The sequence below is a fragment of the Artemia sp. Qi Xiang Cuo genome, chromosome 21, assembly GCF_049724085.1.
Source record: "Artemia sp. Qi Xiang Cuo chromosome 21, ASM4972408v1, whole genome shotgun sequence".
Taxonomy (NCBI): domain Eukaryota; kingdom Metazoa; phylum Arthropoda; class Branchiopoda; order Anostraca; family Artemiidae; genus Artemia; species Artemia sp. Qi Xiang Cuo.
This window is the reverse complement of record NC_142814.1, coordinates 43,190,958-43,263,046: the sequence shown is the minus strand read 5'-3', so window position 1 is coordinate 43,263,046 and position 72,089 is coordinate 43,190,958. Positions and strand designations below refer to the sequence as shown.

Here is a 72,089-nt window from a genome sequence, read left to right as displayed (position 1 = left end):
TAAGAGCTTAAAACGAACAGGAATTATTACATATATGAGGGGGTTCACCCCCAAGTCAATACCTTGCTCTTTACGCTACAGTTTTTTTTAGTGCTTTCAAAAGGGCTATCTATTCTAATTGAACGGCCTTTGTGATTCAGAGGTTTGTGATTTAAGCAAAATTTTAACTTTAGCGTAAAGAGCGTGGTATTGACTAAGGGGAGAACCCCCTCATATACGTAATAACTTATACGTAATAAAAAATACAATAAAAAAAGCGATACGGCTCAATAGTAATCGAAACTTTTAAAAACGGAGTTTTGATGTCAATAAATGTATCAAAAGAATGGGCTTCTAATGCTGATTCTAAATATATAAATTTTATTAAGTTTAGTATTACTCATACAAGGCTACGAGCCTGAGAAAATTTGCCTAATTTTTGAAATAGGGGAAAAACATCCCCCACAAGTGAAAGAATTTTAATGAAAATCACACCGTCAGATTCAGCGTATCAGAAAGCCCTATTACATATGTTTCAAGCTCATATCTGCAAAAATATGCAACTTTGTATTTTTTGCCAGAAGAAAGATCACGGAGGTGTGTTTATTTTTTTTTTTTCAGGGGTAATCGTACCGACCCATTGGCCCTAGAACATCAAGAGAGAGCTCATTCGAACGGAAATTAAAAGTTATAGTGCCCTTTTCAGTGACCAAAAATGCTAGAGGGCAACTTGGCCCCCTCCCACGCCCCTTTTTTCCCAATTTCGTCTGATCAAAATTTTGAGATAGCCATTTTGTTCAGCATAGTTGAAAAACCCAAAAAATCTATCAAACAGTTCGTGGTAACTAACTGTAAGTAAAGAGCGACCCGGCTCAATGGTAACCGAAACTCTAAAAAATGGATTTTTGATACCAATAGATACATCAAAAGAATCAGTATTTTAATTTTGATTTCAAATATATAAGTTTCATCAAGTTTAGTCTTACCCATCAAAAGCTACGCGCCTGAGAAAATTTGGCTGATTTTTGAAAAAAGGGAGAAAGACCCCTAAAAGCTAGAGAAGCTTAATGAAAATCAAACCATCATATTCAGCGTATCTGAAACCCTACTGTAGAGGTTTCAAGCACCTATCTACAAAAATTTGGAATTTTGCATTTTTTGCCAGAAGAAAGATCACGGATGCGTGTTTATTTATTTTTTTTTCCCCGGGGGTGATCCAATCGACCCATTGGTCCTAGAATATCGTGGGAGGGCTCATTGGAACGAAAATTAAAAGTTCTAGAAAACCTCTTAAGTGACCAAAAAAATGGAGGGCAACTAGGCCCCCTCCCACGCTCATTTTTTTCCCAAAGTCATCTGATCGAAATTTTGAAACCCATTTTGTTCAGCATGGTTGAAAATATGATAACTATGTCTTTTAGGATGACTTAATCCCCCGGAGTTCCTGGGGAGAGGGCTGAAAAGTATGAAATTCACCAAATGTTAACATATAGTATTGGTTATTGGGAAGTATACAGACGTTTTCAGGGGGGATTTTTTCTGGTAGGTGGGGGGGTCGGGGGTTATATGGGAGTATCTTTCCATTAAGGAAGTTTTCATTGGGGAAGAGACATTGCTATGAAGGGGGCGCCGCATTTCCAAGCATTATTAAAGAAAAGGATCAGAAATTATATTTAAAAAAAAAATCAAGTTTTTCAACTGAAAGTAAGGAGCACCATCAATGCTTCAAACGGACAGAAAATATTACGTATATGATTGGGTTCAACCCCTAGTCAATACCTTCCTCTTCAAAGCAAAGAATTTTAGTACTTTCATAAGAGCTATTTATTCTAATTAACGGCATTTGAGATTAAGGAGTCATTTTTAAGGAATTGGAACAAAATTTGAACTTTAACTTAAAGAGCAAAGTATTGACTAGGGGGCGAACCCCCTAATATACGTATTAAAAATCAATGAATATAGAATGTCGCTATGTAAGTTAATTCGTAAATTACATATATTTATTACTGATCAAAACGTTCGTAAATAAAATTACACAAGTTTTAAAAAAGCCTTTTAATAGAAAAAGTTAAATTAGTATGCAAATCTTGTTTTAATTATTCATGTACAGTGAGCCAAAATCAACACCTGCATTAATTCAAAAACGTTCAAAAATTAAATAAATAAAACAAGTTTTTTTAACTGAAAGTAAGGAACGATGTTAAAACTTAAAACGAACAGAAATTATTCCGTATATGAAAGGGGCTGTGCCCTCCTCAACGCCTCGCTCTTTACGCTAAAGTTTGACTTTCTCACAACTCTATTTCTTTTAAACAATAACAAACAAAGCTGGAGCCAAGTTATCCAAATTAAGTGAAAATGACAGTGAATATTTTTTTTTTGGGGGGGGGTGCAACAGAAACGAAAAAATAAACAAAAATGCCAAATTGATATGTACTCCCTTATGATTTCTGGGAATACTTCTGGTCTATGCTGTTGCTATGAAAGTAAAGGGTAACATTAAACCTTAAAATGAGCAGAATTTATTCCTTATAGGAAAGGATTATCCCTTCCTCATCCCCACCTTTGCCTCATGGTCGCAAAAGCTTAAGATGGTGCTCACTATATCGGAAATTGAAAGTTCTAGTACCTTTTCTTATAAGTCGAAAAGGATTGTAGACCAATGAGTTGCGGGGGGGGGGGGTATTTTCTGTGGGAAAGAACCATATACGGTTGATTTTACCGTAAGAGGAGATAATTTTATCATGCAGGGAGAGCCACATTTACCATCATTATTTGAAAAACGATCAGCAATTAAATTTAAAAATAATTTTTTTCAACTGAAAGCAAGGAGCGACGTTATAACTCAGTACGAACATAGATTAGTTTTATATAGAGGGGGTTTTCCCAGGGGCTTTGTTTGATGGGGTCATGTGGAGGCAGTTTCCCCCTCTCCCAGTAATGTGGAGAAGAAAATTATTATATATCCGATTTCCGTTGACTGCCCCCCCCCATAAAATGCTGGGGATTTACCCCTGAGTTTCCCTCCTTCTTGATACGTTTCTTTTTACGCTAAGGCTTGACGGTTTTTAATTTTGTCTCAATTTTTTTGAGAATGACTCTTGAAACGCACGGGCCGTTTAATTAGAAGAAAAAGCTTTTTCATAAGCACTAAACAATTTTATTGTGAAAAGCAAGGTATTGAGGATGGGAGCAATCCCCTCATATATGGAATAATTTATGCTCATATTAAGGTTTGACTTCGCTTCTTACTTTCAACTCAAAAATAATTTTTTCAATTTGATGAATAATAAAACATTGGATCCTTATGGCTCTTTACTATAAGCAATTCTTTTGTTAAAGAAAAAAAATATAGCAAAAGTTTCCCTTTCTGAAAGTATTTTATAAGACTTCATGTATCTTCTAAATCACCTTAAATCTTAATGAGTTGTTCTCAAAATGTGGTACGCGTACCTTTGGGGGTACGCCCAGTAAAGTTTTTTAGGGGGTACGAGACCGGCCAATAAAAAATAAAACAACCTTTAACTCTAGGACTGGCAATTTCATTTATATTTTAGCTATAGTTTACTTAGTACCGTTAACTGAGAAAGGGTACCTAAAACGTTTTGTGGGTAAAAAGGGGTACAGTGTCTAAATAAGGCAGAGAACCACTGATCTTGATAATAACAAAATTCTTTGAATTTGCTTGCGATTACAACTTTTCCTGTCAAATCAGACGTTAAAGGGTTATATGTCTGTTTGTTTGGGAAAAATTGTCAGAACTAAAGAATCTATGATGATGAAATTAGAGATTGAAGAGATTTTAACAAATAACTGTAAATAAATAGGAATAAATATCAGCAAACGTATATTAAACTGACAATACACATTCACTTGTATTTTTTTTCAGTAAGGTGCAAATTATGTTTTGTCCTTTGGAATACATAAGGGGTTTTGACAGTGGCGTAATTTCGTCAAAATCCTGTGAGGGATGGAATTGGAGCAAATTTTCCCAAATTAAGCGAAAATGACAATGAAAAGTGAAAAATTACCCATATATTACCATAAAGGCAAAGATATTCAAAAAAACTGACCTGTTTCTGAGGATACTTGAATTATGCAGGCTTATCTTAGTTTTGACTATATTTTTTGCAAAATCTAGATTTCTGCTGGGGTGAGGGGCAGACTGAGGTCTAGGGAGGGCTTTGGTCCTGAAGAGGTAGCTGCCCTCCATACCCCACATCAAATTACGGCCCTGGGTTTTGAGCCCTACTCATGTTAATTACTGCTCGTTTTGACTCTGACTAGGTTATTTATTGTAATTTCTGTTCGTTCTGGGTTTCACTTATTTAATGAGGATGATTGGTAGTAGTTTTATGCTTGGCAGATCATTTGATTCTATTTCGCTCATATTTAGTTTAACGGAGTTCATTTCTAGTTTTTTTTTTATTTTGAATTGAAGTTATCAAGTATTTTGGAATAGGTTGCATAGGTTGCATCATGACCCTGGATAATTGTAAACAGAGAAAAGACAAGACAGATGGTCCAAGTAATTGAGAAGACTTCCTTTGAAAGATTATTTTGTGGAAAAAGTTTTTTTATTTAATGTCAATAAAGAACGAACACAAATTAATTTTAAAGACTTTTTCCACAAAACGAATTTTTCAAAGAAAAGTTAAGAGCTCCATTGAGCCAAACATGGGTAGAAATAAATTCAAATAATTTTCAAGTTTTGCTTTTAATCTAACTCTACTTTTACCTTGCTTGCTTAAACTTGGTTCACCCGGTTCTAGGAGTTTACCCCCCCTCCCAGCATTTACCACCCTAAGAAATACCCCCTCCAAAAAATAGTTCTCCCCCCTCCATGGAAAATACCCTCGTGGAAAATATTTCACCAGAAAATATCCCTAAGAAAATACCCCCCCCCCAGAAAATACCCCCAGTGGGAAATAAGACTTTCCAAATTTGATATTTTTATTTTGGTTTTGGTTTTTAATTTTACCTAGCGGAAAGCAATTTTGTTTCTTGTGTATTATAGGCCACTCACTCAAATTAACGCTTTGTAAAACTCGAAAACAAATTGGTTTCTTAGTTCGTTTCTTTCAACTTAGCGTGAGACAAGACAAAGACAAGTGACAGAATAGATGGGAACTATATACAATTTTGGCTATATGTTTGCAAAAAAGGGGGGTCGGTAAAGTATTTGTACAGTTTGAAGTCAGAAAACAATCCTTGCTTCATAATATGCAGAATAATTATACCTAACGCATTTTTCAGGCAGACCCGCTATACTTTATCCCTCCCCCGCTTAATGTGCAAATATATAGCCCAAATTTGTTTCTAAAGTAGCGAAGAAACTCAGTAAGAAATCGGTTTGTTCTCGAGTTTCACACATCGTTTACGTCGTGTACTATAATTTAGTATTTTTAACCAAAGAATTAAAGTGACCTTGAAGAATTAAGGAGCGACCCGGCTCAATAGCAACCGAAACTCTAAAAAACAGAATTTTGATACCAATATCAAAAGAATTGGCTTTTTATACTGATTTCAACTTTATAAATTTTATTACGTTCAGTGCTGCCTATCAAAGGTTTCGAGCCTGAAAAATTTTCCTTATTTTAGAAAAAAAGAAGAAACACCCGTTAAAAAATAATTTATCTTAATGAAAATCACACAATTATATTCAGCGTATTAGAGAAACCAATTGGTTTCAAGCTCCTATCTACAAAGTGTGGAATTCTGTATTTTTTGCGAGAAGAAAGATCACTGATGCTTGTTTATTTGTTTGTTTTTTTGTTTTTTGTTTTCCCCAGGAGCGATCGTATTGACCCAGTGGTTCTAGACTATCTGGAGAGGGCTTAGAGTGCCATTTTTAAGTGACCAGAATTGGAGGGCAACTAGGCCCCCTCCTCGGCCCTTATTTTTCCCGAAATCGTTTGATAAAAAATTTGAGATAGCCATTTTGTTCATCATAGTTGAAAGGCCCAATAACTATGCCATTGGGTATAACATTACACCCCCCCCCCCAAACCCCAAGTTTAAAGGTCTTTAAGTTATAAAAGTTGCCCATTGTTTACGTATAGTATTTATTATAATACATAGGAAATAGGAAATAGGAAATTTAATCATGTGGCCCCATTGACGGCTCAGGTACTATACCTTCAAATTTTGGACTCCACACCACTTCACGTTATAATTTGGCATCAGCAACCGGTCGATTTGGTTGAATAAACAAATAAAAAGACAACTTTTTTCAAATGAAAGTAAAGAGCAAGGATTAAACTTAAAATCAACATAAGTTATTCCGTTACAGCCTCATCCTCAATCCTCGCTCTTTACTCTAAAAAGCAAGTTATTTGAAAATACTTCAAATTCAACAGCCCTTGTGTTCTATGACTCATTCCTAAAGGAACGAGTCATAGAACGATAACGAAAACTAACTAGCTTAAAGAGCAAGGGTTGAGAAAGGAGCCATCCGGAGTCATATTTAAAATGGCTCTTGTTTCTCTTAAGCTTAAAACTTGGTTTTATAAATGGAATTTCTGATTGTTTTTCAAATTTTGACAAGAAATCCTTTCCCGCTTTCTGTGTAAAATTTGCCACAGAAATTTCCCTGAATCTTACCATGAAAAATTATTCCCCCGGAAGGGTTTCATACCGCTCAAGGACCCCCTTCCCACCAAAAAATACCGCTTCCCATTACATTTTTTTTCATATTCTGCAATAAGAAATACTATGTGAACGGTGGGCAAACTGCGTAACTTGTAGTTCCTTCTTCTGGGACTATAAGGGATCATTTCCTCCCCAAAGATAAATTATTGGACCTTTCTACTGTTTAAATCAAATTAATAAGGCCAAATTTTGATCTGTCATTATATGGGTAAAAAGAGGCGTGGAACAATTGCTAGCTACCCTCCAATCTTTGGTTATTCTCAAAGGTTACTAATATTTGTGATTCACGATCAAACAAGCCCTCTTCTAATCTTCTAGGTTTGGTTTGCTATAATTGGGCAGGGGGAACGAAACCTATAAACTCGTATGTCATCTAGTAAAAAGTACAAAATTCAAGATTTTAGATAGAAAATAGGAGTGAAAAACTTCTAGACTAAGGCTCTCTAATATGCTGAATATTAACGTGCTTTACATTTCAATGCTGTTCCCTCCTTTGTCAAAAATCAAGTGAATTTCATCAGTCCCGTAGAGTTTGAGGAATAAATTTTATTTTTTATTTTGATTGTTGTTGGACCGAGTCGCTGTTTACTTACATATAACTAACAAGAAAAAAGTTTTATTTAAATAAGGTATAATAACACACTGGCTAAAATTTTAAAATTTAACAAACAGTGGAAAGAAAAAAAAAAAATTAAAAATAAAATCAAAACAGGTGAGAAAACAAGGATTTTGTCAACCAGTGGCAAACCATTATGACGGAGAAACAAGCGAATATTTCTGCAAGGACAGTCCTCAAGTTGTCCTCAGTGCTAAACAAAAAAGAAATAAAACAAAGAACAACGAAAATTTAACCTTTTGAAGTTTACCCGACAATGACGAAACAGAGACTCAAAGTGTCTATGAATTTGACAGTGGAAGAAGACACAACCATGTATTTTATAAAATAATCTCTTATTTAAAATAAAGTATTTATCAATTTAACGTTTCTTGTAATTTTTTTTCTATATCAATGAATACTAGATAGGAATGACACAAAAGGCTAAGTAGAAACAGAGTTGAAGGTATAGAGTGAGAGGATAGAAGGATAAAACAATAGCTCCAGAGGGAGCTATTTTGAGGGTTAGAATCACCACTTTCCAGTGAATATGTCCATTTAAATCCGTTTTAACAAGAGTCCCACTTGATATGAAACCAGTGATAAACAAAATTTCTTATTTGAACGAAAACTATCAAAAAATTTTAACTAAATGTTTTATAGAATCTCCTTCCAAAAATATAATTTATACATAAAGGAAACAAATTAATTTGCAAATAAAATGTCTACTTTTATTTTTGTACATTCTATACCTTAGAAGTAGGTATTTATAAATCCTAAGTTGAAAAGACATCCATTTTTTAAAAAGGGGTTTATCTCTCACTGCCATCTTTATTTCAGAGTACTTACTCTACCACTGAATTCCAGCAGACCCTTAATTATTCAATGCAAATGAACTTTTGCCATTGGTTTCATATTAGCTTATAGAACAAAAACTAGTTTTTTGACATGATGCCTATACGTGCCACATTTTGATAGAGTCGTTTTTGGTTTAGAATTGGCATGTCATTACCTTCGTATTAGCTTAAGAAACAAAACAAGTCTTGTGACGTCAGCTCTTAAACATGCCCCTTTTCGACAAGAATTCATTTTTGTTTCTAAGCGGCCATGCCACATCAAACCTGTTTCAAACATGCCACAAAGCGGCTGATCCTGTTTTCGACCGACCCGAGCAGATACACTTTTCAGGTCCACACAAAGAGCCTGACGTTAATACTGCCTTCTCGATTGCTGGTGTTGGGTTAAAGCTAGGCGTATCTTCAGTTAGTCTCTATCAGAAAGTTGCAATTCAGGCTCTACTAGATGCTAATGATTGTCTCATACTGATGCCTACATCATCAGGGAAAAGTTTGTGCTACCAAATTCCAGTGTGCATGTTAGGTAATGGCTGTGGAACAGTAATAGTACCAACAGTGGCCGTTAGGGATAATCAGTCTGAATTCTTAACGTCCAAGGGTATTCATGTATTTGCCTTAGGTGGTGAGGGTTCTATTATTTGTTTTTATCCGAAGTTCATTTTGAAGTTCATTTAATTTGTGAATGGGGTGGTTCTGTCCGGTCTGCCTTTGATCGTTTAGCGGAGCTTCGTCAACTGTTTCCATTAGCTCCTGCCCTGTTCTTATCTGCCACCCTTACTCCAAGTAGCGAAAGTCAACTACATCAAAAGCTTTCAACGAGTGAATTAGTTTCTATCAAAGGGCAAATTAGTCGACCAAATATAGGGATTCACATTGAAACTTATAGTATTCAAAAAAGTCTAAAAAAGTAGAAAAAAACGAAGATCTTTGTATTGAGGGCCCTCCGAAACAATACGTTGATCTTGCTCAGAAGATTATTGATCAAACGCTTTCTCAACCAACAATTATCTACCTTCCATTCCCTGAAAGATGTGAAAAATTACGTTCTGCATTTCTGTACTTAGGCAAAGTCAAAGTTGAAGTTTACACTGGAAAGGCCACCCAATCAATAGATAAAAAGCGTATTCTTCATCAAGTGTTAGCAGGTGAAATCGTTGTACTTAACGCAACAGTTGCTTTTGGTATGGGAGTCAATGTTCCGTCAATTAGGTTTGTAATTCACATCAGGCTTCCAGCAAACCTGGGTACCTGGATCCAAGCTTTAGATATGGTAGGTATGGATGGTGGTCCGGCAACAGCAATACTTTATGTTTCTGAGAAAGAGGACTTATGGCAGATATAGGTATGGACATCAGAAAAAAAAGACGCTGAAGTTGATGCCATACATTCAAATTTCAAATATGTTTTAGTATATTTCTACTTACTTCATGAAGGTCTTTGACACGAAAACTATGTGAATGACTACTTCGATATACGGGGAGGGACCGTGAATTCTGATGCATGTGACTGTCCTGGTTGCATCTATAGAAAGAGCCTAACTCTAAAAGAGAGTTTTCTTTATTTAGGAAGAGTCTTGGTGCTGCGGACATGCTTGCTATTGTTTGTGACAATGTAACAGAAGTAAACATCCGGCTTTTTTTAAAAGGTGACCTTAGAAGCTGCTTTTGGCTTCAGAAGAAGCTTGATACCTTGCCAATACCCTTGACATCGACCACTTATTCAAGCATGAACCACTCACAGAATCTACAGCCATTTCTAAACGTTGCTTTTCGGCACTGCATATTCTTAGGTCTTCTTCAAATTGACTTTTTCACCCAAAAAATACTAGGTTCTTCTCCAGACATAGTTAAATCTCTTGCATTAACTGAAAAAGGGAGGCATTTCCTCAATTCCCAAGAAACTTTCAAAGCTCCCGAACAAGTCCAGACTTTTAAAAAAATTCATCCAACCCGAAGGGTTAATAAATCAGGCAAGTATGAATCAAATATTAATTTTACTGATAGTATTGAGGCACCTCCCGAACCAACTAAAAGAAATATGCTACAAAGGATTGTATGGATGATAGATCAAGAGTTTGTTGAGCCTGTCTCATCAGAAGACCAGGTAAAATTTCTTGGATACTCCCACGACTACAAAAAACTTTTATATATAGAAAACACCTGTGATTTTTCAGAGTATGAGGCTGTACGTTCAGACCAAAATTTCATTTGGAGTTTTCTTCAGTTAAAAAAATGTAAGGGTATGATTCCAGCTCAAAGGGTTGTCAGAATAAAAGGGGAGACGATGGATATTATTGTTCATAGGAACAAGTGTGCAGGGGTGAGAGCATGTGCTCAAAGTGGCTGGTCTACTTCCTACCCATAGCTTATGCAAGTCAAAAATGTCCACAACACCAGGAATCAACTATTATCAAAATGAAATGTGATGCCTTCATGATTTACGCATCCGCTGGACCTAAAAGATAAAAGAAGATGGATGGGCGTTTTGCGCAATGGGATACCCTCAGTTGAAAACGGTCACGACCATCCTAGACCGGTTGAAACTGCATTTCTGCTAGATGCAGAGCATCATGCAATTGAAACAATCCGGCGGAATCCAGGGATCACTCCGTCGGAAATCATGCTGAGTGTGGGAACAGATTATAGCTTGCCGTTACGGAGTATCGCTTTTTTCGATACTCATAAGATTGATAGGCTTAAGGAGAGAATAATAAAAGGAGAAGATGGCTATGGTGTGCTATCAAATAGACACTACATTGAATCTTTTGAGTCTAGAAGGAGGCCTGAAATTATTGAAGGTTTCACAAAACTTAGGAAATTTGAAATTGCTACTGAAGGAGGACCAACACAAACATTTCATTCTTTGCTCCACGATAAATCAAAAAAATATATAAGATTTTGCGAGTTTGGTGCTGATCCAAACAAACTGTCATATGTCGTAATTTTTTCTGACCATGGGGTTGAAATTTTTGCCGAGGCTAATTCACTGCTTGTTGACGTTATATTTCCGGCAACAAAAGGTTTTAGATATCTGATGAACGTCACGTAATTTAATATAGTTACTATGCGATACGAAGTTATTGCACGGGTTCTTTTGAATTAGCAAACTGCGATAGCTTACGGAATAGTTCTATCAAAATTATTAAGTCTGGTGACAGAGCTATTTCCTGCGTTTGACAATGGATCTTCAATATTTTTTATTGTTGACTTCCTACAGGCACAAAGAAAAGGTTTGGATGAGGCCTTTGGGGCAGAGACAGCAGCAAAGTTCTTAAGGGGCTTCAAAGTCCACTGGTGGCGAAATGTGCAAAAAATAGCAGATAGGCTCTTAAAAAGAGTGGTAACTCCTGAATCTCTTTTGTTTCAAAAAATTGTCAAACTAGTTACCACCGTGAAAGAAGAAAAAGAGGTAATACTTCTGTTTGAGATTCTTGGGTAACTCAAAAACCTACAGCCTAGCTCTCTTTTCGAGCTTTGGACTATTTCCGTTTATAAGAACTTTACAGAAGAAGAATTAAACTTAAACGTAGACTGGTCAGAAGCTAGGCATTTTGCACTCTGGTGGACAAGAATTGAGCACAGAAGAATGTTTACTCGAGCATGCTCGCTTATGAAAAACGAAGATTGGGAAATTATGGAAGATTCGACCAACGCTTGTGAAAGTATAAACAAACTAAGTCATGCTTTTGTGAAATATAAAACAGTGCCTAGACTACTTGAAGGGTTATTTAAATTTGATTTTGCTGCAGTTGCCATGCACTGCGGGAAATAAATGAAGTATCCATTACAAACCGCAAGGAAAAAGAAGGCAAGGGCAAAGTTTTACTTTTCTTTTGACCAATCAGACCTTGAAGATGACTCCGGAAGTTCATTTGATGAGGAAGAGGAGCACGTAGTTGAACCAGACTCTGCAGAAACTGCTAAGACCATAATAGGTAGACATGTGATGATTGACACCAAAGATGAAAATGGGAAATATGGCTGGAGGGTGGCAAAAATAGCCTCATGGAATAAATCCAAATACAAAGCTTTATATATAGATTGGAAGGGCTACTTTTGTGATTTTAGCAGTGTGAAGCAAAGAGATGTTCAGCTTCTAAATGAGGATTACAAGCCAGTTTCGACAGTTACAGCAAAAAAAAAGGGGGGGGGGGGGTTAGAAGAGAACAAGTAAACAACGAATTTTTATTAATGTATTATTTTATTGATTCCTTTTTAATAGTTTTAAATATTTAGCTGCTAAAAACTTTTCATAGCATTCCTATTTAGGTTCTTCGTCAGTGAACTTCCTAAGTCTTTTTCTTTGTTGCATTTACACAGAAACCAATTTTCCCAGCCCAGTCAGTTTGAGTATGCTTTCACACGCAATTATCGAATCCTCTACGGGTATTATTATTTGTTTAACATTTGTTCGACTACAGACTTAATGCAACTAAAAACAACTGCCTTTTTTAATCCAAATTAAATATTTCTTTTAATTTTTCTATGGTGTAAAAGCTACTAAACTCTTCCCGTGCGTACGCATTGTTCTCCACATTTGTCGTTGACACACTTCGCCAATTGAACGCTGCGATTTACAAAAGTTATTTTGAATCGGCAACAATATTTCACTCTGCTACTTTTATTGGGGATGCTTTTGTCGGACAAAAATTTTTCTTCACTTTCTGGGGCGTAATAGTCACTAGATTTTTCTATGACTCTTGTCTACGGCCAACCTCTGTAACAGTGACACTCATATTTCCAAATCAACGACTTGAAATTCCAAACAATTATGCAAGCTTAAGTGAATAAGGCTCTGTCTTATCATGAAATGATGGGTGTAAACTTTCTATGCAATTTTTTTTCTTAGTCTAAAAACCACCACTAGTCATTTGCACAAAGCATTCTATCTCTGGGATGGAATTAGATGTAGTTTAAGGAACCTAATCATGTAGTATTCAGCTGATATTCTATTGCCACTTAAACTTTTATCAGTAATGGCTGACATCAATGTATAACCCACTAATAGTCAATGAATTCATTGAAAGCAGCAATGTCACGCATAAGTATAGCAAGAAAAAGGGAACAGTATATCCCTTTTTTGGCTCAAATATGTAACAATCATTAAAAAATCCCCAAGCACATTTCACCACTTTTTCTCTAACTATAGGGTTTGCAAATAGGGTGAATGCTGCCTAAAATAGGCTACCTTGTTTATTGAAATATTTAACTTGCACTGGCTGTGTAATATTTGGCTCTGCGGCTAAACTGGTTATGAAAAAGCCATTTTTAAAATTTATCTTTGTTGTGCTTAATTATGATTTCGCTATTTCATTGTTTAACCACTTTTTCCATTTATCAACACTTTTACTATTATTCCATAGCTTCATTTCTAAATTTACAACGAAGGATTTGTAGGCTTACTTTTGAAAAAAAATTAATGCTGCAGAGACTTGTTTTAGCAGGTTATATTTGACTTCTTATTTCAAAATAAGATTCTTAAATTATTTCAAATAATGAAAATGTAGTAACATTTTTCATGTTGCGCTGAATGCCAAGGATGCCTTATCATCAAAAGTGTGCTAAAATCATTGTACTTGCACTGCCATACTTTCCTTGCACTTACCTGCCATACTTTTCCTTGGCTATTTAGATATGTGTGTCAGAAATATTTTTATATTGCGCTTCCTCACTCATAATTATTATGTTTAACAACACGAGTACCTTAGATTTGTGACTTCGAGCAGCCTCAACTACCATACCCTAAGTACTGAATTTTAAGTTATAAATAGCAATGATATTATAAGTTCAAAAGTGTGATATATTTATTATTCCTGCAATGGCATACTTTTTCTTTGTTGTTTAGGCATGTATAATGGGTGCATTTTTCATATTCAATTTTTATTCTAGTGTAAAACCTACTTCTAGTCTTATGAACAAAGTATAATGCTTTTAATTATTATGCTTAAAGCTCCGAGTATCTTAGAATTGTAACTATGAGCAGCCTTAAGTACCATACCAAAGGATTCGTAGTTTTTTTTTTTAAGTGAAAAATTAACATAAAATACTCTGAAGACCTGGTTTAGAAGGTTTTATTATTATTTTTTTTACCAGTTCAATTATTTGAAATATTTAAAATTTGTGGCCCCTAAGCGTCTTAAAACTTTTCATGTTGTGTTTTATGTATGTATTTTCTACTCATGTTCTTAATATAATCAATAATCAAGCTGCAACCTTCGTCAACATAAATAGGAAATTAGAGCAGAGGTATTTGTCATTTAAGGTGCCAAAATACAATACATAAACCTTAAAATTTCAGAGACATGTCATGGTTTTCTGCTTCAGTTGTGAGCTTGGGAAAAAGTCTAGTAATGTTAATAAAGCTCCGTTTTTCCAAAGCATTTCATATTTGACTCATAATTACATTGGATCTATATGCATAATCCTGAAGGATTATCAGAATGCTAATATCAAGAATTAGAATTCACAGAAGTAGTGCATTTTCCAATTTCGCTGTGTAAACAGTAAAATTGCAAAAAATAAATTAAAAAGCTGGCTGGTTGGACCTCACACTTGTGCCTCTATAAAGAGGCGACCCACCACAATGTTAAGCGATTTCAGGTCCTAGAGGTCGCACAGAGACGGCGGTAGTCGCATTTTGTAGCCCAAGCTCAAACTAAGAAACTTGCAAAATTTCATCCTCTTCCGACTTTATCTTCATGGGGTAAACTGGGCCGGAAGTTTCGACCCTCCCACCACAGCCCCCCTTTAACGTTGTCCGATTGGGCTGAAATTTAGAAGTTAAGCTTTCCTAGGGCCCGGGAGCTTATCCTCGAAATTTCAGCTCAATCCGATCACTCCTTCCCTGTTTTCAAAAAAACAAATATAGCCACTTAAAATTCATCATGTCTTTTTTTTTATCCACGCCTACAGGCCACAGTTGGCAACTGATCCGGGTGAATGAGGACTCATTCGAAGCAGAATTCGACCTGTTAGGGCCTTTTGATATTTTCAGACCGAAAAAATTATCCCCCGAATTTACATTTACGAAAAACCTCGTTTTTCTACAATAGCCCATGTTAATTTTTCCCACCACAACCCCCCTTTAACGTTGTCTGATAGGGCTGAAATTTAGAGAATAAGCTTTTCTGGGGCTTGGGAGCTTATCCTGGAAATTTCAGCTCAATCTGATCACTCCTTCCCTGTTTTCCAAAAACCAAATATCAAGTTTCGTGGGAATTCGCTTGCGTCGAAAATAGCTTCCATTTATTAAAAAACAATTACAATTGTGTCTGTTTAGTCTAGCGGTTGATACTCCAGACTGTCAGGTGAAAAACCCAGGTTCGATTCACCGTCAGAGCAAATTTTTTATATACTGAACTTAAACTTTAAAAAAGAAACTCAGTTTCTTTTTTAAATTATTTGAAAAAAATTACGTTTTCTAAAGAGTTAAAGAGGCTGAGTTACAAGGTCGAACTTTAAAACGTACAGGGATTAGGAGGCACCCTGTACGACGTGATTTGAGTATTCAGGAATTAAAAGCCTTAACACAAGAATGTTCAAGAGCGGGGGGTTTGGGGGGCGGCAGCCCCCAACTTTAACTCCTGACACGATCAGCTAACAGTTAGTCAAGCAATAATAAGTAATAAACTGTACAAAAACGTGCAGAAATTATTTGAAAAAAACTACGTTTTCTAAAGAGTTAAAGAGGCTGAGTTACAAGGTCGAACCTTAAAACGTACAGGGATTAGGAAGCACAGTTGGGGGGCTGTTAAAGAGGCTGAGTCACAAGTTCGAACCTTAAAACGTACAGGGATTAGGAGGCACCCTGTACGACGTGATTTGAGTATTCAGGAATTAAAAGCCTTAACACAAGAATGTTCAAGAGCGGGGGGTTTGGGGGGCGGCAGCCCCCCAACTTTAACTCCTGACACGATCAGCTAACAGATAGTCAAGCAATAATAAGTAATAAACTGTACAAAAACGTGCAGAAATTATTTGAAAAAAACTACGTTTTCTAAAGAGTTAAAGAGGCTGAGTTACAAGGTCGAACCTTAAAACGTACAGGGATTAGGAGGAACAGTTGGGGGGCTGCCGCCCCCAAACCCCCGCTTTCGCAGCCTTTAAATATAAAAAAAAAAATTCTTTAAACTGAAAGTAAGGAGCGACATTAAAACTTAAAACTAACATAAATTATTCCGTATATGAACGGGGGTGTACCCTCCTCAACGCCACTCTATTTACGATAATTTTTTTTTTTTTTAAAAAAAAAATTTTTTATAAATTAAAAAATTATAGTAAATATCGAGGCGGTGATGAGGGAACAGCCCCATTAAAATAAGGTATCAATTATGTTAGTTTTAAGTTTTAATGTCGCTCCTTACTTTCAGCTTAAAAAAATTTTTTTATATTTAAAGTCTGCGAAAGCGAGGGTATTGGGGGGCGGCAGCCCCCCCAACTGTGCCTCCGAATCCCTGTACGGTTTAAGGTTCGAACTTGTAACTCAGCCTCTTTAACTCTTTAGAAAAATTAGTTTTTTTCAAATAATAATAGAATAAAGTGAATTTAAGCAAAATAGGTATATTTTTCTCTCAATTTAGAAAGTTTGTGTGCACGTATAAGCGGCACCAACCCATTCTCAGTTTCTATTGTTCTCAGTTTTATCATGCAGCGCAAGGAAACCGAGCTTTGCTTGTGAAAAGAATTATACACATAAAAACGATATTCAGTGTAACCCCCCTCCAAAAATGCAAAGCCCCCCTACCTTGATTTATACAAGAAAAACTTTTGCATTACTTTTATAAAATTCATTTTTTTTAAACAGAGATGCAAAGCGAAGGGTAATTTCCAAACTCTAGAAGTCAATTTCCCTTCCCATTGGCATCCCTGGCAATTTTTAATTAATATAAGGTTTCTGCCACAATGGTACCATGAACTTTTCAGTTTTTCCGGATATTCTTTGTCAAACAATGCGCAACGGATAAGTTATAAAATCATAACTTTAAATCTTGTCAATGCCTTCAAATTTGAATATGGTCACTATTCAAATGAGAGGTTTATGTCACTATATAATGTTACACTTTATGTGATAATACTTCTTCTTCTTCTAATTCACAGCAGGCGGGCTATTCAGTTGCTACTATTTAGCCCTCTTCTTTTTACTTCACTCTGTGGGCTACAGAGCTACTGTCTTGGTTGTCTCTTATTTATTAGATATTCTCAGATATCTTTCAGTAGATCTTTTGACTCAAGGAGATCAAATATAAGATGACAGATGTCGATTTCTGTGCTCTGTGTGCAGGTATAGTTGGCTAGGCTCTTGGCTGATAGTGAGATTTTTTGGTGTTTGAAGCATTTTAACAGTTTACAAAGCAAGGTATGTTGTGCAGACATCAGCATATTACATTCAAATAGGTAATGGTCAATTGTTTCATTATTCATATTACAATGCCTGCAAAGAGGGGACAGGGGAGTTGAACCACTTGAATTAGAAAACTTATATGAGAATGCAAGAAAATTTAGTCCATTTTTTCCAGAACGAATTCTATGATAAATTTTAGAAAGATACTTATTGGGAAAGGAGGAAAGGATAGGGTTAATCTTATTAAAATTAATATCTGATAGCCTCCATCGGTAGATATCTCTAATTGGGATTGGTCTCCCACTCGGCTGGTCAATATTTATAGCAATTTTTGCTATTTCATTAACCTGATGATTACCACTTATGCCAGAGTGGCTAGGACTGTACTGAAAGTAAGTTTTTATGCAACTTGAAGCAAGATTATCAATATTACTGAGACAATGATAAGTATCAATGTCCAACTTATATTGAGGAGCTGAGGCCAGCAACTCAAGGCTTGATAGAGAGTCGGAATATATGATAATATTATTTGAATTTGCAATCAAAGGTTGGTGGTTGGTTTTTCTTAAGGTGTTCTAATGCCATGATTATGGCATTTAACTCAGCAAACATTATAGATAAATTATTATATAATCTCTCGCCCATTGCAATTTTCAGGTGAGGAAGGAAAACACCGATTGCAACCTTCTCATTATTTTTTGACCCATCAACAAATATTTGGAAGTGATTTTTATAGGTAATTGTATTAGTTTCTGCAAATTTTTTCTGGAAAAAAGCAATGGGGGTTAAATCTTTATTCATCTTTGAGAATTCATTATTTATTATTGGACTTGACCAATTCCATGGGGGGATCAGGGGAAAGTGGGTGCAATAGACTTTGCTGGTATGGGGAACTTCTTCTGAATATTGGCATACTCATCTGCGATGCCTCTATACATGGCTGGATTTCTTAACCAATTATGTAATGTGTTTGAGCTATTTGATTAAATTATTGTAAGATGTTTTGTCAAGAGAAACCTACGTCTCTCCCTTATTGTTGTTAATCCACTCTCCATAAGCAGAAACTTGGTGCTTGTGGGTTTCCTAAGACCAAATATGAGACGTATTATATCATTTTGTGTTGTTTCAATTTTTTGCATCTGGGTCTTTGCACATGCACCATAGACGATGAGCCCATAGTCAATATGGGGTCTTATATGTGATTTATAAAACTGGAGTAAGGTTTTCTCCTTGCAACCCCATGATGTGGAAAGAAGTTTTTTTAGTATATTTTTTTTTCTATAGCTTTTTTTTATTGTGTTTGAAATGTGGAGGTGGAAATTAAGTTTTTGGTCAAGTATGAGACCTAGGTAATTAATATGATTATCTTCTGGAATGGTTGTTTTATTTAGAGTTAGTTTTGCATTAACATGGTTTCGCTTCCGGTGAAATTGGATTATTTTTGACTTGGTGGGTGCAATGGGTAAATCTGAATGTTGAAAGAATTTTTCAAACTGGAAAAGTGACTTTTGCAGATTTGAATGTGCTATCTGAAAGGTGTTGCCAGATGACCATAGCACCAGATCATCAGCATATTGTCGATTCGTGTGGGGTAGGTTCATGTCCCAGAGATATAGGGAAAATAGGAGGCAACTGAGGACTGCTCCCTGAGGTAGGCCTTTGGTTATTGTCTTTTGGGGTGAAGAGGCTGAACCAACACAAACGATGAAACTTCGCACTTCTATGAAGGATTTAAAAAAAGATACTAGCTTAGGGGGTACTCCAAGATTAGCAAGTTTGTTTAAAATGATTTGGTGGTTCACTTTGTCATATGCGCCTTCAAAATCTAGAACAGCTGCAACTAAGATATTAGTTTTTGAGAAAGGTTCATTGGTTCCATTTTCTAGCAAAATGAAAGAATATGCTGAGGCATGGTTTCCTGAAACCAGTTTGAGTGTGAGGGGTCAGATTATTTTTTTCAACAAACCAGAGGAGGCTGTGATAGATCATTTTCTCCATTATTTTCCCCATCATAGGAGTAATCATTATGGGCCTATAAGACTCAGGGTTATCTTTTGGTTTATTTTTCCTTAGGATTGGTAGGAGGGACGAACATTTCCATATATTGGGGAACCTAGAAGATGCCCAAGCGTGATTATAACAATTTAGCAGTTCTTGTTTGTATGAAGGTGTGAGATTCTTTATCCATGTAGGGTGTATATTGTCATAGCTGCTGCTAGTTTTGGTCCTAATATGATGTATTGCATTATTCAATTCCTGGATTGAAAATAGGTGGGTTATGTACTCGTATCCTGGGCGTGGTTGGTAACTTGGCTTCATAGGAATTGGGGATAGTTTGCTTTGATTTCTGATGTTAGCTTATTAACAAAAAGAGCTGCAAGTAGGTTAGCCTTTCCATTATCATTGTCATAATGGGTTTTTTTATGTATAAGATCATACAGGAGTGCGTTGGGGGAAGTCTTTTTCCCACATATATGACTTATGACTTTACGTATAAATGGCTCGTGTATTTCTCTGGTGAGACTATTAGCGAAATTATTCCTGTATTCATATTTAACATCTATTATAGTCTTTTTTAGATTAGATTCTGCTTGTAATTTTTTTTATATATTTAGTAGGTAATGGTTTTTTATGAACTCTGTTCAAGCTGCCTTTTTTATCCTCCATTTATTTAGGCATTCATATGTCCACCATGGTTTATGAATTTGTTTAGGGAATGTTTTCTTAAGTGTTGTCCTGGGAATAGCATGATTAGCTGTATTTATTAGTAAAGATGTCAAGGCTTCAGTATGTGTGTCAACTGTTGTGTTAGAAATGCATGAACTTTGGGTGAAACTTGTAATTTCATCATTTAGCTTATTTTGGAACATAGACCAATTTGCTTTAGTGTTGATATATTTGGAGGTATGAGATAAAGTTTCAGCAGGTTCATTTAGGAAGCAAACTATAGCAAAGTGGTCAGTACATAGACTATCAATTTTGTTTATGTAAATTTTATGTCAATTTTATTTATGTAAATAATACTTTGACTTATTATGCATCTTATACAGCACTTTTACGCGGTCGGTGATTATTTTCGGCTTTATATGGCCCGCTGATGTCAATACTATTTGTTAATATAAATCGGTGAACCAACAAACATAAAAATTTAATAAAAATTCATAGACAATCTGTCAATAAAGCAAATGTGTTTAAAGTTTGGTGCAACAAATTAAATCTTACAGAGACAAAATCCATATAAAATTACGATCAAGTGAATAGCGTAATACCCGGGGCTATTGGAATAGAGCTTGGTTCAGGAATGAAATTGAGCATCCTGTGGTGGGTATGTGGTGGGTATGGGGGGGGGGGATATGCACTGTAGCAATAGTGGTGAATCTGGCTGAAAAGCTGAATGTGTACGATATTCAACTTCGCCCTCCCAAAAACTTGCTTACGCTGTACTACTGTCGTCTGCAGAAGCTCATTGCTGACATTTTTAGTAAAAACCAAGCACCAGAACTTATTTTCATCATTGTTTAATTTGAGTTTAATATTTATAATATATTGTGTAATGTTTACAAATTCTCCGAGTAGCGTGTTTGTTAAATAGTTACTGGCTATTAGAATAGAGCTTGGTTCAAGAATCAGATTGAGCATCCTGTGATGGGCATGGAGGTTAAGAAAAGTGGTGGGGGGATATGCACTGCAGCATTAGTGGTGAATCTGGCTGAAAAGCTGAATGTGTACGATATTTAGCTTCGCCCACCCGAAAACTTGCTTACGCTGTACTACTGTCGTCTGCAGAAGCTCATTGCTGACAATTTTAGTAACAACCAAGCACCAGCACTTATTTTTATCATTGTTTAATGTGAGTTTGATATTTATAATATATTGTGTAATGTTTATAAATTCTCCGAGTAGCGTGTTTGTTAAATAGTTACTTTTTTTCTATACCACTTGAATAGCCTCTACTTTAATAGCACCCCCTCTTGCACCCCAATAAAAATACTGTAGCTATGCCACTGGTTATAAATTAGTGCATCTAACTGAGCCAGGAATCAGCTCTTTGAATGTAATTCTTAAGCTGTCCTGCCATTTTGACATGGATGTCAAAATTCTAGGCTTGTCACGCTCTTTAGGTTACAAAAGTATGGCTTGTCGCACTTCTCAGGTCGAAAAGAACTGTTTCGACTAATCACATCTGTTTCTTATAACTGGTAACGCTGTCTTTTTGGAAGAACTGATAAGTTATCTGTTTGACTTCTTCATGGTTTATTTATAAAGGAGTATAATGTCTTTCCTATAACATTTTCATCTGTTAGACTTTATTTATGTTTGTTGTATAGTAGTAGGTGTATGAGGTATAAAAAGTCATCTGTTTGACTTTATTCATAATGCTTTATAGTACAGTGATATATTAAAAAGGCATCTGAATGACTTTATTTATGCTGCTCTAAGTAAAAAATATATAAACCCAAAAAGTCATATGTAAGACTTTATCCATGTTTGCTCAATAATATTATGAGGTATAAAAGTCATCTGTAAGACTTTATTTATGTTTGGTCTATAGTAGTATAGCCTAGGCCTAAGGTATAAAAAGTCATCTGTATGACTTTATTCATAATGCTTTATAGTAGAATAATATATTAAATTGTCATCTGTATAACTTTTTGATGTTTTCTCTACTAGGCTATGTTTATGTCAGGTAATATAATTTTTTCTGTATGACATTTTAGTGGGGATCATATATTAATAAGACAACTAAAATGTCTTCTGTTTAACTTTATTCATACTCCTCTATAATAAGTTAATATTTTAAAACTCATACAGATGACTTAACACCAATCTCCATGTTTAAAGGAACCACAATAATGTCTTTTGCTTGACTTTATAGTACTTTCTATATAAGAGTAAATGACAATATTTGTTGCTTAGAGCATAAAGAACCAATGACTTTAATAGTAAAACGTTGCTCACCCGTTCTGCCATATAGAACAATGATGAGAGAACTTTGATGATCTAGGCTACTCATCATTGTTCCCAGACCCCTTGTCAGAGCAGAATGATGAAAGACGTTTGCCCAAAAACAACCAAAGATGTAAGATCTTTGTTCAAAGATTTCACTTTTAAGCATTTTCTGACAAAATATGTAAGATCTTAGCACATTGATGAGGTGAAAAACACTCTTAGAATAGGCTAATAGGCTAATCATTTTTGTTGGAAATGAATTTGACCCCCCACCCCTATATATAGTAATTCAGGGTATATATTTGCACATTAGGGGGGTGGGGGTAAATTTTAAACTTAACTCCCATTTACATCAGAATTTTTTTTTTCATATATGGAATAATTTCTGATGGAGGGTCAAATTCCCTCCAGACAGTTCCATTTTTGCTGAGAATCCCCCTTCTCTGTAAAATTGTTTGCAGACAATTAGGGTAAAAAACCAGTATCCAATTGAGCAAAATTATGTAAAACTAAAACCCTCACATCTTGTTACCAAAGAGGAATTGAGAAGAATTGGGTATATTAATGAATAGCTAAAAGTCTAGGCTATGCATCAATATGGTTATTATTCAGGTTATTTAAGATCAACCACTTGAAACTATTGGTTTATTGACTTACCTGCAGGAACCTCTTTTTGAAAATACCAATTATCCTATTTTGATGTATATATCCTTTTAGTGTTTCAGTTTTATTCATATATTAACAGAAAGCTGATTTTCTTCTGATTCTAGAAATGTAACTTTTATTGCTTGATATTCATTCTATAAATCACAAATATTTAAATATAATTTTTCTTTTCAATTGCTTTTCAAAACAGAGACCATATTTTCAATTTATGCTCACAAATCATTGGTGAAAATTTGACCAAGAAGGTAGGGTTCTTGTTGCTGCCCTCACATTGTTTAATGTTGCAGTAAAAAGGGGTGGTCCAAATACCCATTGATATTTTTCCGGAATGCCAAAGAAAAGTGTCTTTCCCAAAAAGAGGTCTTTTACCCTAAGCCTAAAAATTCTCCTTTGTATTCTTTTATTTGAATAAGACTAATCTCTAATCAGTATCTTTAACACTTCAGAAAACCCCCCTTCCATGAAAATTATTTCCCAGAAAATGAAACACATGGAAAAAAGCCTCTGGATAGTTCTTTCTGTGAACTTGGGGAAGTCTAGGGCCTAGGCTAGGCAATTTAAATCTTCTGGGATGGATTTTGGCCTTCAAGCTTTATTTATATCTGGAGCTTTTTGAGGCTCCTAAAATCTCAAGTTGAGATTACTTATAAGGCAAAAATAAAACAAAGAAAATGGTAAAAGCTTACATTTTTGTTGCCCATTCAGTACTGTTTTAAGATATAATAATCATTACTCTCACTATTGTATCCCAGCTCCCCTCCATACTAGGGTCAGATATAAGGAAAACTTTGGTGGCTAACCACTTCTAAATCAGTTATCAGTTAAGGTCTAGAAATTGACCTCTTTAGAGAGAGACTGGTAAATTTTTAACTAATCATATTATTGACTTATGAATAAAGTGAATATATCACTTGATACCTTTTTTTATGCTCTTTGTCGTTGTTTTTTTAGTTGACGTTTGAGCAAATCAACCACTTGTATACATGCAATCCTCTATTAAATCTTGGGCCCTAAATGGAGCCATGTCACTTTGAATCACACAAATATATGTTTGGCACAGGCCACATCAACACTTAACTATTATGGGGTTGTACAGAGTGTTCTTATTTAAAACACTGACACCTTTTTACAAATCACATTCTGCTATGGTCAAGTAACATATCTAAATAAAAAAAAAAACAATTAAAATACAAATATTATAGAATGTTATGCAGATTACAATTTTTTATATACTTAGTCAATAAGGATATAGCCTTTCTATGGGCCCACTTAGAGGACTTAGCATGACCAAGGATTGCTCTTATTGTAAATGCACTGAAATACTTTAAAATTAAACTTCTAAATACATTTCTTTGTACATTATATTTCCTACACTTCATTAGGATATGTCTAACATCATCATACTCATTACAAATATCACAGTACGGAGATTCAGCTCTGCCCCACTTATGCAAAACTGAATGGGTTTTGGCATGACCTGTCCTCAATCTGAAAATGGTAGCAGCAACAAATCTAATATCATGTACTAGTCCATCAGGTGGTGGCCTATAATCATAAAGCTCTAAAATTGAGTTTATACAAATTCTAATGTACTCATTTCTCTCCCTATTGCATAATACATTATAAATGCATGTTATATATTCACTTTGTGTGGGTTTTACAAATACACTCTGGCCATTTAAAATACCCCACTTAGCTATATTATCAGCAGATTCATTTCCAGCAATTCCAACATGTGCTGGGACCCATACCAAACCATATCATTCCCCATACATTCTAATGACCTAACAATTTGATGAATACTATAAACTATCTCATGACTAGGGTCATGTTCATTCATCAGGTACTTAAGGGCTAATGCAGATTCAGAACAAATCATCCAACTCTGCGCGTGTCCATCTGACTTTATAAAATCTAATGTTTTATACAATGCTATCATCTCAATTGAAAAAATAGATAGGCTACTTGGTAACTTGAAACTATATGAAATTGACATACTGGGAATCACTACTGCGCAACCAGCACCCTTTTCTGACTTGGATCCATCAGTAAAAATTTGTATATGGTCTCTTAAATGGTCAGTCTGTCTAAGCCAGTCCTGTTTTAAAGTCATATTACCCTCATTACCACGGTCAGTCATAGGGAAGTACACATTATCCTTTATTTCACATGGTCTATTTAAAACACTATCCTCAAAGGCAATCTTATTAATTGGTGTTATATTTGGGCACTCACTAGAAAGTAAATTAGTTTATCTATAGAAAACAGGAATATTCCTGGTCTTAAATCTAATATCTCTATTGTAATTTCTTATAGAAATACTTCACAAGTAACTTAGCATGTCATAATGTAAGGGTATTCACCCCCAACTCAATCATCATTGCAGGAACAGGGGTACTATTTAGGCAGCCTAAGGATTGCCTAAGAGCACTATGATAAGCTATGTCTAACTTTTTTAAATTCTTCTTGCTAGTATCACCATATATAAAGCTACCATAATCAAACTTACTAATAATAACAGCCTTTATAATTTTACTAAGGCACTTATAAGAAGCGCCCCTTTTTCCTAGGCACATTACATTTATAAGGTTTAACCTACTCCTTATATTGCCAAGCAAATACTCTATATGTCTCAACCAAGTCATTTTACTATCCAAAATTAGGCCTACGTAACAAAAAGAATCATCCACCCTAATAACCTGATTTTGAAGATTCACCTGTGGCATTGGAGTATTATTACTTTTTCAGAAAAGCATATCAACTGTTTTCTCAGGTGATAATATCATATTATTCTCTACACCACTGTTGTATGTTATTCAATGCTTTTTGCATCACTGACTGTAAATGATGGGGTGTTTTTCCAGTTCTAACTAGTGCAATATCATCTGCATATATATATGCTTTACAGCCAAGGACAGTTGAGAGGTCCAAGTCACAGCAATAAATAATAAATAATATGGGGCTTAAAACACCTCCCTGAGGTAGTCTCATGTCAGTTTTAATCTGAAAATCTGTACTATATCCTCCAGCAGATACTCTAACCTCACAATTCCTCAAAAAGCTAGAGATCCAATTGACATACTCTATAGGAACACCAATATCCTCTACTTTTTTCAACAGCTTGTCCACATCTACTTGGTCAAATGCAGACTTCATGTCTAAGAATACAGCAAATGTATTCTTCCTGCATCTGAAGCCCTGTTTTATTTGGTTCTCAATTACTGGAAAATGATCAGAATCTACTGTGCCAGCTAGTTGGACATGATTATTTACAGCTAATGAAAAAGAAACAAGTGTTAAATCTAGAGTAGAATACTTACAATTAGTTACATTTAGCCTAGTGCCCAGATCAAATGGTGTAATAAGACATATGTTACTTTCAGGTTCCAAGATATAGTCAGCAAAGGCAAGTGATTGTTGGTCCTGTTGTGATGTACTATCCCACATTTTATTATGAAGGTTGAAAACACCTCCTATAAATTTGTCACTTTCACATAGGTCATTGATCTTTTTAAATTGACTCACATCAAAATTCACTGATGCTCTATTATAATAGTTAACAACAGATAACCATCTACTGTCATCCAGTTTGACATTCACAAATCCAACTTCATTTTTACCTGTAAGGGGCACTTGTATTTTCCTGAAGGGTGTATTCTCTCTTACCAGTGTCAGCAGACCTCCCCCTTTTTTCCCTTCTCTATCCAACTGTACAGGATGATAACCAGGAAATTTTGGTGTTTTCTTTTCATTAGTTAGTAGAGTCTCTTGGAGGAGCACCAGATCAGGTTTACCTCTCATTATTAAAGTATTTATAAGAGCAGTTTTAGTTTTTCCCATTCCTCATGTGTTTAGTTGCAGGACCTTCATGTTTTATTGATGTGCTTCCACTTCTTTAGATTTTTTCCTTTGCCTGGTGAGTTCTCTTTGTCAGGTGATGTGCGGGCTCTTTTTATCATTTTAGTCTCACACTGTTCTATATCTGTATGGTCATTGCTTGCAGAATTTTTAGTTGCCCCAGGGACAAGGTCAAGAACTTCATCTAGGACCCTAGTAAAATTTCTTACTATTCCTGTTTTTTCTGAAGTTTTGGGTAGCATATCAATCAGTGACTCACATATAGTAGTGAGAAGAGAGGCAACTGAGGTGAGTCATTTTTCTAATTTATCCACTCTAGTGCTTTGTTCCATCAAGCTAGTGTTCTGTTTTAGTTCATTAGTTTTTTCTTTAGGGACATTAAAATGGCTTGTTGAGGGAACTGTTATCTTATTAACTTGACACAGTGCTTCCTTATAAGTCATATTTTTGTGTAAGCTATTTTAAGAGCTTCTGTTCTCTCATGATAATGGAGACATTGTTTGCTGTTTGCAGTGTGTGGACCCTTGCAGTTTGCACACACTAGTGTTTGCTCTTCAGGTTTCTTATTTTTCTCAGGGAGTTCATTTAGATTATGCTTTCTAGAGCAAAGAAGGCATCTTTCACCAGCCTAGCAGTTTAAAGCTGTATGTCCAAATTTTTGGCACTTATAGCATCTCAGAGCAGGGGGTATATATTGTTTTACACTAATAAGTGCTCCCCATATTGATATTCTTTTTGGGAATTTTACTTCTTCTTGGTATTCTACTATAAGTCTATAAACACTTTCTTTATTTTCTTGCAAAGTATCTCTCTTTTCCATGAAACTGATTTCACTTACCTCTGGGTTGTTTTCTATTTCACTCTTTATTTCCTCTTTGTCAGCAAAACCCTTGGGGATAAATACTATACCTCTTTTATTTTTCACTTGTTTTGCATTTCTGATGTCTTTCTTCCAAACCAAAGAACTACATCCTCTACTTTTAGGTCATTTAGGGCTAGTAAATTTACTGCTATTTCTTCACTATTGGCTAATATTTCAATACTACCACCAGGACCTGGGCGCTGACTAATCACTTCATAACGACCCTTACACTCATGGTTTCTAAATTCCTTTGTCAAGTATCTACCTAAAAATATTCTAGCTGTCCTAGGGATGGTTGACTCTCTATTATCAATAAAACCCTTAGCTAGTATATACACAGAAGTCATTGTCATTTTAGTCTGAGTGCCTGAGCACAAGTCATGAGTCTGAGTGCCATAGCAAAAAACCCTTCCTGAACAATTTTTCAGAGTCATGTGTGGCACAGGAGGCTCCTCCTCCATCCACACCTATCAAAATTACCAGGTAGCCCAATCTATATATCCTAGAAAGATCAAAAACAACTACACTTACTACCTACTTAATATACAATAAACTTAAAAGACACTTTTTTCAACCTGACAGCAGATAATTAAATTCAAAAAATTGGTCTAAACAGTAAAAACATTCAAAAATATAAAATGCCTTTTCACCCTGATCAATCGTCTTTTCTTCCCCCAATGTTCTCTTTTATGCTCTTTACAAATATAATAAGCATTTTTGTCAGAAATGAATTTTACCCCCACCCCTATATACCAATTCAGGGTATATATTTGCACATTAGAGGGGTGGGGGTAAAGTTTAAACTTACCTCCCATTTACTTCAGAAATAAAATTTGCCTGGAAAAAATTTGCATTCTGGAAAAAACAGAGACAGGTTTTTGGACCATCCCTATTTTACTACTGCATGATGCAATGCAAGTGTAGTAAAAACATCCTCACCTTTTATCTGCCTTCTTGGCAAAAGACGTCATGAAGGAAAATTTGGGTAAATATTTACCAAATCATATTGAGTTACAACTAAAGTGAATATACCACTTTATGCCTTTTTTATGCTCTTTACAAATATAATAATCATTTTTGTTGGAATTGAATTTTACCCCCACACTCTAAATTGGTATGTATAGGGGTGGGGGCTAAAATTCATTTCTGACAAAAGTGATTATTATATTTGTAAAGAGCATAAAAAAGTCATCAAGTGGTTTATTCACTTTATTTATAACTCAGTAATATGATTTGGTAAATATTTACCAAAATTTGTAGTAAAATAAATTATTCAAGCTAATAGGAAATAAAAACAAAATACGGGTAAGTGGCAATGCAAATAAATATTGAATGTAGGTTACAACCTTTCATTACAGAAACATGGTTAAGCATGTATCTTTTTTTTGTGATTTATAAATTCAACAGTGTTTTCAAAGAAACCAACAATTGTACACAAAAAGGAATTTTCTTCTAATGAGCTAAATACAGAATTATGGTACTTTTGCACCAAAAAGCCAATATAATAGCATGCACAAGAATAACATGGACAAATTTTACTACTCTCCTCCCAACCGGAATGATTAAGTTTTTTTTAACTGAAAGTAAGGAGCAACATTATAACTTAAAACAAACAGAAAATTATTCTGTATATGAAAGGGGCTGTCCCCTCCTCAATGCCTCTCTTTATGCTAAATTTTGACTCTTTGTAGCAGCTCTACTTTTTTAAACAATAATCATTTAAGCATAAGGAGCATGCATTGAGGAGGGGACAGTCTCTTTCATACCCGGAATAATTTCTGTTCATTTTAGATTTTAATGTTGGTCCTTACTTTCAGTTAAAAACACTTGTTTTTTTTTTTATTTAATTTCTGAATGTTTTTCAACTAATGCAGGCTCAAATTTGGTCCACCATACATGAGGGGTTGCCTTGTCTTGAATACCTTGCTCTTTATGTTAAAGCTGTTAGCACTTTTAAAAAATCTTCCTATTTTAATTAAACAGCCCTGTGTTTCAGTTATATTAAACAGTCAAACTTTAGCATAAAGGGCAAGGTATTGAGGAGGTATTGAGCAAGGTATCTTTCAAATATGGAATAATTTCTATTTCTTTTTCAAATAATGCTGGTGAATCTGGCTGACTATGAAATAGACCCCTCCCCCTCACAGAAAACTCATCTGTGGAAATTTTATCCAATGTAAAGTGCACCCTCCCCCTGTCAAATTCCCTCCAGACAGCTCCATTTTTGCTGAGAATACCTCTTCTCTGTTAAATTGCTTGCAGACTACTAAGCGTAAAAAATTATCCTTTGTATTCTTTCATTTGAATAAGACTTTAATCTCTAATCAGTTTCTTGAACACTTCAGAAAAACCCCTTCCTTGAAAATTATTTCCCTGAAAATGAAACACATGGGAAAATTCCTCTGGATAGTTCCTTTGGAACATCTCTACATTATAAATTTGACAAAAAGAATGTAAGACAATTAAAAACAATTTTGTATAGTAATTCTTTTAAAACCCCTGGTGTAACATTTCCCCTAGAATATTCACACTCCAGAAATTTCCCTCCCCATAGAACATTCCACTCATAGAAAGCTATCCCAAGAACCCTCCCCCCCCCCAAAAGTAGAGTTTAGAGTTTCAGTTAGTATTGAGCTGGCTAGCTCCTTACTTACAGTTTGTCACCACAAACTGTTTGATAAGACTGGTTGTATAGGCCATAGGCCATATCTGAATTGTATACATTTGTCACCAATAAAATGTTATGTTGGATCTCCAAGTTTTTCTTGAATGTTATTGATCATTTTAGGATTATGATGGCAAGACCATATCCAGGAAGCACGATTAGGGGATTGAACCCCCACCCCTCCCCCCAAAAAGGTTTTCTCTGGTACAGAAAGGCGTATTAAAGATGCATAAATACAGTTTTGATACGTTTTTATGGTGGTCTTATTGCAACCCCCCCCCAACAGAATCCTGGATACAGCCTTGAATGGTAGTAAAACTAAATAAACAAACGCGAGTTTTTTTTATATACACATGGACAAATGTTTATACACTATAAGCCAATTAGCCAAGGCACTTACACGGAAAATTAAAATGACATGTTGATTCTAAGCTTTTCAATTGTAACTTGACATCAATGACAGTTTATGGTGTTAAGCTGACAAATTTAACAAACCAGAAGATAGAACTCATGTGATTACTGTAGCACTGAAGTGTGTATCCAAGGATTAAAATTAATTATGCAGTTTAATGAATTTTCTTCTTTTTGTTCATGAACTAATCATATATGTTGTGATTTGAAAGCAGAAGCTTGATTCTGTGTGAATCATATATATATATATATATATATATATATATATATATATATATATATATATATATATATATATATATATATATATATATATATATATATATATATATATATATATATATATATATATATATATATATATATATATATATATATATATATATATATGTATAATGGGGGGGGGGGCTGGAGAAGCAGTTTAGGTTTGGAATGGAAAATTTACCTGTTGTGGATGAGTTTATTTGGTACTTATGCATTATAACTAAACCAACACTATAGGCTGCACAATGAAACCAGACATGGAAACCTGTCAAATGGGTATACTTCCCTCGCTTCAGAACAGAGGGATCCTTCCCTCGCTTCAGAACAGAGGTAACAATACCACACAGGAAAGAATTAGGCACTAGTGAGCTACTAACACACATCTGAAAAGGTAGTTGCAGATGACTAATTAACTCGGGAGAATCGATTCTTAAATGTTCAACACAAATTCCGTCCAAATCAACAGACTTAGATTTTAGTTTGTTAATGCTTTTCACAACAGACTCAGCACTAATAGGGATAATATCTTTCTGGCGTAGTCTACGCGGAATAACTGAATCAAGCAATCTACAAAACCTGGAATAGACTGCATAATTTACTGTACTGAAAATTGTCGAGTAATGACTAACCCATGAATCACCAGGAATTAAACTGGACGAAACAGTCGGGTTTAGCTTACTAGAATTCAACAGTTCACTCCATTGCCGAGGACTTTTTGGAAATTCCTTACCCTTATATCGGACGCTTCGCAAGTAAGATTTGAATTCAGATTTAGTTTTTTTTTTTTTTTTAATATTAAATACATTACCCGAAGTGGGGCGGCCACACGCATTCCATATCCGAAGCCACGTTTTTGCCCGATTTTTAACTGAGGGTCCTCTTTCCATAAAGAACTTCTAGTTTTCGAACGAATACGTGAAACAGGGACAGCTATGGCCTCGGCTTGTTTAAGGCAGGCAACAATCTGAGAATAGTAAGAATTAAGTTGTGATCGAGCATTAGGCGAGAGGACACTGGTACAAAGTAAATGGTAAGGAACTGTCACAGATGAGAGCAGAGCTGCCAAAGCACAGATATATGATGTCCAGTTAGCTTTATTCCATTCACGCTTATTATACCATTTCATGCCCCATTCAGAAGATTCACACTGATTCGAGCCAGAAGAATGCAAAATAGAGACTGTGAAAAAGAAGGGAAGGTGATCATAATCTCTTTCTTCACTATGAAGATCGACACTCCATCATATCATACCAGCCGAGCATAAACAGCGGTCTATATTAAACACACATCCACTATTATGAATATACGAAAACTCTGCACTCTTAGCTTCTATCTGATATCCATCTGGCAAAAACTGAAGCACAAGATCAGACCGAGTTGACTCTCTATTTATGTTACAACTCAGGTCTCCCACTATGATCCACTTAAAGCTATGTCTTTCACTATTCCGAAAGAAATTCTTCAGAGAAGACACAATTTTTGTGAATTTATTAAGTGACAAAACTGTCTTTTTTATCATGAGGTAGGTAAGTATTGATAATCACTAGATCTGCAATTCGAAGGGCAATAAAATTATCACAAGAGTGTAGCCTATGCAATGGGGAGAAAAGCACGAAAGTATACTACTCATAATACATGCAAGCCCTCCGAAAAGTCTGCCCCCTGTACATCTGGCACTGATTGTATAAACTCCATGTGCATCGCTTCTTTTTAGTGAGCTGTCGCTTACAGCCGGCAAAAAGATGTTCCTGCAGTAACACGATGTCAAAATTGTTCATTTTCTGATTTATTGAATAATCTTTGTCTTTGGTGACATTTAGGTTGAAGGAACACACAGAAAACGTTACTGTTCCAGTCATTTCTTGTTCGAGGCACGCTTAGCTATGGCATTGCGGATTACGCGGCATTTTAGACTGAATGCAACATGGCCTTCACCACATAGCCCACACTTCAGTTCAGCCAAGCATGGTGTATCATCTGTCGATAAATACATACCGCTGCAGCGGGAAGAGCGGGGAGGGCTGGTGCAATTGGCCTTCACATGATCAGGTGATTGACAATTATAACAGCAACGGGAAGGACGGAGGCACTCAAATAGTCGGAAAATTTCATATTCTACCTTAAGTCCGAGACGAAGTGCATTTGAAAGTCCAACAGCATCGTAGAAGAATATCTAAACAGTCAAGGACTGCCCAATGCGCTTAGTGTCTACAACTCTTTCACGCCCCACGAGCAAACTGACATCATAATCTAGCGGTACGCCTTTAACTATTCCAGCGAGTTTTTGCTCTTGAAGTTTTGCATCGCACTTCAGAACATTTGGTACCGCATCACAAAAGCCCTTTGCAGCAACTGGGTCAATCTGCACTAAAAGTTTATTGCCCGACGGATTGATAGAATGAATGGCTTGGTGTCACTTGATTTGGTCAATGGCATCGCGACGTTTCACAGGATTGTCAAGCTCGGGAGAAATTCCAGAGATTACTACAGTAGTAGTGGATGTGTTTACATTTGTCTTAAACGAGGCACTGGGCAAGGAGGGAAAATTCAGATCATAAGATGTCACTTTTTCGTTTATCTGTTTAAGGGCTCGGTCGAGGGAGCAAATCTTGCTGACTAACCTGGAGTAAGCTACAGTAGGGATAACCGGGACTTCAGTAGGTGAGAGAAAATGACAAAATTGGCAGCAGGTTATTATCAGAGTCACATTGACGCAACAAGTTCAAAATATCTTTCAAATTTCTCCGCGAAACTAGGTCACCCTTCCGCTGTGGAACAGATTTATTCGGATCTGCTATTCCCCAAAACTCCGCTTTGGCGTCTTTAATGACTTTATCATCAAAAAATTACAGTGCATGAGTAATTATCGTCACATCATCGATTCCTTCACGAAAATTTGATTGGAGAAAATTCAGAACAGGCAAATATGCATATTCCACTAACATCTTGCTCACGTTACAGCAATAATAACTGCAATGCCAATTCAAGGTCAAAAAGAGTCCATAGATATAGGCCTCGACTTGTCAATATCCAAACAATTAATCCTTATGCGCAATGCGAAAGTATAATCTTTCCTGGAAAACAACTTCACCGTCCAAGTGCAGAATGATATTTTTCAGGTGGTTTCAATGTGAGAGAAGTAAGTGAAGTGTTGGAAGCTGTCTACCTTGTCCCCGCAATTTAAGGGGAAAGTCCAGCGGGTACGACGGCTCTCACTAACAACCCTCCCCCCTCTTCTGCTTAATTTTCTTTCCCCACATCAATCTCAGCGTAATTGCCTACGAATATTGCTTGCCTAGTTTGATCTTAATTGTGAACTTTTATAATTTTGAAGGTCACTGAATTAATTAAGTTCTTGTTAGTGAAGTAATAAGTCTAAAAACAGATGCTTACACTCCAAAGACTGACAATGAAAATGTACTGTCCCAAGGGAATTTGATATAGACAGCAAAACGATAATCTGATTGTGTAAATAAATCCAAACTGAAAGTCCACAGGGGAAAATCACAGCTTTAGCAGGGTTATATCCGAAAAAAATTTGGTGTTAACACAACGAAGTCTGAATCAATACACTATTTAATTAGTTCAAAACTAATTTATAGCTATTTACTCAAAATACATGTTATTGTGGTTTTTAGTGACGACATTTTCACAAATTAATGACCCTGCTTAAATATGGGGCCCATGGTGGTACAAAGACCTGTGCAGACACACAGGTCACATGTGCCTAGCACATCTGCTTACTGTGGACATACCCCACAAGACCGTCACTAGCTTTCGTGGTACCCAGGGAAGAATGAAATTCAGTGCCCTCCTCCCATCTAAAATATAGGTAAAAAAAACAAAATTAAAAATTTGGTCAAGGTGAAAATAAACCTGAATTACTGTCCCTGCTCAGATAAGGGACCCATGGTATTGTAAGGCCATGTACAGACCACCAGGTCACTTGTGCCCAGCATTTGTTGTAAATGTTGATTGACGTTGTATCCTCCCCTTCATTTGGTTGATAACTTTGGCCATCTACCCTGGAAAATGTACTTTTATACATGCTTGTTAGCACATCATCCGGCCTGCTCCCTCAGCTCCTCTAAGTTGTCAACTCAAGTCTTTTGTCATTGCAAATTTGCTCTTGCTTCCATTGAGCATTCCTCTGCCCCTAGTCTGCTTACTATATTGACCTTAAATTGCCTTTGTTCACGACCTTTGTAAAAATACGCTTGTTATCAGCATGTCGGTTAAATCTATCTATTTCCTTTTCTGTTGTTGTTGTTTTTTTTTTGTTTTTTTTTTTTTTTATTAAAGAGTGACATTAAAACTTTAAAGAACTAGTACTGTTCCGTGTAAGACATGCAATTCTCTCAGTAAGTTTATTTGTATATTAATAAACTAATAATATCAAGTGTTTAATCTTGAATAATTGCTGACTGGATTATTCAATTCCTCAGGCTAAGTTCATAGCTGCGTAAGTTTATAAGTTACGTGCTAAGTTTATACGCTAAGTAAATACATAACTGGAAACAAGAAATCTTATTATAAGATATGTTAATCATTTTAAATCTATTGGCTTCCTCAGAATTTTCAATCAGTATCACCTTTTCCCTATTTGGGACAAAAGTGTAGTTTGGTGCCACAAAAAGTTAGAAAACGCTATTGAGGTGCAATCTTTTTGCCTAACTTAGGCATACTTAGAAGGACACTAGAACTTTGGTTTTCTATTCAGATGAGCCTTCTCAGTGGCGGATCCAGGGGAGGGGCGAGGGGGCGCATGCCCCCCTAATGTAGTCTAAATTAGAGAAATTTAATTAGTTAACGCAAGTTTGTGTTAAACAAAATTGCTCCTAACACAAATTTATCAGATAAACCTATTTTATGCCCCCCCCCCTCCCTTAAAAAATCCTGGATCTGCCTCTGAGCCTTCTCTTGATTTTCTAGGACCAGTGATTTATTGCAATAGGCTCTGGGATAAAATAAAGACAAATACATACTCTTCTAAATTTTTCAAGTCTTTTATCATTGCAAATTTGCTCTTGCTTCCATTGAGCATTCCTCTGCCCCTGGTCTGCTTACTATATTGACCTTAAATTGCCTTTGCTCACAACCTTTGCAAAAATACGCTTGTTATCAGGATGTCTGATAAATCTATCTATTTCCTTTTTTGTTGTTGTTGCTGTTTGTTTTGTTTTTTTTTTATTAAAGAGTGACATTAAAACTTTAAAGAACTAGTACTGTTCCGTATAAGACATGCAATTTCTCTCAGTAAGTTTATTAGTATGTTAATAAACTAATAATATCAAGTGTTTAATCTTGAATAATTGCTGACTGGACAATTCAATTCCTCAGGCTAAGTTCATAGCTACGCAAGTTTATAAGTTACGTGCTAAGTTTATACGCTAAGTAAATACGTAACCAGAATAAGAAATATTATTATATGATATGTTAATCATTTTAAATCCATTGGCTTCCTCAGAATTTTCAATCGGTATCACCTTTTCCCTATTTGGGACAAAAGTGTAGTTTGGTGCCACAAAAAGTTAGAAAACGCTATTGAGGTGCAATCTTTTTGCCTAACTTGGGCATAGTTAGGAGGACACTAGAATTTTGGTTTTCTATCCAGATGAGCCTTCTCAGTGGCGGATCCAGGGGAGGGGCGAGGGGGCGCACACCCCCCTAACGTAGTCTAAATTAGTGAAATGTAATTAAATAACGCAAGTTTGCGTTAAATAAACTTGCTCCTAACACAAATTTATCAGATAAACCTATTTTATGCCCTCCCCGCCCTAAAAAATCCTGGATCTGCCCCTGAGCCTTCTCTTGATTTTCTAGGACCAGTGGTTTATTGCGATAGGCTCTGGGATAAAAATAAAGACAAATACATACTCTTATAAATTTTCTTCTCAAAAAGTCAAGAAAAATAATGCAAAATTTGGTAATATGGTAGATGAGAACTTAAAATTCTCCAATCAAGGTTCTCTGATGTGCTGAATAAAATGTTTTTTTTTTTGTTTTGTTTTTCATTAATCTTATGTACTTAGTGACGTTTTCCCTTTTCCAGTAAATCAAGCAAATTTTATGAGGATTATTATTTTTGACATGTAACCTTAAACTTAATGACTTTTATATATTAGCGTTGACATAAAAGTAGATCTTTTGTGTATATATTTCAATCAAAACTTATTTTTATTAGAGCTTTGGTTACTATCAAGTGGCGTTAACATGCGTATCTAGCTAAAATGCCATGTCTAGACCCGTGTCTGACCAAAAATCAATGTTTAGGTCACTTCCATTCAGAGTAACAATTAGCCTCGGTAGCATTGTTTCTGGTCAACAACATTGTTTATTAAACTAACAGTTTGTAAACAGAAAACAAACCATTTTTTCAAACTGAGATTTTGGTGGTCCATGATGTGAAAAAAATCATTCAAATATAATAAGCAGTTTTCTTGTTCCCATTGCAGGCTTTTTAAAAACCCTGTATTATAAACTAAAGGGTAAACATTGTAGTGCAAATTTATTTGTAGAGCTGGAGAAGGGTTTCCTGAAAACACTAAGCCAAGTAATTAATGGGTCGAGAAATTTTCAAAACCCTGCCCAAACTAAAAAAAGATCTTAGTCCCCCCTTCCCTCCCTAAACAAGAATTGTTGGCTTGGTTGAGTATGTTACGGACACTACTTCTTTCCGAAACTTTGAATTTCTTAGTGTTATGCTACTGTAAAAGGGTATACAATTTAGTGTAAAACGCCTTTACTGCACATAATTTATCTAATTAACTTAAAGACACTGTCTTTTTTTGTTTCAATTTGGTCTTTATAGCAGAAACTTATTCTTTTCTTTTTTTCAGTATGAATACTTTGCAAAAGGAGCAAGCTGTGGCAGAGAAAGCAAGCTGTGGCAGAGCTTTGGCGCCAAGGCCAAACTGTTAAAGCAACATCCATCAAATATGGGATCCCCAAGTCAATATTATACAATGCTTTTCGCCTGGCACACCGGGAGGCTCTGAACACAGGGCCTCATCCAGCGCTGGGAGCAGAAATCAAAGCAGCTCTAATAAATTTCATTCATTCAAGCCAGGTAAGGGGGTTTCCAATAACTACATTGAACTTACAGAAGACTGCCACTTGGCTTTCTAATACGGGTGGTACTGATGTATCAGTCAGATTTTCGAATAGCGGTTTCCCAAGCGGAATGTGGGCTTGGCGGTTAAAAAAAAGGCACAGTCAGACTATTTCTGAAAGAGCCGTCGAAATAATCCATGCTGGTGCTACCGCCGTGAGTGAGACCAATCTAAGGAATTGGCATGCAAATGCCAAATTGCAATTGGAAGGGGTACTTCCCCAAGAACTGTTTGATAACCCGAGTTGGTGGTTTAACTTAGACAAAACCATGTTATATTTTAGCCCTAATGCCGCCAAAAAAAAACAGAGTACTTGCTAAAAAAGGTAGCCAAGTTGTCTACCTTAAGGCAAATAACGAAAAAAGGGGGGTCACACTCCTCCATTGTGTTAATGCAAAAGGGGAGTATCCACGACCCCTCATTCTATTTAAATGCAAAACAAAAAACTCTGCTTTAGCAAACTCTGTACCGCAACAGTTGGCAGTAGACTTCACCGACTCAGATTGGATGCAGGCTTCATCCTTACTACGGTATATCCGGGATATATTTGTGCCATGGTTACAAGAAAAGGGCTTAAACAACGACTAAGTCATCGTAACTTTTGAATGGACATAGGTCCCATGTAAATTATGAATTGTCCCGATTCTGTTTAGAGAATAAAATTGAACTGTTGTGCTTCTTTCCAAATGCAACCCATATACTACAACCAGCTGACGTTGGTATTTTTGGTCCCTTGAAAGGGTTATGGAAACACCATATTAGTGAATATAAGGCTGGTATTTACGACGAGAATGGGATTGCACTATTGGAAAGAGTCGGTGACCGTCCAAGAGAAATAAAAAAAACTAATTTCGCGGCTCATCTACCAAGAATAATTTGAAAAATAATGAAAGAAAGTACTTGCAAAAATGCGTTTCGTGCTACTGGGCTCTTCCGATTTGTTGCAGATAATATTAATTTTATAAAATGCGTTGAAAGGGATTCCTCTGTTTCTCCAGAAAATCAAAATTCATCCTCGACTTCACCCCCCCTTAATTTTGACCCCAGATCATATTCCTGTCCCATCAACTTCCAGATCGATATCTGTCCCAATCACCTTCCTCGGGGTCATTTTTAAGTAATGTTGAACCCCTCGAATCATCTACTCCCATACCGACTACATCCAAAGCATCCTTTTCACCTCCCATACCTTCTCCAGCAACACACAGTCATCTTCCAGTAGAAAATTCTCCTTCATTGATGAAAAATAGTTTTTCAACTTATGTTGCTGATCATATTGACCCCGATGACCTCAATGAGTTTATGTGACAGAGGAATTCTATAGGGTGGGAGGGGGATAGAGAGCATACGCTATATTTTTATATGTGACGAGATGCATATAATTCTCTTCAAAACACCAGTTCTATGGTCACTGCTTTACCAAACTTTGAACCCAACACCTCAGAGAATGACGGCAGTCATGCAGTATGTGTGCCAGCTGAAATAAGCACAGCAAGGAGGGAAGTAACTTCTATTCCGAGGACCCTGGTGCTGCCACATTGTAGCTCTGCAGCTATGCCCAGCTCCCCTTCTCTTTCTGTCACTGGTTCAATGAAAAAGTTTTTATCAGGTATAAGTGTAGAGACCAGTGACAATGGAAGGCTTTCCCGGAAAGAAGTTGTCCACTGACTCCTGTTTAATGCAATCTCCTTGTATGAGGTGGTTGCAAGAACACCATGAAAAAAACAAGCGGGAAAAGGCTAACGGTGAAGATGACTAGTGGCTATGCATTTATTGTAAAGAAATATGTGATCAAGGTACAAAGTGCAGTTTTTGGGTATCATGCAGCAATGTTGAATATGATAAACATATGCATTATTCTTGCATACCCAAGACGCTTTCCGATAAATATCAAAAGCCATTTCTTAAATTTGTAAGGACATCAGATACAGATTTTTACTGTGCCCCTTGTTTCACTATTCATAATCCTCCAAATTCAATCCACATCCCAACCGATTGCTAAAACTTTATTCTTCCCTTATTTTTTTTTTTTTTATTCCTCCATATTTTTGTATTTTAAGATCACTGTTTATTGGATTTGTCTGGTGGTTTTCTTTTTCTCTCTTTTTTATACTGAATATTGCACACTATAAGACCCAGGGGAAAGGGGGGACCTTTCCCTGTGCCTTTTTGATGTTTTTCACTCTTTTTAAAAATAAAATTGTCCATTTGGTCAGTTATTACCAGCCTTGTCACATTGTCCTAGCATGGAGTTGTTTAATTTAATTTTAAAGGACTTTTTGCCCAAGTTTTTTTTATCTAAAAAAGAAAAAAAAGACTGGTATTAAAGTTTTCTTTGCTGGTTTTGCCTATGAGACACCTTATTTTGGCTGCAATCTCACAGCTTCCTGCGCCCCATTGTTTTTTTTTTTGTTTTTTTTTTATATATTTAGCAGAGTATTTACATGTGACGATTAATACAACATTTTTAAAATATATTTGATTAAAAACTTGGGCAAAGAAAGAATCTGGACATTTCCCAACAATTCTTAGATCGATTGTAAATTTATTTTCTTCTTTTCAGTATAATTTTCCGTTTTATTTTCGTCATGAATTTTTCCATTTTCCTATCAGGAAACTTTGAATTTATTTTTACACAAATAGATTTACAATTTACATCAGCTTACCAGGATTAGTTGTTGTTTAATCCCTTTTCTTGCAGCACCCACTGCAACATGTATGTGTATTTGGATTATATGTAATTCTTTTTATTACAAATGGTTTATTTTTATATGTGATCCCGAGATTTAAGTTCACAAATTACTCCCAGACAATTCAATCATTGCTGAAAATCTCCCAGGAAATGTTTTTGTGAACGATTCCGTCTGAAAAATTAAACATGTATGTGTATTTTGATTAAATGTAAATTTGTTTTATTATAAATAGTTTATTTTTATGTATGATCATGTTTATAATGAGCTTTGACTGCGTAAAGATTATTTTTATATATGATTATTTTCATTTCTTGACTATATTTTTGTATCGTATTTAAAAATATATATTCTAAATATTTTATGGTTAATGTATTCTCCAAGAGCTTTGTTGTGTATAGTGGTTTTCATAGATTACGGGCTTAGACTAAGCTTAGTCCCTCATATAGATGTTTTATCTTGGGTGAAGAAATTGAACCTCTAACCAAAACTATGTTTAGTATTTACACAGCATACAATAGAAAACTGTCTATACGTAAAGCGAAGCTAGTACTAAGCCAATGCTAAGTTAGGATTAGCCTCACATATCACAGATAAATTAGGCTAATCCTAGTTACAGATATTAGATATCGATGTCGATATATTGGACCAAATATCGATATCGAAACCTAAATATCAAACAGTTCGTAGTAACAAATTGTAATAGCTGCAATCAAGTTCCAAGGCAACCTACAATAACTGCAATATAAATTATCACATATTTTAGGGGGGTTACCCCCTCCTCATTACCTTGCTCTTGACGCTAACATACTTCAGAACTTACAAAATATACTTCTTATTCGAATTGAATGACTGGAGTTTCAGGAGCTGTTCTTGAGGAATTGAGACAAAAAGCTTAACTTTAGCACAAAGAGCAAAGTATTGAGAATGAATCAACCCCACTCATATACAGAATAATTTCTGTCCGTTTTAAGTTTTTATTTTGCACTTTACTTTCAGCTGAAAAGAAAACTTGTTTTGTTTATTTTTTACTAATTTAATATCGTTTTTCAATTGATGACGGGAAATCCAGCTCCCCTCCATAAAAAATTTCCCTCACTCACAAAAAAATTTCTAAGATTCAAGTTCCGAAATTCCTCCCAGACAATTCCATCATTGCTGAAAACCTCCCAGGAAATATTTTTGTGGACGATTCAATCTGAAAAATTCCTGATAATCCCTCCACCCCCCCCCCAGTGGAAAGTTACTCCGGTAGAAAAATTCCCCTAAGGAGAATTTATCCAGAGGAAAATTGCCCCCCCCCCCGTGGAAAAAGCATCAAGACAATTCTAACCCTATTGGAAACTTTCCCTGGAACAATTGCACAAATTAAATTTAATTGGCAAAGTTGGCACTCGTCGGTTATATAATATACACTCGATAATTTCGATCGCGAATGTCGCAAACATGAGACAAGAAACTGGTGAAGCAACTTCTTTATGCCAGACAATTTGTTTTGGCTTGGTTGGAAAATAAATTGTAGCTATATTTTATTTAAGTATTTATTTGGTATTTTGGGTAGGTATTTAACATATGATATGCGACCCCCCCCCCTCTGCAAATATATAGCCCAAATCTGTTTCTAAATTATTATATTTTCATCGATTATTTTTATTTCCTTAGTATCGCCAAACTTCACTTCTCGGGTATGTATTATATGACCGACAAGTACCGCAAAGACAAATAAAAAGAATTTTGTACAGGGATTCTGGCAAATTCCCCCAGCCTAACATTTCGTGTAGAAAACACGGGTTTAATTTGCTATGCGGCAGCGCGGGAGGCAACTTTTACTAGTGTTTGGCGATATTAGATATCGATGTCAATATATTGGACCAAATACCGATATCGAAACATAAATATCAAACAGTTTGTGGTAACAAACTGTAAGTAAGGAGCGACCCGGATCATTAGTAACCAAAACTCTAAAAAACCAAATTTTGATACCAATAGATATTTCAAAAGGATGGGCTTTTTAGGCTGATTTCAAGTAGGCTATATAAGTTTCCCTAAGTTTAATGTTACCCATCAAAGGTTTCAAGCCTGAGAAAATCTTCGTTATTTTCGAAAAAAGGAGAAAATAGCCCCTAAAAGTCAAGTGATCTCAATGAAAATCACACAATCAGATTCAGCGTATCAGAGAACCCTACTGTATAGGTTTCAAGCTCCCATCTGTGAAAATGTGGAATTTTGTATTTTTTGCCAGAAGAAAGATCAAGGATGCGTGTTTATTTGTTGTTGTTTTTTTTTTTCTACTTTCCAGGGGTGATCGTATCAACCCAGCGGTCCTAGAATATCGTGAGAGGGCTCATTGAACGGAAATTAAAAGTTCTTGTGCCCTTTATAAGTGACCAAAAAAATTGGAGGGCAACTACTAGGCCCCCTCCCCCAACCCTTTTTAGCAAAATCGTCGAAATTCTACACTGGGGGAATTTGCCAGAATTCTTATACAAAATTCTTTTTATGTCTTGCTTTCTCTTTTCCGTCTCAATTTTACACGCGGAGTGGTTAAGAGTAATTGTCCAAGGTAAATTTCCACCGGGATTGAATTGCATAGAGGATAGTTGCAAGGGGGGGGGGGGGGTTCTCCGTGGAGGTAGGGTCAGGTTTCCTGGCATTATTTAAAAAAACGATCAGAAAATAAATTAAAAACAAACAGAAATAATTATGTATATAAAGGGGGCTGCCCCCTCCTCGGCGCATCGCTCTTTACGCTAAAGTATTAATTTTGTCCCAATTATTTAATAATGACTCCTGAAACACAAGGGCCGTTTAATTAGAACAATAAGACGTTTTTTTTTAAAGTACTAAAAAACTCCCACGCTTCTTTTTCCCAAGCTCAACTGATCAAAATTTTGAGATAGCCATTTTCATCAGCATAGGTGAAAGGTTAAATAATCATGCCCCTGGGGATGACGCGAGCCTGCAAGTCCCTAGGGAAAGTGTTGTAAGTTTTGAAAATTTTCCTGTGGTTACATATAGTATTTATTATTGGAAAGTAGACATTTTTTGGGGAGGATGATTTTTCTGTAAGGAAAATTTTCTGCAGGGGGGGGGTGTTTCCAACAGGATAATTTACCCTTGGGATGGAAGTTTACAGGGAAGTTAACTTTCAAAGGGAAACTATATTTGGGGGAATTTACCGGAATTCTTATACGAAATTTATTTTATTTTACCTACTTTCTTCTGCCAATTCAACATTTGAAGATATTCCGGGGAAATAGCCAAGGTAAATTTTTCAAAGGAGTAGAAGTTGTAGGATGGTAGATAAGTGATTAATCATCATTAATTACGATTAATTTACGCTAATCTTTAAATACGATTAATTGCATGCCTAAACCTCTAAAGCCCTTGTACATTCCTTGTCTAGAACGTAATTAATGATGATTAATCACCGAAAAACCGTCACTAAGGCCCGCCTCTTAATATCATTAATTAGAATCACTCGACGTGGAATACACCCTTGCTGAAATCGTGTCCCGAAATCAGCTACGTGTGCCTAGCCCTTAAGTGCTAAGATTTCACTTTTAAGCGTTCTTTGTCAAAAGATGTAGGATCTGAGCACATAGATGAGCAAAAGAACGGCCCTACAGTTACAGAACAGATAGACAATTCTAATTTGTCTTTAGGGCGGTCTCACCCAGCTACCCGCTCAGGGGGTGGACACAGAAACCACCTTCTTGGTTCATCCGATTGGGAGCAATTTGTCATAAATTTGAATTGTGGTCTCTGCTTTGACAAGCTATTGAAAAGGAAAAATTATATTTAATATTTGTGATTTATAGAACCATTATATATATATATATATATATATATATATATATATATATATATATATATATATATATATATATATACAACAAAAACTACGAAAAAGAGTTTTTTTAAAGAAAAGTAAAGGCCATATTAAACTTAAGATCAGTAGAAATAGAAGCCTACAATAATTCAAACTCAAAACGACCAGAAATTATTAAAGAATAAAAAAGAAAGAGAATAATTGATATGGCTGTAACACTGCACATAAATTTATATAAATGTATATATAGTGGGCTGTAGTAATCCAAAAGGTAAATATAACATTGGTTTAAGAATGGAAAGAAAGACAAAGAATGAATTTACAACGATAATCAAGTTAAATTTTTTATTCTTAAAGGTGTTTATTCTTTAAAGTTCAGGAAAGGTCTGCCCATTTCATACGAAAACATTGATTGAAAACGAAACTAGCTCTTATCTCGGCTCTCCCCCAAAACAGGTAATTAGCCTTTTTCAAGTCACATAGGAACTACAATCTGAGAAAATAAATATCACGACGTGAAAAAAAGTAAACCATCCAGTGGCGGATCCAGAGGGGGGAGGGGGCACCCCCCCCCATAACGTAGTCCAAACTAGTTTAATTTACCTAATTAACGCAAGTTTGCATTAATTAATCTTGCTCCTAACTTAAGTTTATCGGATCAACCTAATTTGCCTAATCCCCTAAAAAATCCTGGATCCGCCACTGAAACCCTCACATCTATTCCACCAGTTATTAGAAGAAAAAACATTCCTTATTTTCACAAATTTCATCAAACCCCCCCCCCCCGCCCGCCCCTTTTTGAGAAATCCTACATAGGCCAATCAGTTAAGTCCACTGTATATAAATAATAGATTGTCATAATTTGTATATAAATTAAGTCATACCTGTGAGATGAGACAGTTGCAAACCACTTGGCTGGCTCACCAAGTTTTTTTCTGCTTTCGCAATTACAAATAATACAATCTCGAACCATTTCTCATTGATTGACGTATACACACTAACCCGCTAATGCATGAAGAAGTGAGAGGAGCTTTTTGTTCGCACCGAGAATGAAGAGCCAGAAATCATCTGCGGTAAACTTGCTGCTAATTATATATACAGTGATTGGTATGTACAATTCCTCTTTGGTAACAAGATGTTAGGGTTTTAGTTTTACATAATTTTGCTCAACCGAATACTGCTCTTTTACCCTAGTTTGGTTCACATTTTGACAATTCGTTCCCTTATAATGGTCTCATATAGCCCCAATCCATAGAATAAAAAGTGGTAAAAGTCTAGTTTAACTACTTTTTGCTATCTTAGAAAGGGGTTAGGTTAGGAAAATGGAACTTTCAGGGATTGGTCTACAGACTAAAGTATGTCACAGGAAGGTATTTTGAAGCACTTACCTCTCCTTCTTTTCCCTCTAGAGGATACAGACCGTTGATGACCTTTAAAAATGTTGGTGTTATAGAAGTAAAACCTTGCAGAATAGATTTTTTGCTTAAATAAAGTACAAGAAAACTGTTCTCAGCTTCATAACTTTGCTCAGTCCAAATTTATGAGCTCTCAGATCTGCAAATACATTTCTCTAAATTTGGAGAAAAAAAAAGTTGATATGGTTTAAATTTCTACTCAAATAAAGGAAATGAACTTTCAGAACTAAAACCAGAGAAAAAGAAACTGATAACCGAAAATTAAGGTAAAATGTTGTTTTGTAAAAATTTCGATAGGTAGACCTTTCAAGTAGAAAAACTTTTAAGACTTAGAAATCAGAAGAGGGTTAATGTGAGGAGGCATTGTCATACTATAATTATGAGGAGCAGGGTTGTTACTAGCTAAAATATTTACCAACTAGCTGGTCATTTTTACCAACTATTTCTTATCAATAATTTGCAAAATGTTTGTTTTGAATACAATATGTAAAACCACTGCACAACTTGGTAAAACTGCCTGTAAGATAGCAGATAGTCAGCTAAGAAAATGGCTAGAAGAATTGGGGAAATTAATAGAGGAACAGGGAGGGTTTAGGAAAGAAGAGGGTACAATCGAGCAGGTTTTTATTTTGAATAGTATAGTTAGAAAAGGAATTCTGAAAAGAGGGGGTGGGATTTATGTAGCATTCCTGGATGTAAGAGGGGGTTTTGATAATGTGATAAGAGCTATGCTAGTTAAACAACTTTTGGAGATGGAACTGCTTGTAAGTTTTGCTAGATTAATTGTAGGAATATATAGTTCAGTAGGCCTAGTTGTTAGAATACTAGGTAAGGTATTCATGATAATTCTGATGCAAATAGGTTTAAAACAGGGATGCCCACTGTCACCAATTTTGTAAGATATAGTTGATTCCTTCAAGGAATTAAATAAAAAAAACGAGTTTTTTAAACTGAAAGTAAGGAGCGACATTAAAACTTAAAACGAACAGAAATTATTCCGTGTATGAAAGGGGCTGCCCCCTCCTCAACGCCTCGCTCTTTACGCTATAGTTTTTTATTGTTTTAAAAAATAAAGTTGTGAGACAGAGTCAAACTTTAGCGTAAAGAGCGAGGCGTTGAGGAGGGGACAGCCCCTTTCATATACGGAATAATATCTGTTCGTTTTAATTTTTAATGTCGCTCTTTACTTTCATTTTAATAAACTTGTTTTTTCTATTTCAGTTCCGATCATTTTTTAAACAAAAAAAACTTAAGCGTAAAGAGCGAGGCGCTGGGGAGGGGAAAGCCCCTTTCATATACGGAATAATTTCTATTCATTTTAAGTTTTAATGTTGCTCATTACTTTCAGTTTAAAAAACTTGTTTTTTTATTTAATTTATGATCGTTTTTTAGTTAATGTAGCTTTTATTTTGGATCACAGTCAGTGAATAAGTAAACGAAATTCTAACAAGAATTTTACTTTTCTTTTGCTAAATGGATTTCTCTAAATTTGGTTCTGACGTAACTTACGAATTAACTTACGTAACGAACTTCTATATTCATATATTTTTAATACGTATATTAGGGGGTTCGCCCCCTAGTCAATACCTTGCTCTTTAAGCTAAAGTTTGAATTTTGTTCTAATTCTTTAAAAATGACCGCTTAATCAAAAAGGCCGTTTATTAGAATAAATAGCTCTTATGAAAGTACAAAAAAATCTTTGGCTTAAAGAGCGAGGTATTGACTAGGGGGTGAACCCAATCATATATCTAATATTTTCTGTTCGTTTAAAGTTTTGATGTTGCTGCTTAAAAACTTGTTTTTTTTTATATTTAATTTCTTATCTTTTTTTAAATAATGCTGCTATTTTTTTTAATAAATAAGTCCGACATCCCCTTCATAGCAATGTCCCTTCCCCCATGAAAACTTCCTTCATGGAAAGATCTTCCCACATAACCCACATACGCTGAATATGATGGTGTGATTTTCATCAAGGTTCTATAACTTTTAGGGGGTCTTTCCCCCTTTTTTCGAAAATCAGCCAAATTTTTTCAGGCGCTTAACTTTTGATGGGTAGGACTAAACTTGATGAAAGTTATATATTTGAAATCAGCATTCAAATCTAATTCTTTTGATGTATCTATTTGTATCAAAATACAGTTTTCTAGAGTTTCGGTTACCATTGAGCCGGGTCGCTCCTTAGGTCGTTACCACGAACTGTTTGATAATAGAGTTGTGAGAAAGTCAAACTTTAGTGTAAAGAGCGAGGCGTTAAGGAGGGGACAGCCCCTTTCATATAAGGAATAATTTCTATTCGTTTTAAGTTTTAACGTCGTTCCTTACTTTCAGTTAAAAAAACTTGTTTTTTTATTTAATTTTTGAACGTTTTTGAATAAATGCAGGTTTTGATCGTGGCTCGCCGTACATGAATAATTAAAACAAAATTTTCATATTAATTTAATTTTATTTGGTTAAATGGCTTTCTCGAAACTTGTTTAATTTTATTTACGAACGTTTTTATTAGTAATAAATATACTTAACTTACGTAACGAACTTCTATATTCATATATTTTTATTACGTATATTAGGGGGCTCGTCCCCTAGTCAATACCTTGCTCTTTAAGCTAAAGTTCGAATTTTGTTCCAATTCTTTAAAAATGACTGCTTAATCAAAAAGGTCGTTAATTAGAATAAATAGCTCTTATTAAATTACTAAAAGATCTTTGGCTTAAATAGTGATTTATTGAATAGGGGGTGAACCCAATCATATATGTAATATCTTCTGTTCGTTTAAAGTTTTGAAGTGGCTGCTGATGCAGCTGAAAAGCTTGTTGTTTTATATTTAGTTTCTGATATTTTTTTAAATAATGCTGGGAAGTCCGGTGTCCCCTTCATAACAATTTCCCTTCCCCCATGAAAACTTCCTTCATGGAAAGATCCTCCCACATAACCCCCGACCAACCCCGTCCCCCCCCACTGCCAGAAAATATCTCCCCTGAAAACGTCTGTATACTTCCCAATAACTAATACTACATGTTAACATTGGGTAAAGTTCATAACTTTCAGCCCTCCCCCCGGGAACTTCGGGGTATTAAGTCATCCTAAAAGACATACTTATAATATTTTCGAACATGCTGAAGAAAATGGCTATCTCAAAATTTTGATCAGGTGACTTTGGGAAAAAATGAGCGTGGGAGGGGCCTAGTTGCCCTCCATTTTTTTGGTAACTTAAAAAGGGCACTAGAACTTTTAATTTCCATTCCAATGAGCCCTCCCACGATATTCTAGGACCACTGGGTCGATACGATCACCCCCGGGGAAAAGAAAAAAAACCAAATAAACACGCACCTGTGATCTTTCTTCTGGCAAAAAATGCAAAATTCCACATTTTCGTAGATAAGACCTTGAAACCTCTACAGTAGGGTTCTCTGATACGCTGAATGTGATGGTTTGATTTTCATTAAGGTTCTATCAAACAGTTCGTGGCAACGAACTGTAAGTAAGGAGCGACCCTGCTCAATGGTAACCGAAACTATAGAAAACGGGTTTTTGATACCAATAGATACATCAAAAGAATCAGATTTCAATGCTGATTTCAAATATATAATTTTCATCAAGTTTAGTGCTAGCCATCGAAAGTTACTCGCCTGAGAAAATTTGGCTGATTTTCAAAAAAAGGGGGAAAGACCCCCTAAAAGTTATAGAACCTTAATGAAAATCACACCATCATATTCAGCGTATTAGAGAACCCTACTGTAGAGGTTTCAAGCTCCTATCTACAAAAATGTGTAATTTCGCATTTTTTCCCAGAAGAAAGATCACGGATGCGTGTTTATTTGTTTTTTTTTTCCAGGGGTGATAGTATCGACCAAGTGGTCCTAGAATATCGTGGGAGGGCTCATTGGAACGGAAATAAAAAGTTCTAGTGCCCTTTTTAAGTGACCAAAAAAAAATGGAGGGCAACTAGGGCCTAGTTGTCCCACGCTCATTTTTTTCCCAAAGTCACCTGATCAAAATTTTGAGATATCTATTTTGTTCAGCATGGTCGAAAATCTGATAACTATGTCTTTTAGGATGACTTAATCCCCCGAAGTCCCCGGGGGGAGGGCTAAAAGTTATGACTTTTACCCAATGTTAACATATAGTATTGGTTATTGGGAAGTATACAGAAGTTTTCAGGAGGGTTTTTTCTGGTAGTGGGGGGGGGGTGGGTGGGTCGGGGATTATGTTGGAGGATCTGTCCATGAAGGAAGTTTTCATAGGGGAAGGGAAATTGCCATGAAGGTGGCGCCGGACTTGCCAGCATTATTTATTGGTTATTGGGAAGTATACAGACATTTTCAGGAAGGATTTTTTTCCGGAGGGTGGGGCTGGAGGGGGGGGATACTCAGGAGAATCTTTCCATGGAGGATGTTTTTTTGGGATAAGGGACATTTTTATGAAGGGTGTGCCGGATTTCCAAGCATTATTTAAAAAAACGATCAGAAATTAAATTAAAAAAAACAAGTTTTTTTCAACTGAAAATAAGAAGCAACATTAGAACTTAAAACGAACAGAAATTATAACATATATGAGGGGGTTCTCCCCCAAGTTAATACCTCGCTCTTTACGCTACAGTTTTTTTTTAGTGCTTTCAAAAGAGCTGTCTATTCTAATTAAACGCCTTTGTCATTCAGGGGTTTGTGAATTAATTTTTTTTTTAACTTTTAACGTAAAGAGCGTGGTATTGACTAAGGGCAGAGCCCCCTCATATACGTAATAAAAAAAAACAATAAACAAGCTATATGGCTCAATAGTAATCGAAACTATATAATGCTGATTTATAATGCTGATTCTAAATATATAAATTTTATTAAGTTTAGTATTACTCATCAAAGGCTACGAGCCTGAGAAAATTTACCGGATTTTTTAAAGAGGGGGGAAACATCCCCTGCAAGTGAAAGAATTTTAATGAAAATCACACCGCAAAAATCTGCAACTTTGTATTTTTTGCCAGAGGAAAAATATACGAATATAGAAGTTAGTTACGTAAGTTAATTTGTAAATTACGTCATAACCAAATTTAGAGACATCCATTTAGCAAAAGAAAAGTTAAATTTTTATGCAAATTTTTGTTTATTTATTCAATGACGATGAGCCAAAATCAAAGCTGCATTAAATAAAAAACGATCAGAAATTAAATAAGAAAAAACATGTTTTTTAAACTCAAAGTAAGGAGTGACATTAAAACTTAAAATGAACAGAAATTATTCTGTATATGAAAGGGGCTGTCCCTCCTCAACGCCTCGCTCTTTACGCTAAAGTTTGACTCTGTCTCACAACTTTATTTTTTAAAACAATAAAAACTTTAGTGTAAAGAGCGAGGCGTTGAGGAGGGGGTTGCTCCAACCATCTTTACTAATAATACTGCGAAGGTAAGTGAAGCTGTCCACCTGATCAATCTTTTCGTTGTCCAACGTCACTTTTTCATCTTCACTTATTCCTAGCCTTAGTGACTTAGTGTTCTTAACATTAATATTCAAACCTATTCTAGCACCCTGAACTCGCAAAACCTCTAAAAATTCATTCATTTTGCTCACGCTTTCATCTAGGATGCTTAAATCATCAGCATAATCTAATTCCAGAAAACTTTTTTCTCTCCATTCGATTCCATGTTCTCCCATTGCCTTTCCTGTGCTCCTTAGGACAAAAGTTCATCAAAATGATTTATATAAAGGAAGATAGAACACAACCCTGATTAATTCGTGATTTAATACAAAACCAGCTGCTAATCTCATTTCCTACCTTTGTCGCAGCAGTGTTATTCTCGTACATAGCACTAATCACTTTAATGTATTTGTCTGGTATACCATACAAGGATAAAACCTTTGCTAAAACTCTTCTATCAACAGAATTGAATGCTTGCTCATAATCTATAAAAAAGGATCAAAGGTGTTTGAAAAATCAGGCACTTCTCAATTATTAACCTAAGAGTGAAAATTTGGTCGACACATCCTCTACCTTTTCTAAAACCGCACTATTCTTCTCTTAAAACTTTGTCTACAGCATCTCTTAGTCTAAAAAGTATCATATTACTTAGTAATTTGCTACCTACAAAGACCAGACTAATCCGTCGATAATTATCGCACTCACTTTTATCACCTTTCTTATAAAGTGGCTTAATTAAGGTATTCCTAAAATCGTTAGGTACTTCTCCTTTTTCAAAAATCATATTCATAATCTTCAGTAGCTTATTTCTAACCTCAGAGCCACCATATTTAAGAAACTCGTTTACCATCCTATCAGCACCTGGAGCCTAATTATTTTTTAGTTCTTTTAGTACTGTCGCTAATTCCTCCTCACAAAACAAATCTTCCTTCACATCCAAGGTATCAATAACGGCACTCCTATATACCCTAGTATCTTGTATTGATCCTGCCAGTCTATGGTTTACTATAACATAATCAATAAGGTCTGATGTCTTACCATCACGTGAAAACCATGTTAACTTATAAGCCATTTTATGACCAAACACCATATTGGTTATAACTAGATTGTTATACCTACAAAATTGCAAAAGTCTGTATCCATTACTTTTTTCTTTTCCTATACCAAATTTACCTAGGCTAGGGTACCATCTATGCCTATTTTTACCAACCTGGGCGTTAAAACCTCCCAGTAAAAACATCATATTTCTACCTGGGACCCTGTCTCTTTGCTCCTGTAACTAAGTAAAATCCATCTGAGTCACTAGTATCTCCGTCAGTCTGTTCTACAAGGGCATATACTACTATAACTGATACTCTAAACTTTTTAGTCATAAAATGAGCAATTAGTATTCTATTATTAATACCTTCCCAGCCTAAACAAGACTTAGCAGCTTCCTTATTCAACGGTGATTTTATAGAGATTAAAAAAGAATTTACATATTTAGGGGTTAAGTTTTTTTGGAGTGGTAAGTATGCACAGGAGGTTAAGCATAGAGTACAAAAGGGAAATATGTGTATGAATTTAATTTCAAAAGTTAGGTTGGAAAGATTAGGGATTTAGCAATGCATAAATATTTATTTAGGACTAAACTCCTCCTGCTATTCATTACGGGTGTAGCTGTGGGGTTTCAGAGCAAGTTACGATTTGGAGAAAACCCATAGGAATTATTTAAAGAGAGTTCTTAGGGTCCATAAATCCACTCACAGTTTTGTACTAGAGGGGGATTTGGGACTAAGTAGGTTAAGAAAAGATAGGTTAATAAGAATGATGAAGTTTTGGATACAAATTTCTAGAAGTAAAAGTAGGCTAGTAAAAGAAGCATATGGAGGATAAGGTAGAGGTAGGGTGACTGCAGGAAATTAAGAAAATTTTAGATGAAGTATGATATTTGTATTTTTGGAGTAAAGGTAAGAGATCAAATTTGGATACAGTGGTTGATAAGGTTAAAGAAAGGTTACACAAGGAAGGAATACAGCAGTGGCAGGCTTGAAAGAAGGTCTTTGGATCTCTGAGTCTGTATAGTATGGTGAAAGATATGAGGGGGGGGGGCGAGAAGTTTATTTTGAGTTGAAAGGGGAAGAAATAAAATTGATTTCAAATTGAAGGGGAGGGTTGATTTATATTGGGGAAAGAGAGGGGAAATTTTGGGGTCATAGTGTTAACCAAGTCGCTTGTCCAATCTGGGGGGAAGTCGATGAGGATATTTTTCATTTTGGGGGGGAATCGTAAGGATTTGGTGGATCTGAGAAATGAGTGTTTTTTGTTAGTGTTGACAGATAGAAGGAGGGTGTAAGGGATTGTAGGATCACAAGTTAAAATGACATTAAGGAATCTGGCTAAGTATGTTGATGAAGGGCTGATACATTGTGAAAGATGTATCTCTTTATAAATAATTTTGTGAAGATTTGTATATAAGTATGTTTTTCATTTTAATTTATTTGTGTTTTTTTTCTGTTGGTTTTGTTATATTTATGTTCTCTTTTTTTCCCGATGACCTGATGCAGTGTTGCCAGATGTAGCATAATTGTGTCTTGAATCAGACAGTGATGAGGAAACACCTTGGATAGCTGAAAAGTGATTATTAATAATATAAACAGACTTAACTGATTAGCTATTCTAACCAACTTCCCATGAGACTTTCTTATAGCCAAAACATTACTGTAAGTGAAAATGACTCGTCTTGGAATTTGGAATTTGGACTTTTTATAACCATTATTTGTCTTAAGCCTGTGATTAATTCAGTGACCTTAACCTAATAGGCAAATAGTTTAAACACCTTGGATAGCAAAGCAGTGACTATTAATAACATAAACAGACTTAACTGAATAGCTAATTCCAATCAAATTCCCATGAGACTTTCTTATAACCAAAACATTACTGTAAGTGAAAATGACTCATCTTGGAATTTGGGCAAAAGGTAAACTTTTTTTTTTAATCCAGTGTTGGATTTCATACAGAAAAATCTTGAACAAGGGATTTCCCAAAATTCGATTAAAGACCATGCTTTGGATTTTTTTTTTTTTTTTTTTTTTTTTTTTTGCTACTGATGTGTTAGATGCAAGAAAGTTTTTCCTCCAGAAAGGTTTTCCAAGGGAAGTTCTGCCTAGGCGAGTTGGCAACAATGCCCAACAAAATATTATTGCAGCATTTTAAAGATGCAACTCTGAAGATATAGATGTACTGGATTTTGTGATAAGGAATGCAAGTGAAATGCCGATAATTCCTGCTTTGGCATATTCCATGCTTAGCATGGGCGCTCATAAGCTGAATTCCAGGGGGGCAAACCTGGTCTAATTGGCAATTTTAATGCTATATAATAGAAATCTCAGAACAAAATATTAAAATAAGGCAACATCATTCAGCCAGGGGGGCGGGCAGCCCCCCCCCCCTGCCCCCCTTATGGGTGCCTATGATGCTTAGTAGTAAGGTAAACGTCTGTTTTAATGAATTATGTATTTTGACAGAAAAGCTTCAAATCCAGCCACCTTTCTCCTCCATGCCCCTTCAGTTAAAGATAAACCTATGGATACAGTAATTGTGAAAAATGTTCCTACCAATTTAAGTGATCCTGGTTTGCAAAAAGATAAATTGGATACGATTGAAGGTCATGGAAGGGATTTTAAGTCTAAAACCTGACATTCAGAATAAAAAGTGGATTGTAGTTACTCAAGATAGGCAGTCAGCCATATTCCTTGCTGCCTCAGCCTTTAAGAGCCTACCTAATGTTCAAATCAAGGTCCTTGACAAAAAAACACTTGGTATTGTTTGGGGTATCCCTGAAAATGTATCAGAATCATCTCTAAAGGAAAGCATACTGGGATTAGTTCATGCTGTAAAAATAGGACATTTAAAATGTTTTTGTTTGGAATTTTTGAATCAGCTAGCACTGAAAAATGCAATTAACCATGGTCTCTGGCTTGGATATGAGCTTTTTTGTGTTGCAATCTATCAAGAATTACTGCGTTGTTGTTTCCAGTGCCAAGGGGTAGATCACCCTATTGCTAGATGCCCATGTTCTCCTGATTTACCAAAATGTTCCCACTGTACTGGGGCTCACAAAAACACCACAGAGAATCCTTGCTCAGCTGCTCCTAAGTGCGCCAATTGCAGCGGAAATCATGTTTCTTTTTGCTTGGTATTGAGAAATGCAGCTTGCCAAGACATTATGATGACTTCTCCTTCAGCCTTAAGTTTTGTTTCTCTGAACAGTCATGGTACTAAAGATAAGTATCTGCCAATTGACAAGCTGCTAAATTTTTATGTTGTATTCCTACAGGAGCATCTACTTTCCAAAGTTAATACCACAGTATATAAATTATAGGCAGTATGATTATTCCCTATCTCACCCATTATAAAAACCCGGACCGAGGTGCGAGTACTCCAGAGACCGTAGAAACATAAGCGACATTAGATCTTTTCACGGATAGACAAGTCAGATTTCTCTTGAACGCATAACTTGGCTTCAACGTTGGAACACTAAATTTTGAAGAAACTAATTTTAAATTAATTTATTCCAATAAATATATGAAAATGGGTAATTAGTAGTGCAATGTAATTATTAGATGTTTTTAGGAATTAAAAGTAGGTTTCAAAGTCTCAAGTTGGTTCAAAGGCATTTTGAGAAAGTTTCTGCCAAAATACTTGTTCCAGGGTAATTGGACCGCTGATGGCAGATCAAATGAGAGGAGTTGTTTGTACGCGCTAATGCAAGAATAAGTGGGAGGAGCTGTTTGTTCGCACCGAGAATGAAGAGCCAGAAATTATCTGCAGTAAACTTACTGCTATATTTTTATACTGTGGTTAATACAAACAGTTTAAGGCAGTCTGCTACACACAATATATTTATTCAAGAAGCAAGAAAGACCCATGGCTGCCCTTCCAGCAGCACTGCCATCTTCATTTGGTGGGGATATCAGCCTGTGCAAATTTATTCTGATGCTAATATTCTAGCAATCCACTGTAACAACATGGCTGTTGTAAATGCGTATCTCCCATGCAATCATTGAAATACTCAATCATTTACTGCTTTTGCTAAAGCTTGCCATAAACTGAAATCTCTTTTCATAAAATTTGCAGATAAAAATGTTGATTGGATCCTAGCCGACAGGGGCGTACCGAGGGGAGGGGCACGCAACCCCTCCAACGTTTTTGGCATTCGGTAAAATTTTCATCTAAGGCAGAAGTATTACCTGAAATTTTGCAAAATTGGCCGAAATATAGCGAAATTCTTGATTTCTGTAGAAAATTCGGCATAAATCATGTAGCGATTCGGTAAAATTTACGAAGATCGCCCCTCCAAGGAAATGAGTCTTGGGACGCCCTTGCTAGCCGGGGATATCAATACTGACTTATTGACCTCATCTGATTGCTCTGAACTCCTGCTAGATTCTCTGCCAAGTGTCGATCATTTTGCTGCTAAGAACCTGGCTTACATTCATAATCACGGCTCCATTAAATCCAACCTCAACTATATTGTTGTGTCTAAGTCCAGTTTTATTAAATCCAAGGTGTCTGTAGATGAATGTAAAATCAATGATGACTATCTCCCTATTTTGTGCCTAATTGAGCCTCCTGATGTTCAGGCCCACTTTAAGGGTCCCCATTCAAAATGCTATCAAAAGCCCAATTGGAATCGGATAAATGTTGAGATGTATATTACTACTTTATGCACTCTACTCTCAACTATTAAAGTCCTGTTTCACTTGCTCCAGACTTTGATTAATTGCCCTGATTCTGAGGAAGACCTAAATGCATATTATTACCAGATTGTGGAATGTCTAAAGTTGGCCACAAAAGCTGCAGTTCTGATTGAGCATGTGCGTTCTGGGCCTTGCAAGCCCCTGTCGAATATACATCCAGAAGTGAAAAAAGTTTTGGTTGCAACTGTGGAATGCTTGCAATCAGACCTCTTCTGGTGCTGTGTTTACAGTCAAGCAAAAAACAAAGAAAGAATACAAATCCTGTTTACATAATGCAAGGCTCAACGCATGGGACACTCCAAATAGTAAAATGACCTGGGAATAGAGTTATCAACAGCAGTAACTCCACTCCCCCAGCTCAGTTGAAATTAAACCTTATGAATTTTGTGCGCCATTATATTGACATATTTTCTGTATTTAACCAGTATGTTCAGAAAACTTTTTCTAATCTACTTAGTTGGGTTCTGCCAGTGTCTGTTTGTCAACATAGAGTTCTTGCGATAAGTATGAGTAATTTATATTAGGCGCTGAAGAAAGTAAAAAGATCAGATTCTCTTGATTGTGATGGCCTATGTTTTAGGAATTTTGCTGATAATTGCCCATTATTGCTGAAATGCCTGCAGTAATTATTTCAGCTTTGTTGCAGTTATTATTTCAGCTTTGCAGTTATTATTTCAGCTTTGTTGCAGTTATTATTTTAGCTTTGTTGCAGTTATTATTTCAGCTTTGTTGCAGTTATTATTTCAGCTTTGCAGTTATTATTTCAGCTTTGTTGCAGTTATTATCTGAGCTTTGCAGTTATTATTTCAGCTTTGCTCAATCTCTGGTTCTACGTAGTTTTCTTTCTGGTAGTGTCACACCTATACTTAAACAAGGTAAAGAAAACACTCGGAAGTCGACGAAAGCTCGGGCATCATTTCAAACCTTGTCAGAAGATTTTGCGAAAATGATGGATATTTTGCGTGAAACTCGCAACTCAGTTCATTCGATCGATTAGCTAATACACTAGAAAATAAAATACAAGCAATAGAATCGGAACAAGTGGCTTTACGATTCGAACTTTTGGGGTCGAGTTCACGTACGGCTGCTGTGGAAAATGAAGTTTGGATGCTGAAAACTCAAGTTCAAAGAAAAGAATTTGCATATGTCTGGTAGGCTTATGGCTACTGAACACCAGACGACGGAAAATAATGTGATTATATGGAACGCAGTTTACGAGGACGAAGCTTAGGCTAAATGTTTACTGAGATATGTACAGACGGCTTGGATTTACCAATGATACCACAGTTTTCGGTTATTACGATTATAAAATACAAGAAATATTTCAAGGTTAAAGTTAGCAACCATGAGAATAAAATCGAAATGCTCAAGAATGGAAAGAAGCTAAAGGGAAAAACGATGCAAAACCAGAAAAATATTTATGTGACCGATGATGCCCTGTTTTCAGTGAGAGAGGCGAGGAAACGAATGTATGAAAAGAAGTCGCGTCTCACTTCGATCGGTTTTACAGCAGTCAAAACAAAAATTCCAAATAAAAATTAATTATCCCGTCTCAAAATGTACATTATTTTTCAGCTTTTGTTCAGTGTCTCAGTTTATTGTTGTTTTTTTTTTAAGCTTCTCTCCTTCCCCTCTTTACACTTTATTTATCTCAATGCGTAAATACTGAGTCCTCTAAACCTCTTTTTAAGTTTTGAGGCTTGTTTTAGCATAAATACTTGGTTTAAAAATGTATAAAAAATTTTTTTTTTTTTTGGGGGAGATGGGGGTTCAAACCCCCTAATCCCCCTGGAAATGGTCTTGTAGTAAGTTTTTACCTCTAGATGGCATTAAAAAAAATGCTCTCAGGGTCATTTTTTGAATTATAAAATACCAAAATATAGGTATTTTTCGAAATCTAAGAGGGTAAATATCTAAGGAAATATTACCCCTGCCCTCTCAATTAATTCTCCTGGTGCCAAAAATGTTTTTAATATAAGGTAATGTAGCCTCCACGACAAAACTTAAAATAGTGGCATAAAAACTCATAACTTGTTTTTTTGTTCGAATTTGATATTGTTCGAATTCCATTTTTAGGAGATGGAGATTGATTATACAAACCAGGTGTTTGTGAGGGTTGAAGTTGGAAAAGGGAATGGGCCATGAGATAAACTTTTGAAGAAAAGAAGAATTTGATCTGGAATATTATAGCAGCTTAGATCAAACAATCGCCCACTTTTGTCTTGGTGAAAAACAAAATAAAAGTAACGTTTTTTTTTCTTACAAAAAAATTACTAACAGTTCTTTTCTATAGTAGATCCAAAGTATGAGAAAAATTTAATAAATGTCTGGAAAGGTAGGGTGAAAAAAACTCATTGAAACACTTAAAAGCCAATCATTTCTTAGATAGGATCTGTAACTCTCCTAATCCCGATTATCTTAGAACCTCAAATCTTATCTAATTATCTTATGGAATTATAAAAAATTATCCAAGAACCTTATCTAAAATCTCCTAATTGCCTAATCCCGAATATTTTTCCCCTTTTTGAACACTTTGCAAAATTTTGTACAATACACATAGTTACACTATTTCTCAATTTCTTATGTTAGAATTTTGCCCTAAAAGTGTTTCTTTCTTTGCTGATATATTTAATGATTACTAAGTTAACCTTGTGTAAATGTAAAAAAAAAACTGAAAGATGCGCAGATACGCCTTTTCCACTAACCATGGCAATGTAGTGTTCCGAGAATCTTTTCAGTACTGCATATTTTGCCATGATTTTCCATGCGTCTAGTATCTATTTTTGTATATAATTATATAATTTTTATGTATGTTATATTAATCTGTACTATATTTTCTATTCCTGTTGCACTCGTGTAAAAGCACCGAAGGGTCACCTCTATCCAGTTTTAAATTTTCTTTGATTTTATGAGGGGGGGGCTACTGAGAGGGAAGAGGGGTGAACAACGTCAAAACTAAGGGAAATGTACATAATTACACTATTTATTAAGTTTTTTTATGTTAGAATTTCGCTCTTAGAAGCGTTTTTTTTTTTTTTTTTTACGTACTTAATGATCATGGATTTAGTAATCCTGTGTAAATGCAAAAAAAAACTGAATGACACTCAGATATGCCTTTTGCACTAAGTTTTGCGACGTAGTGTTTCGGGACTATTTCCAATGCTCCATATTCTGCCATGATTTTCCATTTATCTTGTATTTATTTTCTATCTTCTTTATGTATAATTGTGAATATTTTTATTTATGTACATTTTTATCTGTAGCCTATTATGTTAATCTATACCATTTTTTATTCCTGTCCCATTCGCGTTAAAGCAACGAAGATTCACCACTCCGGTTTTATATTTTCTTTTATTTCGGTAGGCGACTCTTACCACGGAGACGGGGGGGGGGGTGAACAATGTCAAAACTAAGGGGATTCCTTTTCATTTTATACAAGGCTACTTATAATACCAGAAAAAAGGTGAAAAACTGAAATACTAAGATATAAAAATTTTTATTCAGTTTCTGATCTCAGTAAAAAAGAATCTAGTACTTCAACAAGGGAGCAATAGCAAATTAAAAACACATGCGCTAGTGATGTGCAGCGTTGCCCAGCATCGAAAATCAGTATGATAGTTTTCCTGAAAAATAAACACAGCAACACTTATTTTAATTCACGGAAAATTTGAAATTCAATAAAAGAATTACGTTTTCTTTCATTTCATTATACTTTATTTTAAAAGCATGCTCAAAGGGCTTAACTACATCCTCAAGTTTGTATTTCTATACGTTCTATCTGATGTCTCCTTGATTTTGACAGTTTCAGCTTGTTTCAACTTGATTCTACTTGCTTCAACTTGCTTCATCTTGCAACACAGATGGTTCTTACAAGTTCGGTTCCCCAAGAATGAAGGTGGTGGATGTTCGATAGTCATTCCTCGCCGTTCACAAGTAATATGCATAAGAACAGAAAATTCAACAAGCCAAATATTGAGGAATGCTAAGAGCATTTTGAGGTATGCTTTATAGAATATATAATATTCCGGTTCAAGACTGTACTTTGTGTATTGAAGAATTGTGTGAATCCCATTCGAAAGGTTTCTCGTGTTCCTATTGCCATTCTGATAAGTATGAGCAGTGGCAAAACATCAATCCTAGTTTTATGAAGAAAAATCAATTACCAGGTTTACAATCAATTACAAAGAATACAAGCTGATATGGGAAAAGGAATGCACCGCGTTCAAAATAGGGGAAAGGAATTTTCTACTTGTCTTAAGTGTATATTGCTGGTTTGTTTTGCGTACTTAGAAAAAATTAAGAATATTAATATAAGACTAATATTAAGAGCATTTGTTTTGATAACAAAACAAAAATTCATAAGAATAATTAAGCTAAAATAGGATTCTTAGATTTGGTCCAGGAAACATATGTTTTGAGTTTTCTTAGAATACCGAAGTTTCTGCATACCTTCATTTTAATCGAATCAGTATGGTGTTTAAAAATAAATTTTCATCTAAGAGGATGCCTAGGAAACGGACATGGTCATCCTTTGGACTACTAATAAAAGCCTTTGGATATATGAATTTCAGATAGTTGAGGACAAACCTTAGATAGCCTACGAGGAAGAAACAAAAACTAGATTTAGAAACATTTAAGGCAAGAGAGTTAGCATCAATGCCAATTAAAACTCTCTAACAGGTCCACTAACTTTGTACGAACCTCAAATATAGACTTTTACGCCAATACTTTAAATATTACAATTTTTGCCCCCAAAATATTACAATTTAAGCTTGTTTTGCCACCTGGGCGCTTGTCCTCTCTAGCCCCCCCCCCCTAGATCTGACCATGTTACTTAGCGTCCGTTATTGTTATGAATTATCCTCCTTGTTTCCCCAAATGTACGTTTTAATGTTTAAGCCCGCTCCCTGGATTAACGTTGTTATATACCCAATCCCTATAGACTTTTTTTTTTTTTTTTTTTTTTTTTTTTTTTTTTTTTTTTTTTTGCTAAACAATTTGACATTGCTTCAGAAACTGATACTAAATTGCTTTTAAGTAAATCTACAGTGAGACTTGAATCAATTTTCAAGTCTCAAATCAAGTTTCAACTTGATTTTACAGTTTAACTGTATCAACTAACTTAGAATTTCCAGGAATTCCTAACCCCCTCGGCACAGGTATTTTTTTTATATTATTTTTATATAAAATATTTTTTATATAAAAAATTATTTGGACAGTTTCAAGTCAGAAAACAATTCTTTCTAGGTATGGCCACTAAAAAATTACAGAAGAATAGCGAGATGTCTGGAAATTGTGTTAACTAAAAAAAAAAAAAAAAAAAAAAAAAAAAAAAAAAATCTCAGTATAAAGTAAATGTAATGTTTCATTTAAGTGTTTTTCCAAGTGTTAAGTGTTTTTGGGTGTTTTTTTGTAAACTTGAAGATATGATAAGAAGATATCGCAGATTGAAGATATCATGTGGTGGGTTGTAGCTTAAAATTTGAGTTGTAGAATTAGAATTGTAGTGTAGTTTGGTGATAGATTTCTCTGTTACACAGGTGCAAATACAGTCAGTAGATTTCCGATTCTCAAAATAGAGTATGCGTATTTTGTGCGTTTTCTTTTTCTTTTTTTACCTAGATCCTGAAGGTGATCCAGCATTTATAAGTATGAAGATAATATACTGTCAAAAAATGAAAATGAAAATTTTCATGAAAAATGAAAAAAATGCAGGTTTCAGTAGCAGTATCGAAGATATCATGAGGTGGGTTGTAGTTTCGAAGCCCTTCTTCTAAGCAGGGCTTCGAGGTACATTGTTTTTAAGAAGATTAAGCTACATTAAAATTCATTAATTCTAATAAATTAAATTCATAATTCTAAAGTAAAACATATTTTCATAATAATAATAACATAATTTCGAAATAATTTATAAATCATAATTAATAACATAAATTCTAAAGTAAAAATTCATTAATCTCTACTAAACTAAACTTCTAAGCTACACAAGGGAAAGCGTGTAATAGTGTAAAAACAAATTTATGTTTGAACTCGAAAAATAGATAAGGGTCGTAATAAAACCTTATAAAACATAGTGAATTTTACCTCTATTAAACTGTCAGTTCTACGATGCCTTATTTTCTCTCATTTCTACACTAACCAATAGATTTTGGAATCATTTTGACTTGTCGGCTGCAGTTTCCCCAGGGTTTTCAAGCCATTCTCTGTCCTATCCCAGACCGTGCCTGGAATTTTTGCCTAAGAATTTTTTTTTTGATAATCCAGGCAGCCGTTTCGTGCAACCAGTTACAGAAATATGTATAACAAGCTGAAATTGAGCATTATTTTAATTTGCATAATATTCAGTTTTATATTTTTATTATTCAGTTTCATATTATTCAGTATTATTTAGTTGCATAAATTCAGTTTTAGCTCGACGTCTAGGTTCTTGCGTCTTCAAGTTTTAGGAAATTAGACTATTTCCTTTTTTTCTCCTTTTTGATTATACAATAGTAGTGGCTGCTATGCTGCACATGGGCTAGTTTAAAAAAAAAATCTGTGTTCGATCCAGGAAAAAAATCGGTAAAACTGGTAAAATTGTTACAAAGTAACGTCTAGTAACTGCGATAAAGTCGAGGCAGTGCTACAAATATATCATTCCAGTTTAAAACAAATTAATGGAAGAAAGTGAATAGACACAAATTTTCGGCCCTTTAACATTAGTGGAGGCGGAATTTGAGACTACTAACTAGAAAAGGTGGAAACTTAGAACAGTAGTTTTTCTACCTGGGAGAGGGATCTGACAAAAGTAAAGACGACCTAGTATTAGTAGAGAACAGTTGGACACAAATTACTGCTGGTGCAAACTCTTTAAACTAATTTCTTGCAATTTTTATTTTTCGCTTTTTAAATACAAGTGTGACGCAAAAATCAAGAAAATTACTTTGTCATTCATGATATTTGGCTTTCTTTATCGGTAGATGTGAGTATGATGTGGCACGGGCATAATGTTGCCACAGCACTGCAGATTTTACCCTTTAAAATGGGTTGGTTGGTTATAAAAACTGTCATAACTTATATAACTGGTAATTTCAGTAAGTCCTAGCTAGTCACTAATTTTCAGGTATGAGAATATTGTGCGTGATTTTACAGAGGTACCTGAACCCTGAAGCCAAGTTAGTCTTTTTGTTATATGATCAGTTGGTTTCATTAAAATGGTGACGAATTTTATGTGTAGCTTTGATAAGGCTTAACAAAGAATGTGGGTGACTTCTGTGGCGCTTTGCAAAAAGAGCACAAGTCCACTTTTCTTAAATGAGTTAAGCACTTGGTTCGAAAGAGCTCAAAGAAACCTATTGATTTGTTTATTCAAAATGGGCTTATCTATAATTCTGATCGAGTTACAAACTTTTGCTTAGGTCCAAATCCGTGAAAAGGCTTTACGCCAAAAAGGCCTGTTTTCTTTCCAGATGATGGACCTAAGCCCTCCTGGCGAAATCTCAATATCTGTATTTTTGTTTCCTTTTGGCAAATATTCTATGGGTCCCTAAAACTAGGTGATTGTTAAACATTTCGGAATTTTGTTTTATATATATTCATATATATATATATATATATATATATATATATATATATATATATATATATATATATATATATATATATATATATATATATATATATATATATATATATATATATATATATATATATATATATATATATATATATATATATATATATATATATATATATATATATATATATATATATATATATATATCCTTTAGGACACTGTGTCACTTTTTTAGAACGCTTCTTAGAATTTATCTAGAATTTTTCGTCTAATATTATAGTCTAATATTTTTCGTCTAATATTATAGTCTAATGTATTGACATTTTACAGGTATTACAATGGGAGATGGTCAACCAATCTCAATGCCAGAGGAAACAAGACCTCTGAAGCAAACATTCGTTTATCGCCCTATATCTAATTCCTTTCATCTTAAGTGTTTATTTGTTACTTATAAGACCCTTCTTGCTGCATTTTGGTATTACTTTCTCCCCTTTACAATGGATTTCGGAAGGCTTAGTAACGGTGGTGATGCGTCTTGTGGTTACCAAAAAAATGGGTAAAAATTTAGAATTGTGGCCCCTGATAGAGACATGTTAAAAAAACAATTCTTACTTTAAAACATGTATAATGATCCTAGTTAATATATTATCCAATAGGAGAATCTTTATCATCAAGTCTTTTCTCTTGTTTCCTTCTTTTTCCAACTTAAAAGAAAAAAATTACAATATTTTCCACTCTGTGAACGTAATGCGTAAATCTTTTGAAATTGTTGCTATAAAAATTGTTTATTATAGATAGCGTTCGTTCTGGTCATTGTTAATTCCGTTTTTTTTAATGATAGATAAAGCAGTGGCGAAAATACAAAATTTTGCTATAAATATACATAACTAAAATTGCATTCTGAACCTAATGTCATAGCACGTGTTTACGGAGAAAGCAGTGGCATATTGAAATTATATAAATTGTGAATTGTGTTTGAAATCATGCCTTTAACGAAAAATTTATGTGTCTTGTGTGACAATAAAATTATGTCGTTTAGACTATACCATCAAAGTGAAGGTGATGTACAGCAATTTTTGATAAATCATAACATTTTGCCAACTAAAAGTTTTGCCCTCATTGTCAGATTGAATGCCATTTTGATGAAACACGACATGCATTCCGCTGTCGGAAAATAAGAATGGAACGACGTGGACATAATCTTATTAAAAAAAAGTGCAATTGTAGTCAAAGTCTTAATACAGGGACTTGGGTGCGAAAATGCAAACATCATATCAGCAAATAACCGAGATTATGCTGATTTTTTGCAATTTAGATAGAGGATCGCATATTCAGCAATTTATGGTTGATGAAATTGGCATTTCATCAGCAACTGCCTTTGACTGGTAAAGTTTTTGTCGTGAAATATGCTTTAACTTTATTGAGAAACATAGTGGTAAATTGGGTGGTCCTGAAAAAATAGTTGAAGTAGATGAAGCAAAGGTAGGGAAAAGAAAATACAATAGGGGACGTTACATTGAAGGACAGTGGGTGTTCGGAGGAATTGAGAGAGACACTGCAATTTTTTTTATTGTTCACGTTCCTGACCGAACAGCTGACACACTACTTGAAATTATAAAAGAGTGGATTCATCCCGGAACCACTATAATATCTGATTGTTGGAACTCTTACAATAGATTAGGCACGCAATGTTTCCAGCACCTAACTGTGAATCATTCTTTAAATTTTGTGGACCCTGTGACTGGGGACCCACACACAAAATATTGAACGTCTATGGCGTTCAATGCGTGAAGCGATCCCCAAGTACGGGAGATCGGACAACCACATGGCTGGATATCTTGCCGAGTTTTATTGGAAGACTTTTTTTTTCCCAATAAAGGGGCCAGACTGCATCATCTGTTACTACTGGCTGCTGAGTTATACAAACCTGATACTCATTAGCCAGATCAAAGTTTACCTGGCACCAGTCAAGGCACCAGCCAGTAATAATCAAATTTATCATCACAAGTGCCTATATTCAATCATCTGTCAAATCAAGTCTCAAATTATAATTTCATCATCTAAATCATTTGATCATTATAAATTAATTACCTGTACAATTCCCTCTGATTGTGAAACTGCTAGATCATCCTAGAATCAAAAAAGGTAATTTTTCTATCCATTTCATTTTTTTTTAATTCCATTTTTAGTAGACATATAAATAGTTGTTTAATTTTTATTTTCGCCACACCATTTTCTATCATTAAAAGAAAATATGATACCCCCCCCCCCCCCTAATGTGCAAATATACAACCAAAATTACATTCTGATTCTAAATATAACTTTCACTTACATCACAAATAAATTTTGCCCCCACCCCCCTGATGTGCAAATATATACCCTGATTTGGATATATTTAGGGGTTGGGTATAGTTCATTTGGTATTTATTTAGGTCCAGAATGCAATTTTAGTTATGTATATGTATATTTATAGCAATATTTTGTATTTTCGGCACTGCTTTATCATTAAAAAAAACGGAATTAACAATGACCGGACGAACGCTATCTATAATAAACAATTTTTGTAGCAACAATTTAAAAAGATTTACGCATTGCAACGAAGAGCATGGCAAAATTGTAATTTTTTTCTTTCAAGTTGGAAAAGGAAGGGAAAAAGAGAAAATACTTGATGATAAAGGTTCTCCCATTGGATAATATGAGAACTAGGATCATTATACATATTTTAAAGTAAGAATTGTTTTCTTAACATGTCTCCATATCAGGGGCCACAATTCTAAACTTATACCAAAAAATGGATATGTCCCAAAGATATCAACAGATAAGCCTCTATCTATATTAAGGATAACTTTATGCTAATGATTACCAAGATAAATCTGCACTCGTGTGCCATTCTATGTATTCAACTCGTTCTTGTACATCCCTTTGTCCCAGATTTACCTCATAATCTCATTATATTATTGGCATGCCCTTTCTTCGTAAATAGTTTTAATTTCTCATGTTTTTGATCTTAATTGTTTTTCTTTCCTTTATTTACTCTGCTTTTGTGAAGTTCTTAAGTTTTCATGTATTCTTAAGTTTTTCCATTTTCAATTTTAAAAATAATTTATCATTCTTTGATTGCTCCTTATTTAAATTATTGCACAATTATTTATTTAAATACTTTTTGGACGCATATAAAACCCCTACAGATCCTTCAAAATAAAGCAGTGAGAATACTTGGAAATTTTTTACATCGTCCATCAAAACTTAGAGATGCATCGGAAAATGAAACATTATTTCTTTTCTTGAATTTATTAGATCTGAAACATATAAGAGAACTTAATATATCAATATGGCATTTTAAAATACAAGATCCTAGTAGTTATTTTTATGAAAAATCTCTGTTGATTCTGCCCCCTCCTTCGGCTCTTAGGTGTTCTGGAACATATTGAATTCCCTTTGTTAATTGTGAAAGATCTAGATTTTCAATTAGATACCAAATACCATTTATTTCAAATAAATATATGCTGAAAGATAGAATTCAAATTGAGGCATCATTTCGGCAAATATCAGTTCTAAGGAAGAAAATATTAAAATTATGTGTTGACCTGTGATGGTGGAATATAAATTTTTTTATTATTATTATTATTATTTTTTTGTTTATATTTGTTACCCATGTTGGGATAGCCTTCCGTGCCTCACTTGTCCAGCGTTTGTTTTCTTTATGTTTGTTATGTTTTTTGTTTTTTTCTTTAACCAGGTTTTTTTTTTCTATCTCTTTTGTTATTATGACAAAATTTTTTTTTTTTTTTGTTTTTTTTTTTTTTTTTTTTTTACCCAATTTTACGAGCTTTGCTCTCTGTTGGGGGTATATGTTTTTTGTTATGTTGAATTAATCAAATAAACAGTAAACAGTAAAACAGTGCGTTCTCTTCTTTTTTTATTATACTCTACAACTGTCGTTTTTATTATATAATTGGGGTAAAAATAAATTATTATTTTTATCATTTAATAGTATTTGGGAACAAACAAACATCTGCATGTTTCTCCATCCAGATAATTGCTGGAGCCTAACCTCCACACGCACTGTATAATAGAGTATTTTTTTATTCTTCTATGCTTTCACATGGTTTATGGTATACTCCGTTATATGAAATAATTTTCCTCCCTTCGAAAAAATACCCCTATTTCATAAATAGATATTCACCCCTTATGTAATAGAACCCTGTCCGAGTTGCTGTCGATGGCAATAAGTTCAGTTATTTGGCGTGCCATGTCCCTCTGCATCTATACATGTCCCTAATACATCTATACATGCCCCTTTTTCATCTTAAGTCATTTCCTATAAAATGTTATCTTTCTTTTGAATCTAATTGTAAACAATAATTATATTTAATCCTTCCAAGACCACTAACACACGCATTCCCAAGAGAAAGAAAAACAAACGATTGATCTTGTTTATCATCTGGATTCACAAATGGTATAGTTACTGGTAAGGTGGAAAAACCAATGTGTTTGTTTGTTCAAAAGAAAGTAGCTGAATATGCGCATTTAATATGTTGACGAGAATCTTTGATATGTTGACGAGAATAATATAGCTGAAGATATATAATTTGCAAATTCATTCCTGGCAAAACCACGTCCAGTGAAATTTCCAATATAATCGACAATTTTAGTTTTTTAATAAAAACAGTATATTGTGGAATAGTTCCTTTGGGCTTTGCACGGACGGTAAACAGTTAATGGCGGGACACAAGTCTGGTATTCAAGCTCCAATTACAAGGAAAACACAAGATTTTCTCTGAACGCCGCGCATGCTTCACAGAGCAGGTGGAGCATATAAATAAATATTAGTGAGGAGCTTAACCAAGTTTTTACGGAAGTAATAAAAGTTATTAACTACATTTAAAAAGTATAAATTACAAGTTAGATTATATGCAAAGCTTTATGAAGACATGGCAGCTGCTTACACCTCACTTTTGCGCTAATGTGAAGAACGCCGGCTATCTCGGCCAAATTTATTCAGAGGGTACTTGAATTCAAAGAAAAAACAGTTTTTTTTGAAGAAAATCACAAGGAGTTGGCAAATGTGTGTAGGGATAATAGTGATTTATTATTAAACTTAGCCTAAATTTCCACAGGAACACAGACTTTTTTGATTATTGGTAACTTCAAGGACATCTAATAAGCGCAATCAAAGACCCAGGAAGATCTGAAGGGCTGTGAAAGATGTGCTGAATTGTCTGTATATTTGATGACTTTACAGGTCTGACGAAAGGCAGAAGAATTGTCAAAGAGTAGTTTCAGTTTTTTTTTATATACGTTATATAAACTTTCTAGTACCATAATGAGGGAAATGCTAAGGCAGTTGTGTTACGTTTTACAGATGAATATTGATAGATTGCCGCAAATTGTGCTTTCTGCCATCCAACTAGGACAAACAGCAATCAGGTCGTCCCTGAACAGGTTGGGAGGTCATTCAAGGTAACTTCATTTTGGTCACTTCAGGAACATCTAATAAGCGTAATCGTCGACTAAACGTCTAAAAAACGTTATATCATCTTTCTAGCGCCATAATGAGGGAAATGCTAAGGCGGTTGTGTCACCTTTTACAGATGGGTATTGATATATTGCTGCAAAATGTGTTTTTTGCCGTCCAACTAGGACAAACAGCAAGCAGGTCATCCCTGAACAGTGAGGGAGGTCATTCAAGGTAACTTCAGGAACATCTAACAAGCGTAATCAAAGATCTGAAAGGCTCTAAAAGATGTACAGAATTGTCTGCATATCTAAATGATTTTACAGACCTGAAGAAAGGCAGAGGAATTTTCAAAGAATAGCTTTAGTTTTTCTTTTGACGGAGGTTATATTAACTTTCTAGTGCATAATGAGAAAAATGACAAAAGCGATTGTGCCACATTTTTGAATATTGATAGATTGCCGCAAATTAGTCTTTTTGACCATCAAACTCTACAAGATGAAAAAAAAACAGTTATAATGTCATCAGGATCAATTTATCCAGGGAGAAGAAAGGCTTTCTTCCAAAAACCAAACATTTAAAAAAAACTGTTAGTCAACAGTTTTCTAGAAATAAATTTTTGAGCTTGCTCATTTCCTCGAATGACCCATAGATAAAGGTTCACCTCTCAGCAATAGTCAGCGATAGACTGCTATTTCTACTATGGTTGTATATTTTGAAAGTCGGGATCATCCAAATCCAGGGAGGCTTTATGGGAAGATGGATTCATGCAAGTATTCTCCACCATCTCTAAAATCAAAAGATTTGTTTAAGTTTTCTCATATTGTCCAGTATACTTTAAATAATTATTCTGTTTATATTTGTTTTTGTTTCCCAGAATTCTATGACCCAGTTTTGCTCAAGAAACTCAATAGCACTAATTTCTACTTTGACTGAATTCGATGGACAAAGTTTTTACAAAAGGAGATTTGTTGATATGTGATTAACCTACCTTGGTTACCCCAACCTAGTATATAGGTCTACTTTCTATTTTTTTTTTTTTTTTTTTTTTTTTTTATAAATTCATTCTTTTTTAAAATCATCAAATGGGAAAACACTGTAACCGGATAATTCTGGTATCTAGAAAAACCGAGCATATACACAAAAATTTTAACTTGGGCTAAGGATGGATCTAACCTAATCGAAGCACGCAGAGTCAAGCAGTGTCATCATAATTTTTCTATCCGCTATACTTTCCGAGAAATTACGTAGTATCTACAAGGGTAAAAAAAACAATTACAACTACAAGGGTAAAAAGTAGAAGATAAAAATAGAATGATGAATGAAACTTTTAGTTAAGACAGAAAACAATAATAAAATTCAGAATATTTCGGCTTCATATCTGGAAACCTTCATCAACGGGAATAAAAGGAAAAAGATGAGATTAGACAGTTGATAAATTCTAGGAAATAACATAAAAGTTGAGAAAAGAACGTAAATGCTATAGAAGTCTCTTATGCCTTTTGTTCTTGTATTTTCCATATTACAGCAAAGCATTTGGTTTTTAATGAGTTAACAGGTCAACAATAACTAGGGTTTTTATCTTCGCATCTAGAAAAAAATCACTTTTTTTCCTTAAGCGAATAACCTTGTTATTTGACGTGTAATGATGAAATGACGTTGTGAGTAATGATATTCACATAATTTCCTGTTAGATTAGAATAGGTTTATACCCCTTTAGGTTTTTCTAATCTTTCGAACTCGGTTAACAGTTAAAATAATTGCTGAAATTGAACTTTTATCA

At 35.0% G+C, this 72,089-nt stretch overlaps 1 protein-coding gene across 2 annotated transcripts; it reads left to right on the top strand.

The window, feature by feature from the left end:
- The first annotated feature begins 21,663 nt into the window (after positions 1-21,663).
- LOC148939593 (uncharacterized) lies at positions 21,664-65,437 on the top strand. Of its 2 annotated transcripts, XR_016143539.1 has the most exons (4): positions 21,664-21,720; positions 37,937-38,166; positions 61,096-61,291; positions 65,179-65,437. XR_016143539.1 is itself a non-coding variant. In XM_089106999.1 (2 exons), exons 1-2 carry the CDS (start codon positions 61,020-61,022, stop codon positions 65,264-65,266), a joined length of 360 nt encoding a protein of 119 aa, XP_088963125.1. In that variant the 5' UTR covers positions 60,739-61,019; the 3' UTR covers positions 65,267-65,437. The 2 variants fall into 2 exon arrangements, 1 of the variants encoding a protein (XP_088963125.1); XM_089106999.1 differs by lacking the exons at positions 21,664-21,720; positions 37,937-38,166 and having other exon boundaries at positions 60,739-61,291.
- The last annotated feature ends 6,652 nt before the right edge of the window (positions 65,438-72,089 follow it).

Coding starts and splice junctions, on each gene's coding strand:
- LOC148939593 (XM_089106999.1), top strand. CDS start 61,020: ATGCTCAAAGGGCTTAACTACATCCTCAAGTTTGTATTTCTATACGTT. Junction 61,292..65,178: donor AATGCTAAGAGCATTTTGAG/GTATGCTTTATA, acceptor GACATTTTACAG/GTATTACAATGGGAGATGGT.